A 72,089-nucleotide genomic window follows, 5' to 3' on the forward strand; every position below is an offset into this window, starting at 1 on the left:
AAGTTGCATTGTTCAGTCCACTGCTACAGCATACTAGTGCAGAGTAAAGACTTACCTTAACTATATGATAAAGGGAAATACAGATGACCATATTAATGTCCACTGACACTACAGTTGTCAAAAGTTTTCCAGATTGTCTAACATTAATTCAAGCTTAAAAAGGTCAGCTGCTTCTGCTGCAAAAACACTTTTTTGCTATGACAATGTTATGTAACTACACAACAGCGCTGCTTGAGAGTACGAAGGCGTATATGCTTGTCCGATAACCTATGATTAAAAAGTGGTACTACTGAACATCAAAACTGGGCACTATGCTAGAGCTGATATTAAGTTCTGAAACTATGAAACTTTTAGTGTGTAGAACTTCATCTGAAAATTATTGTGATTTTATTTTGTGGTATGTGTGACAGGTTACCCCTGGCATGCCACTTGGAACTGGGGTATCACTGAGCCCTCATGACCCACCTTTATACTGGACTCCCTTTATACTGTACAGCTGTGACAGGCTCTCAAGCCCGCTCCAGCACACACTGCAGTAGGGACACACCCAGCTGCAGCTTCACACACATGCTGAGATCAGCTCTGCATGGGAAGGCTCAGCTAAGGAACTGCCCAGTTACTCAAGTGCACCCCCCCTTTGAAGGGTAAACCCCAAATTATACCATCTTGCACTGCACAGGGAAATGTACAGCATAAGCTCATGAAATTCACCCCCTCCCTCAATGTGGAGGAAGATATGCAACAGCTTTCTGCCCCCAGTTAGGATTTCCAGACACTGGTTTTAGACAAAACAAAAAATAAGTTTATTAACTACAAAAGATAGATTTTAAGGGATGATAAGGGATAGCAAACAGATCAAAGCAGATTACCTAGCAAATAAACAAAACCGCAACTGAGCATAACAGGTAGGATATGAATTAGCAAATTATCACCCCATGTCATAAAACAGGCTGGAAGATTCTTAAGGTACAAACTGCCTTGGCTCTGCAGCTTGGGTTTCCCAGGTTTTCATACACAGGCTAGCAATCCCTTAGCCTGGGACTATCACTTCCCCCCTGTTCAGTCTTTATTCCTCAGGTGTTTCCAGGTGTGTTGTTGTAGGGAGAATGAGGTACCATTGTTATGTTATTTTCCCCCTTTTATAGCATCTTCCCACTTGATGGAATGCTCTTTTGCTATGACCTGGGTCAAACAGTTCCCTTTGTGCAGTGCTATCTCTGAGAGGTTTCTGTTGTACACAGTTCCTAGGGTAATTCTTGTGCTTGTGTCCATTTCCTCAATAAGCCATTAACATTGTTTGGCCTTTTTACTGTTGTACCTGAAAGGCTGCTGCTTGTGGGTGTTTTCAACCTCATAACATGTTTCAGTAACACATACATAGCCAAACTTCATAACTTCACATCCAACGATAGCACATACATTCCAATGAGATATTAATGTCTAGCAGACCAAGACTTTTAGAATGACACTGCACAAGGCATACGTTGTACAAAACACATCCTAATTACATGACAGTGGTGAATATTGGGGTGCCACAGGGTCATGGAACGTTGTGATCCAGAAACTTCCATGGAAAGCAAAAAAAGATAAAAACCATAAATCAACCCAGAGGCTCTTGCTAACGATTGCCCTGCATCTAACCTTCCCTTCCAAGCAGAGAACAAATTTAAAAAACACTTGACTTGTGCCAGTAGCCTGTATCCACCAATTAGACTTCAGATGAGGGTATGGAAGGTGATTGCTCTAGGTTTATTATTTATTTGCATTCAGAACATAAGAACATAACATAAGAATGGACATACTGGGTCAGACCAAAGGTACATCTAGCCCAATATCCTGTCTTCCAACAGTGGCCAATGCCAGGCACCCAGAGGGAATGAACAGAACGGATAATCATCAAATGATCCATCCCCTGTTGCCCATTCCCAGCTTCTGGCAAACAGAGGCTAGGGACATCATCCCTGCCCCCCTGGCTAATAGTTATAGATGGACCTATCCTCCATGAACGTATCTAGTTTTTTTTAACCCTATTACAGTAGCATGCCAAGGCCTCCAGTCAGGATTGGGACCTCATTTTGCTTGATTCTGTGTGAACATGTGGGAAGATGGTTTCCCTGCAATAATCTAATTGAGAGATAACAGTTACTAGAAGACTATCTGCTAACAGCTCTTGACGGAGGAAAAATGTCTAGCTTATATAATTAGATATACTGACAGCATTCAACTTTGTGATATGCTATGGGCTGCAATGCCTAGTATAAGCTGATTGACACCTTGCTGTTCATTTAATTTTCATCAAGCACAGACAGTTCCATTACACAGATGTCCCAGTGCTTGAGTGAGGCAAGTGTAGGGACTTCAAAGCATCTGGCTTACTATCAATCTAGAGAATGCTAGTAAGAACTGCTTCAAGGAACCAAAAGAATCTGTGGTCCTGGGATTTCGCTGTCTGGAGAGTGTCTGCCCTTCTGTGCTCAAGATGATGGGTAAAATCTCCTTGTTAATCCTTAATAGGGCCCAGCTATTAAATGGGGCACTTCAATATCTTGCCTCATATCTTTATTATTTATTTGTATTGCAATAGTCCTAGGAACCCCAGTCATGGACCAGTGCTAGGAACTTAAAGAGGGCTGTGTCTAAGGTACAATAGAGACTACCTTTCTCTCTCTGAACTGCCATGATGTCTTTGATCAGTGGGGATGCCAACCATTGAAGGAACACAGGATGGAATTCTTGGAGCTAAAGGGTAATAAGAGGTGAACATCCAGCTTTGAAATCCCCTGGATAAGCCCCAAACTGAGCTACCTTCAGAAAGCTGTGTGAGATTCTACTTTCTGGGCAAGCTCTAACCTAAAAATTAGAGCTGCAGCCTGAGCAGCAGATGTCCCGAGGACAAAGTGAGACCACCCTACTGAAGAAACAAATATTAATGGAAGGATGGCATCTAGGATCCTTTCTGATGAATTTGGTCCTTTTAATTTGTACGCATAATACATGAATACTACAGTTAAGAGATAGTAAAAATGACTATGACTGATAGACAATGAGGAGAATGAGAGCAACGAGACACAATAGTATGTCTTACTCCCAAAACTCTTGAATGTAATTTTTGGTTTATCAAAACTACAACAGTAGCCTCGAAAATGCTAGTGGCCTCTCAGTATGATGCTCTGCCTTTTTTGACCTTCTACTAGTTCCATATGGTAATTTTTTCTCTAGCTACCATCTATGTGCAATTAAAGACTTCAGGGAGGTAAAGATGCTGAGAGTTAGATATAAACAAATACTTGCAATAGCTTCCTGTTCCCCTTTGAAAAATTGTATATAATAATTAATGTCCTAAACTAATTGCCCAATATTAGATATACCTGAACTTTGACCAGGTCAATCTTAAATTTAAATCTGATTGAGAATTTAGTGGCTTGATTACAGGTATAATAACAGATTTAGAGCTCTAAGTAAAGGGAGTTAAGGGAAGTCTAAGGTGACTGAGCCTGGTAAAGAGTATAGAAGTCTGTGAGTACTTGTACGCTGCTGTGAGATACTATAAGGAAATAGATTTGATCTAGTGTGATGTTCAATTTTTACCTTCATGCTTGTTTTCTAAGCTGCTCTTCAACCCATCTCCTGACCCATATTTATACCAGACTTAAATAATTTAGTCATATAGTTTCTTTTTAAGTGGAAAATAAAATAAAAACATGTTTTATTAATCAGAATCAATATCTGTTTAACGGCTCAGTTTTGGTATGAACACAATATCTATTAAAATCCAGGAGAGTTTGCCTACATAAACTCTGAGTTGCTGTTTTGTGTTTGTATTTCATTACATGCAGTGTTGTAGTTGTGTTGGTCCCAGTATATTAGAGAGACTGGGTGGGTGAGGCAGTATCTTTTATTGGACCAACTTCTGTTGGTGAGAGAGAGACAAACTTTCAAGTTCTTCAGGTCTGGCAAATGTACTCAGTATCTCAGCTAAATACTAGGTGAAACAGATGGTTTAGCATAAATAATTAACACACATTTCAAGGGACCATTCAAAGTGAACAGGCCCCTTACCAGCCCTCCAATGATGGGGGGGAAAGAGGTGTGTGAAAGGCAGCTGGCTAGAGGAGTGGTTGTAATAAACTATAAAACCAGTGTTTCTGGTCAGTCCATGATTTTTTGTGTGTCTAGCAAAATTTTTAATTTAAGCTCCCAGTTTCATCTTTTGAATGTGTTGTGCAGGTTTCCTTTGGGAACGAGGACTGATAAGTCAGATATAGAGTGATAGCTTTGTGAAAAGTCTTCATATGTGGGTGATATGGCATTTTTGTCTTTTATCATTTTCCTGCATGAGTTCATCTGAGACCATAGTGGTTGTCTGCTTTCACCCACACAGTTGTTATTGGGGCATATAGTACACTGGATGAGATACACCACATGTTGTGATAGGGATGTGTAGGACCCATGGATTTTGAAAAGTGTATTAGTGGGGATCATTGTAGCAGTGGAACTATGTCTGCCATGACACTCTGGGTACATTTCCCAGATTTGAAGAAGAGCTCTGTGTAAGCTTGTCTTGATGTTGGTGCAATAAAGGATAATACCTCACGTACCTTGTTTTGTTTTGTTTTGTTTTGTATTCTACAGGCGAGTCTCATCTTACGCTGGGGTTGTGTTCCGCTGTCAGCGCGTAAAGCGAAAATCACATATAGTCAAAATTACATTGAGTGTAATGGCGGGCGGAATTGTCTGCACTACAGGTACAGTATTTAAATTGTTATTTTTCTCTTTTTTTTATTTTGTTTTTGCCAACCGCGCGAAGCTGAATTCGCGCATGTTAAATGCGCGTAAGATGAGACTCGCCTGTATTGTAATTGTCATACTAGAAAAATTCTTCAGAAATATTATTCTACAGCCTTATGGAACTGTGTGCACAAGCATAATATTTGGGCTAAAGAACTCGGTGGGGTGTCGTGCTAGCTACATTACACATATATAGCCTAGAGACAACAGTTAATTACATGTCTCTCATAGAAATCACCAGTCTTCTAATCTGACGTCATCATCTCTACCCTGTCCAGAGTGAATGAGAACCATCCAGAAACTAAGAGCTGTTCCTGAGAAATCTTAAAAAAGGCCACAGTAAAGTTATATCACTGCCAGAGAAACAGCAACAATTTCCAGGATGCTCAAGTCTCCAAGGCTGGGATTTATTGAGTTAGTGAATGTTATCTAGAGAGTAAGTTTAGTAAGAGAATAGTGATCATTCACACACAAACTGCTTTGTACTATGTTTAACCTTGATGAGTAATTGTTTTTTCTTGTGTGTGTGTGTGTGTGTGTGTGTGTGTGTGTGCAATAGATGATATATTCACCTTCATCCACTGCAGTCTTATTGCCAGTTTTATAAAAATCTCCAGCCTTTTTAAAATGATGATAAGCAACAGTGATGCAGGTATAAGCCAGGGACTGAGTAATGGTGAGCGGTGCCTATTCCAAACTGATAGTAATCAAATATAAATGCTTTGAGAATTTTGGACAACAAGATGAATACTCAGCACACTTTCATGTTGAAAAGAGCAAATGTGCATTGTCTGTACAAGGTGTGCATGTGTGAGAGAGAGACTCCATTGTGGGGAGGGAGGAGTAATTCTTTCTGAACAGGATATTTTAGTGTGTGCTGCATGCATATTTTGTATGTGAATTGCATATGTGAAATTTATATACTCTGTATATCATCAAAAAATAAGGTTTACTAACAGGCATACTGGTCACACAGATTTTTTTTTATAAACCTATCTGCATAGTCCCTTTTTTGGGAGGGAGAATACAAATAGACTTTGAAAGCAAAGGTGACACTGCTGTGCTAATGCTAGTAGAGGATTTAGCGCTTAAGCTGTTGACAGAATACAGAAGCAGCAAAATATCTGAAAGAGAATAACGTGCACTGGCAATGTTGATTGAGCCACGTTGCACAGGGAGAACTGGAACTTTGTTTTTCTTCTATTCAGAAATTGTAGCCCCACAAAAATAGTGCAGCCATTGCCTTTTCCCATCATTAGATCCTGCTCCTGCCCATGAGCCAGTCAGTTTACTTCCAGGGAAAAGAAGGGGCTGAATTCTGCCCTATTTGCACCTGTGTATCCCAATTGACTTCAGAAGTGTTATGTAGGTGTTAGTATGGATAATTTTAAAACTTCAGCATGTCCCTTCCTTCCCCCCACCTCCCGAAAAAATCAAACTGGAAGATTTGTTGAAACAAACCTTTTACACAAACAGTTTAATTTTCAACAAATTGATATTTTATGATTAAAAAAAGTTTTCAAACATCTCTCATTTATAATACCACTTTGTGGCAACAGTGGTCACCATTCAAAAGTCAGCATTTGCCCACTATATCTGCTTTTGTGAGCTCTTCTGAAATGATAGGTGGGCTGGCTCTAATACAACTGACTATTTTATGATTTACTCATTCCTCGTTCAGTGTTTATCCAGAAGTCATTGTTAGAAAGTGAGATCCCCAGGCTGTAGAATGTTTTGTGAAAGAACATACATACCAAGCAAATAGCCATGCCTATCTGTGAAACCGTTTTTTATCATCTTTTTTATTTGTCAGAATCCTTGTGTAAGGTGAGAGGGGCACTTTTTAAAAAAAGTGAATGTGGGCTAGAGGTTACTGCATGGAACTGAGAGTAGGCATTTCTGGGTTCTCTTCTAAGGTCTCCGTTAACTTGCTGTGTGACCTTGGGCAGTCATTAGTGTCTAAATTTTTAAGAACATTCACAACATATAGGTGCCTCTAATTTTGGGTGCCAGACTTGATACACTTGGGGCCTGATTCTTTTTTTTTGAGAGAGAGAGATGAGCCAACCCCAGTTGGCTTGAATTAAAAATGTAGGTGCTGATCACCTCTCAGAATCAGGATCTATAGGTATTGAGTGGGACAACCAAAATGGAGACATCCCAAGTTAGTGGATGCTTGCGAAAATTTGGCCTTGATCTGTTTGTGCCTCAGTTACCTCATCTGTAAAGTGACTAAAGCAATACTTTTTTTCCTCAGAGGAAAGCTGCTACACTTAATTATTATGTGTAAGTGGTTTGAGATCCTCTGCTGAAGGGTGCTATATAATGATAATGTAAAGTAGAATGTCATTAATTTACCTTGACAGATTCATTGCAAATCTCTGAATTTTGTAAAATAGTACAGAACATCACAAGTGAGTAAGGAGCAAATTGTGCTTGTACCTTTTAAGATTTCTGAGGGCTCCTGAGTAGCAAGACTGACCCAGCTGTACTGCAGAAAAGGGGTGGGCGGAGGCAGAATATTTGTGTATTTGAGGGGTAAGGGCAGGATCAGTTGGATAGGGAAAGATTGGGCAAGGATAGAGTATCTGCTGTTACACAGACTTATTGGTTCTTTCCCATTGAAACTACTTTAACTCTTGGGCTTCGATAGCCTGCATGGAGCCTCTCTTCAGTTGCTCCATAGTTTGTGGAGTGGGGGATCCCTCCACTTGTTTTGTCTGTTTCTGCCCAAGAACTGTTTTTGGTTTTTCTCCAAGAATGAATAAACCACAGTAAAACACCATGGATAATATACGCCAAATTGTTCTTTGATCATTTACTTTGATTGTTATAGTTCAATATTAATTGATACCTCAAATGTCCTAGAAAATGTTCTGCAGTATGTATTGTAAAAATAATGAAGCTTTAAGATTGCAGGTCACTATAGTTTTGCTATTAAATCTTTTCTGAGAGGTGAAAAGAGACAGCTACCAGCTGGCTGTCTCATTTATTTCTGAAAGTATTACGTTGAACATTAGTGCAGTGAGAAAGATTAGTGGGTCTGTCTGTTTGCCTATCTGTTGTTCAGCCATAGATCTTGCCCCTCTCAACTTACACAAGGATTCTGACAAGTATAAAAATGGTGTGGGGAGGGAAGACTGTTTCACAGATAGGCATGGCTATTTGCTTGCTATGTATGTCCTTATGCATACTGAGATACCCAGTGGTGTATGAATAGAGTCCCATCCGCCCCACACACCCTCTTTAGTTGGTAGACAGTGTAAAGGTAGCCAGAGTAGCTGAAGGAATGAGCCAAGACCACAATGTTTAAAAATCCAACAAATGCTAATGAAGCCAGATACCTCACACAGCAGCACTGTCTCTCCTAGAACTGGGAATGGGCGGCCCCACCCTCCAAATGAACACTCTTATACTTTCTGTTCACCCCACCTCTCTCTCAAACCCCACCCATCAGCAACAGAGCTACCGGGGGTGGGGACGTCCCTTGCACTATTATATTAACCAAGCTTTTCATGAATATGGAACAGATCTTGCCAACACTTTGGCACAGTTTTAAGCTTGTGCTTGTGAGCTGTCCTGTTGTAGTCAATGAGAATACTCATGCATAATATTAAATGTGAATAAATGTTTTGTGGGGTTAGGGTATAAGTATTTGGTGGTACAAAGATTTACAAATCCTATCTGGGAAAGCTGGTTCAATCTCTGCAGTTCTATTTGGAAGTTCTCCCTATTATAGGGAGAATAACCTGAACCAATGATCATAATGAGGCAGACACATAAGCATGTTGTTAGATTTCATAATGAAAAACATCATGGCAATACAGGAAAAAAAGTAGAATACTTTGTGTAGCTAAATTACAGTACACAGTGTTTACAGGAGCTGATTGGTATCATAGACTTGAATTAATTTGTTACCTAAGGTTCTTAGCAGAGCATACACATAATGACATTTCTAATATGGTTTGTTAAAAAAACAACAACAACAAAAGCCCAAATGTTAGTTTACTAAATTTGTTGTTGTTCAACAGTATATCATCATTAAGGTTCATAATGGGTTTCATTAACTCAATAGTTTCTCCTCTAGATTAGATTTTATTGAGTTTAGATGTCTTTCATACTAACCCTTAAAGATTTGTAAACACTGAAATCAAATTTAAGTGTCAGGCCAAAATGTGCTCAAAGTGTTACAACACTATTATTAGCTTCTTGCAAACATCTCAAATCAGATACTCAGGACAATACATTTCTCATGTTTCATTACATATAGAATAGCTGGAAAGTAGCGAAAGACCTTCTTTTCTGTCATTCTACTTTTCTCTTCCCCTAGTACATGTAACAGACCAATTTTTAATAATTAAGGTTAACCTGAGAAAAACAGAAATAAAATCATTAATTACCATATATAAAATGAGCAGGAAAATGCACTTTAAACAGGAATTATTTAATATATTTGTCACTCATCTATATGTGTGTGTGTATATAGATAGTATAGGAATTAACTACTATCAATCTATCTTAAATAATGCTTAAGTATATGTGTTTAATTAAATGAAGATGTAATTATATCTGAATAATTTAAAAACATTTATCAAAATGTTTATTTTCTGAACTGATTTTTAGGGGTTAATTCTCATTTGCACTAATTCTACCAGAGCTCTGTAAAGGAGCCTTTACATAACTGAAAATTCAGTCCTCCAACTCCATTGGCTGAGATCCTCTGCTTAGGGGGAGCACAGCACAGTCTAGAGAGGAGGACGCAAATGTGGCCCTTTGTCTTCTCTGAATCTGAGAGTTGCATGTGTGCTGGGTTGGTTACTATGTGAGGCTGCTCTAAGGGTATGTCTACAGTGCAATTAAAAACCCACAGCTGGCCCCTGCCAGCTGACTCGGGCTCAGGGTAAGGGGCTGTTTAACTGTAGTGTAGATGTTCAGGCTTGAGCTGCAGCCTGGATTCTGGGAACCTCACACTGTCCAAAATCTTGGGTTCCAGCCCAAACCCAAACATCTACACTGCAATTGAACAGTCCTTTAGCCCGAGTGCCACAAGCCTGAGTCAGCTGGCATGAGCGTAGATATACCTGATTGCAGTGTAGGTATTCCTGAAGTTACACCAGTTGCCTATTGCCCAAGAGGCTGATGTGGCAGCCTGAAATCAGTCATTATGTAGGCAAGCTCTAGCCATACTTCTTTCCTCTGGCAATATCTTCAGAGGGTGATGGTGGCATTGGAGGTGCTATGCTGGATCTGACACCAGGTAATCTCCCAACATGTGTGATCTTCCCATAGTTGGCTACAGTGGCTTTAGGGCTAGAATCTGTTAGCATAGATGACGTGAGCCTGGTGTGTGTTAAACTGTTGTGCTATAACCACAATTGAAATGCATTTGATGAAACATTAATTCAGCAAATACTGTTGTTTAAAAATACAGATTATGCTTCTCTTTGTTCAAAATGTAACATTATTGTGCTTTAATATAACTGCCATGAGCTGCAGAAAACTTTCCTAATGTATTAGTGTGGGGGAGGGGGAGGCAGAGGGGCTGGTGATCAATATGCAGTGATTAAGAGACAATGTGATCCTGGGTAGCATAAACAGGGGAATCCTAAATACGAATAGTGAGATTACTTTGCATCTGTCCTTGGCACAAGTGTGACCGCTGTTTTAGTTCCCAAAATTCAAGAAGGATGTTGATAAATTGGAGAGGGTTCAGAGAATAGCCACGAGAATAATTAAAGGATTAGAAAACATACCTTATAGATCAAAGAACTCAGTCTATTTACCTTATCAAAGAGAAGGTTAAGGGATGGCTTGATTACAGTCTATAAATTTCTACATGAGGAACAAATATTTAATAATGAGCTCTTCAGTCTAGCAGAGAAAAGTATAACACAATCCAATGGAAAGAAATTACTAATTCAGACTGAAATAAGGCATATTTTTTTGTCGGTGAGGGTAATTAACCAGCGGAACAAATTTTGCCAAGGGTTGTGGTGGATTCTCAATCAATGACAATTTTAAAATCAAAATTGGATATATTTCTAAAAGCTCTCCTCTAGGAATTATTTTGGGAAAGTTTATGTCCTGTGTTATATGCAGGAGGTGAGGCTAGGTGATCACAATGGTCCCTCCTTGCTTTGGAATCTATGAAAGAGATTTAAAATAAATATATTTGTCTGAGCAGTGGTAAGCAGTGCTGCTTCTAAATTGGAATTAATCATCATATTGGGAAAATCTAAGCCTGTGTGGTGACTATTCATCAAGGAAATAATCCTCCCCATTGAAGTCAACACTTTGAGATTGACTAATGGAGTTAGAATCAGGCCACACAAAAAAAAGAACTGTCTTGTTACTAGAGTTCAGAATATAGAGAGGATGATAAGGATTCATTATATGCTAGTGATGTTGATGATCTATGCTGAAAAAGGAATCCAGCTGTAAAATAGTAAAGGCTGCTTTGTTAAATGTTAGGAACTTTCAGATAATTGTATGCTGTAACCTCACAACTCCTCATTGACTTCAATGAGAGTTAAATGGTGAAGTTCTGTGCAAAATTTCCCATGAAAATGAATGGAGAGTTTGGAAGCCCTAGTGGATATTAGATAGCTCAGAGATGCTAACTAGAGCTTTGCACTGCTGTGGGTCATATCTTTTGCTCTTGTTAATATAATTAAAATGATAACTTGAAGGTGGTTTCCTCTTAATGAGGTAATTATTGTATCCTAGGCCTGACCTTGGAGTTTATTTCTGAACTAACAAGGAGTGAGAAGCTGAGACAAAATGTCTTTGTTGCTGGACACATCTTGAAAATTGACTAGATGAGCCAATCAGAGCAAAGAGATTACAGTAGCAAATTAGAGTATACAAATTTTGTATATTAATGAGAATGGAAATCTCTTCACTCTGGCTAATAATAGCTGTCACTCAATTAGAGGACAGGGATTCACATGCTGTGTGTTTGTTGAGAAATAACAATGCAGTGTTATCCTAATTATACCCCCACAATCAATTACAGTGCAAGGAACGGCATAAGTGATAAAGAACTGTAGAGCGTCTTTGAATTCTCATTCAACACAATATTTAGAGGAGTTCATGTTTTTTGTCAAAACATATTTTTAACAAACAAATTAGTAAACTTCCAATGAAAAACTAGAAATAAACATTTTTAAACTGAATACTTTTGGGAGGCTGGTCATTTTGAAAAAAGAAAGAAAAATCTTCTTGTGAAATTACAAAAACACATTTTAAAAAAAATGTCCTGTGGAAAAAAAAATTGGTATTTTCAACTAAGTCTAATAATATTAGAAAATTAGGGGCTAACTGATTATTGAAAATACAATAATGTGATGTGAAATCATGCATGTTGGATGGTAGAGCTCTCATGTAGTGTCAATTGCTATTGTGGTGAGGTTTCTTTTTTATAACTAAGTAAAAAAATCATGTTCTGTGAGACTGAGGGAAAATTAGAAAGGACTGTGGATAAAGTTGGCAAATCTGTGCAACAAAAAGAGAACCTTGTCTTTTCTCACTGCAATGCATGGCTTCCTTATCTGTCATTTAAATTAATGTAAAAATGATGCTTTTTTGGGAAAACCCTTTTCTGTTTACTCATGTACGAATAGAAACTATTGCTCTTCAGCAGTTGAGATAAGTATTTTTTTCTATAATAGTATTTTGCAACTTATAAAATATTATGGGAACTCATTATTGTAATGTTATGGTTAAATTTTAAAAGCTTGAAAATCAGGAAATCCAAAAGTCAATGTTCTCATAATAAACTATAATTCCTTCTAGGGATATACTATGTTAGCCCTTCTTATGGTCTCAAGTCACAGTACTCCTATTCAGGAAAGCATTTAAGCATGTGCTTGATTTTGAGGTCAATGAGCTATAAGCATGTACTTAAATAAAGAACATGAGTATGTGTTTTCCTGAACTGGGGCTTTATCAAATACCCCCCCGACCAATGTTCCTCAGGCCCCTGACTCCCTATGGCTCTGGGCAGTGCATCCTTCTCCATTATTAACATGCCCCTCAAGCCTTCCCTTCTTGGATGATGGTGTCCTCTATTTTTCCTCTTTCTAATCCCAGGAGGTTTGACTTGCACCTGAAATCAGTCTGCTTTCACAGAGTGTTAGGCTACTAGCCTAAGGGTGTCCCTTTTATACTCCCCACTATCCTCTTCCACTGCCCAATGAGAAGGTGATTTAAGAAAGAAATCCTGCATAGACCTCTGGAGGTGGGAAGAACCCCCTAGAACACAATGGAGGATAGAGCAGGTCTACTGTCCTATCTCAAAGACAATAGTATGTTGTGAGAATGGTTTCCTATTTGCTCCTTTGTATAGTCTGGCTGTGCTAGTGGTGTTCTCCTAGATCACTATGTCAGACTCCCCAACCCGAGGGACAAACTTATTTTGAAAAGTCAAGGTGATTATGAATAACCATGAATTGCTACTATGAGTGACAACAAATAATCATTGGGCCAGGGAAAAAGAGTGAGAATGACTCAAAAGCCTGATGGTTAGGGCACTCATCTAGGATGTGAGAGAACCAAGTTTATGTTTATGCAGCAATGACTATTTAATTTTCTGTTTTAAAAAAATAGAACTACTTCAACAGGAGAGACTTAGACAGTCCCATACCAGAATGTCCCAATGTCCATTGGCTAGAGCAGGGTTTCTCAAACAGGGGTCGCTGCTTGTGTAGGAAAAGCCCCTGGTGGGCCGAGCCGGTGTGTTTACCTGACCCGTCCACAGGTCTGGCCGATCGTGGCTCCCACTGGCCGCGGATAGCTGCTCTGGGCCAATGGGAGCTGCTGGAAGTGGTGCAGGCCAAGGGACGTACTGGCCACCGCTTCCAGCAGCTCCCATTGGCCCGGAGCAGCGATCCATGGCCAATGGGAGCTGCAATCGGCCAGACCTGTGGACAGGCCAGGTAAACACACCGGCCCGGCCCGCCTGGGGCTTTTGCTACACAAGCGGCGACCCCTGTTTGAGAAACCCTGGGCTAGAGCACTCTTCTGCAATGTGGGAGACCCAAGTTCAAATCTCTTCTCTACAGCAGTCAGAGGGAAGGGAGAGAACGTGTGTCTCCTGCATCTCATATGGTTGTCCTAGCCAATGGGCTAAAGGTTAGGAGCATGGAAGCTACCACTACGTCCTTTTTCTACTCTCTCCCACCCTCTAGCCCTTCATAAGTGGCTTTAATAATTACTGATGGCAGCAAAAGGAATTCAGAGACTTACCAGCCATGTGGATTTCTTTGGTTGTTTTTGTTTTTCAAGTTCTTTGCAAATGTTCCCTTTTTAAATCTGGCTTTGTTTTGTCCCTCACCCCCCCCCTTATTTGGAGACAATGCAGAAGTGGAGGTGCCACAACCCAATGGCCCCCTCTCTCGGGGGTCCCTTGGGGAGGCAGATCAGCATTGTATGTTGCTAACACTGTTGCAGGCATTGCAAGGTATTTCAGGAAGGGTTAAAGGTGTGAGTGTGGAGTGAAAGTTTCCTTTGCAGGTTGGAAGAGGCAAAAGAGGGTGGGAGAGAGAAGGGAATGGGTTAACTCGACGCTCCAGCTAGGTCCGAAAATAAGAGTCTGACTTCAGCCCAAGGCCATTGCACACAACTGACTCTCGGCTACCTGCCAAGAAAGACGGGAGCCTAGATTCCAACCCCGATCAGCCGTGAGAAAGGAAAACTAAGCTAAGTAGGACTGTAGAGGCTGAGCAAACTAGTGAGACAGTGAAGGCTAGCGAGGGGGGAAACAAAGTCTCGTGTCCCTGAAGCCAGTGTGTTTTGGGAAAGCTGAGGAAGCCGCAGAAAGATGGTTTGGACTGGGATAAAGAGCATGGGGGACAGAGGTCCCTGAACGAAATGCCCTCAAATGAACCCAGGACTTAAAAACCCTTCTGAGAGCTGAGGCAAGTCGGAGATCAACAACAGACCTTCGTCCACCCTACCCGCTCCTCTTCTTATGTTACACCCAGGCTTGGCCAGTCTTGGGTTGTGCATGTGTGACTATGAAAGTGGGTTAGTGCAGGGGCACTAATGCTTTCTTCCTTCCTTTGAGTGACGTGGGGAGCCCCTGCGCTCACCACTGTTATTTTATTAATGAAGCTTTAAAACTTAGACACTTGGTGTGCTCCTTCATCCCCTCCCCTAACGATCCTGCAGCCTCAGCCTGATCAGCTGACACCTCAGGCAGATCGGTAATAGAAATCTGTCTCAGAGATGTCAATTGTAATTACTTATGATGTTTGGAAATGTACAGCATGGATACAATCATGTCAAACCTCTCTCTCTCTCTCTCTCTGGAATATTTCATCTTTTTCTTCATCTTTTGTCTGTAGTCCTCAGCTAGGTGAAAGGTTAAAACAACAGGACTAACCAGTCCATGTACATGAGCAACATCACTGATTAGCTATAAAAGGCACATTTTGAATAAGGGTGTAACAGTACTTTCTATATATAAAGAGGAAATGAATCCCTTTATTTATCCATTAATAGACTTTGTAAGATTAATTTAGTCACCTTTTAATATTGGCTACCAGTCTCATTGTCATTCATTTATATACCATTAAACAGTGGCACAACCTCACATTGTAGGTCAAGACGAGTGATCAGATTTCCTGGCTCCTGTTGAAAAGAGTGCCACAGTAGATAAGACCATGATTTCCTGTTGCTTTCATTGGTAACTAGGGACCAGAGTAAGGTGGAGAATGGGATAGTGAAGCTTCTACTCTTCTGTTAACAATGGCAAGAGTTCACCCCCTCAGTAATACCAGGCTTGTACACGTTCAGAACTTCTACAGGATCCACAAGTGCATGGAAGGGAGAAGGAGATGCTGCTATCTTGTACCTCTCCAGTGGAAAAGAGATTTTGCTACAGTCTTCCCCCACCTCTAGTTAGAAGGCAGGTGATACAGAATGACTCTGTGAGCACTCTCTCCTCTTCTGACTTTCCATGGTAGTGCGTATAGATGGGGAGGGTATCTGAAAGTAAATGGAATCTTCCTCCACAAAAGCTGCACTAATGAATGTGTGCATGCACACACACAGTTTTGCTTGGATGGCTATTGATTTCCTTGAGGACACAGACTCCTTTCAGATACACTTATTCCCTCATCCTCTTTCTCTTTCCTTCCCGTCTCTGTCTCTCTCAAGATGATTCAATGTCAATTCACCACATGATGGCAACTGCAACTGCTAGAATTGGTTAGCTCCCCCTCCTCTTCTAATCTACAGGCAAGTCTCATCTTACGCTGTGGTTATGTTCCGCTGTCAGCGCGTAAAGCAAAAATCGCATATAGTCAAAATTACATTGAGTGCAATGGCGGGTGGAATCGCCCGCACTACAGGTACAGTATTTAAATTGTTATTTTTCTCTTTTTTTTGTTTTGTTTTTTGTTTTTGCCGACAGCGCAAAGCTGAATTCGCGCATGTTAAATGCGCTAAGATGAGACTCGCCTGTACACTGACCATTGCTGTGGGGGTAGGGGAGACAGTGCAGGTGTAGCCCCACCCTGGGCCATGATCATTCTGATCTCTTGCAGCTGTCGTCATCCTTCCTGTCATACACATTGTGATCCAAAACTGCTTATATGGCAATAACTGCTTATGTAGACTGTGTGAACTCTGTATTTGAGAGATAGTAAGAGTCTTCATATGGCATGCAAACACAAAGGGCAGAGAAGGTTAGGGTAGTCCAAGGTGGTAGAACTATAGGAATCTCTCTGAGGTGTCTGCTCCTGGAGCTGCCATAGGGGGATGGGAGTGTTCCACAGATTGCAGGGGCTTTATGCAAAAGCTAACACAGCTTAGTCCTATGTAAATTTCCCACAGGGATTGGAATGGAGTTATGATGGGGCATGCCCTCTGTGACTCCTCTCCTCTCCATGTGCAATGACCTGGAGAACCCAGCACAAGTCTGGGGAAAGAAGAAATTGGCACCATGAAGGAATCTGACTCCTTTCTGTTTGGAAAGGGGCAAAGGCACATGCAAGACAAGGCCCCTTCATACTCAGAACTTCCATTACCATCTCTGCTCTACAGGTTGAAAGTGCTGAGTTATATTCTTGATGAAGCATGAGGTAGAATAGAAAGTAGCGCCTCCCCCCCCCCCACACACCTTCCTTAGTTCTCCAGTGCTAACAGCAGCAAAAGCTTGTCTTATTTAACTAAAATGAGCAGATATAATTCAGAAGGCAGGTAAGTGGGTGGTCATGTGAGGGAAAAATAAGATATTTATATTATCACTTTTCTTTAATGCTGTCCTTTTAAAGCATATTCAGTGTCTTGTGTTCTGTAGCTCACACAGTGTTGAGGAGTAATAACAATACAAGAAGACTAATATTTTTAAATGTGGTCTCTAATTTTGGGTAACTCAATTATTGAGTATCCAAATGTAGAGACTTAAGGTCTGATTTCCAGAGGTGCTGAGAACTGCAGCTCCCAGTGAAGTCCAGAGAGCAGACTCTGATCAACATTTTCAAAAATGAGAGACAAAAGTTAGTCACCTAAATCTATATTTAGATATCCTAAAGAAGTGCACAGTCTCTGAAAATCAGGCCACTTATTTATGCCTTTAAGGATATTTAAACGTTTTGACTGAGGTTCAAAACTTCAGCCACCCATATATGAAACCAAAAACCAGGGCACGTAAATTAGAGGCCACTTTCAAAAATCTGTCTTTATCTGTCCGCAATCAGAAATAATTTACAGAGCTCACTAAATAACCAATCTTCAGAACTCCATATTTCAATATGTTTTGTGAGATTCAGTCTCCCTTTTAAAAATACAATAAACAATGTCTAGGTATGGTATGCTTCCAGTATTATACTACACTAATATACTTACTCCAAATCACACATCACTTGTAAAAGGAAAAAAAATAATCTCTGATCAAATTTTTAATACTTGGAATAATTCAACAAAATGGAACACATGTTTAGGTGTTTGTGTACAGAAAAAGTTACCTTGCCTTTATCAAGGGGTTAGCACATAAGAAATTTTCTGTGACTGAATACACGCAATAATCTTCTGATCGTATATTGCCAGCCTTTCCCCAGGAATCCTCACAACTTTTCAGAATGATGCTTCCATCCATGTTTTATCCAATATTTTATCTAATTCAGGCTAGACAGTTTTACTGGGTCATACGGCAGAGGATGGAGTGTGCTAGTTCATACAATGCATATGAACAAACAACCTCTGTTCCTCTTCTTGACAGCATCTCCAAAGCCTAGAATAAATTTCTTGGATCATTGTCCTGCTGTGTGGTGAATCATGGATCAATCACTCAGGTGGAAGTGAATGTCTCAATCTGGAGAATGCTGTGATAATCCTCTTTGTGCTTAATACCTGTGATTTTTGTGAGGAAATACCAACTTGGCTGTCACTAAAACATCCCAAACCCATGATGTTATTCCTCCTAAGCTTGACTGTTTGACTGTTTCTCATCTCAGAGTTTACCCTTGAGACTCAATATTCTTCTGACTCCAGATGTCTGAACATTTTTCTCTTCAGTAAAAATAAAGCTTTCTTATCACATTGAAGTTCAAATCTGCTGTGCAAAACTAGAGTAAATGGGGTTCACGTGGGGGGAGACTAAAGTAGGAATTGGGGAGGTAAAATTCTCCACAGAATATTTGGAGAGGGGGTTCCTGGATAGTAATGTAGCACATAGACCTGTCATGTGGCCTCATACCCTTGCAGGACTTAATAGGCAGTAGATTCTCTCAGTTCTTGGGTGTAATTCTGATGCTCCCCTGGCCTGTCCACTGCCCTGCCCTTTTGTGATCCCACAGACAGAACCTCTGTAGAGCTTGTCACTGCAGGGTCCATTACTGCCAAGTCAACTTGTGTGACCTTTGCACTTATCACTCTTCCTTTAGTGAAGCAGAAAAACACAAATCCCTTTATTTTGGCCTATGTACAATTGTAAAGGGGGCTAGATTTTTTTGCCCAGTGCAAACTTGAGCTCAGTCATGCCGCTTTATATCTTGGAAACTCAAGATTGCTTAAGAACGACAAGTATACATGGACAATCTATAGAAGAAATTATTTTTCATGTTACTAAAAAATGCCATAGATTTTATATTTAAAGCCAAATTAATGCATGTAGGTGAAGCTGATGGAAACTATGTATGCTCATCAGAAGACAGAATTTAGTCTATATAAGTGTCTTATTATTTCCCCTATTTTCCAGATGTCCAGTACTTACCAAAAATTATTTTAATGAAAGACTGGCTGTACCTCTGAAAGTTAAATTAGATAAAGTAAAATCCCTGTATTTTATATATATATATTCAGCTCCACAGAAACCATAGTAGTGTATATTCATATAGGACAAAGATCAAAATTCATCCATGAATATTTGAACTCTTTCTTCCTGTTATAAAACTGAAAACCTGCTACTAATATTCCATAGGAAAAAATAACATTGGCATAAAGCTTCTCTGTGGGATTGGTAGGATAAATGCTTTAAACTATGAGACTTGCTATTTGGCTTGAAGTAGTACAAATTATACAAATCTCTACACATTCTAGAGTTTATACAAGGATTTCTACAAACGCCTTCCAATAAAACTGATGGATTCTGTACAACTAAATGGTGTTCAGCACTTCACCTCCTTGTCTCCAACTAATTGAATAGTAAAATATGTAGAACAAGTTATTTTTGTTATGCTTTTATTAGGAATAGATAAAGTGGGTTTCTCAAAGCTCACATGGAGTTTCTAATTAAAAGAAAGCCCTGTGGTGCTAGCCTATAGTACATAAACTTTTTTGTAATCTACACATTTGAGATAAAAAATATGATGCAGAAATTTTGATAAACTTCTTATCTTAAACATGATTTTAAGTCAGTGGACCACCTTGTAGGCATCTCTTATGTTACAAACCAATAATTCAAAAAATCTTAACCCCTCCCCCCCAAAAGAAATTCCTCTGATTGTGCTTTAATTTGTGAATTTTATTAATCTGTCAAAATTAGGTCCTTATGTCCCCTTTAAGAGTGTCTTTTTAAATATATTGTAAAGATAAATTTCTTTTATAAGAAAGGCTACCACCAAAAATTAAAGGACAACAAAAAATAACATTTTAAAGTTATCCGTATGCTGATAATTTTATAGAACTGCAAAAGACAGTGAAGGAGGCTTGAAATGTTTATCCAAGGCCAATTTACCATACTTGCTTTTTGACAATGTGAAGTCAAAAGGTCAAATTTTTCTATTTTCAGATCATTGAGTAAATGAAAAGGTAAAACAATAAATAGCATCCAAGAAGAATTGTGAGGCCAGCATTAAATGCTGCACCAGCAGCTTTGAATATTTCCCTTTATCCTTGCTACACCACAGCTATGCTGTCTGGAATTTATTTTTGTATACTTTCATTGTTACAGAAACATTCCCTGATGTTGATAATTAACAGCAATCTTCAATTTTATTAATATTGTGAACCTTTCTACATAAGAACATAATGTGACAAAGCTCTGTCCTTGTCTCAGTGGGTCCCGCGCTTCCTGGCAGATTTCGCTAGTCTCAGAGGCTCACTGTGACCCTCCACGTAGCCCTTCTCTCTCTAGAGGAAAGGGTCACAGCCTACTGAGCCATTTTCATCATAAGCCAGCAAGGGTGGTGAGGAGAAGCAACTCTCCCTTGCACAGTCTCTGTTGTCTCCCAGTCTCAGTGATTAATCAGGGAGGGGAGGGGAGAGCCTGAGCCTGCCCTCTACTCCGAGCTCCAGCCCAGGGACCCTAATAGTAGCAGCTATGGTAGCTGACTTTTTGGAAATAGGATGTGTACAATTCCCTGGGCCACTTCCCCACAGCATCCCCCACTCAATATCTCCTTCATCATTACCTTAGGGCCTCCTTCATAGACTTTAAGGTCAGAAGGGACCATTATGATCTTCTAGTCTGACCTCCTTCACAATGCAGGCCACAGAATCTCACCCAACCACTCCTGTAACAAACCCCTGACCTATGTCAGAGCTATCGAAGTCCTCAACTTGTGGTTTAAAGACTTCAAGGTGCAGAGAATCCTCCAGCAAGTGACCCGTTCCCCACGCTGCAGAGGAAGGCAAAACCCCCACAGGACCTCTGCCAATCTGCCCTGGAGGAAAATTCCTTCCTGACCCCAAATATAGCGATCAGCTAAACCCTGAGCACGTGAGCAAGACTCACCAGCTAGACACTCAGGAAAGAATTCTCTGTAGTAACTCAGATCCCACCCTATCTAGTGTCCCATCACAGGCCATTGAGCATATTTACCGTTAATAGTCAAAGATCAATTAATTGCCAAAATTAGGCTATCCCATCATACCATCCCTTCCATAAACTTATCAAGCTTAGTCTTGAAGCCAGATATGTCTTTTGCCTTCACTGCTCCCCTTGGAAGGTTATTCCAGAACTTCACTCCTCTGATGGTTAGAAACCTTCGTCTAATTTCAAGTCTAAACTTCCTGATGGCAGTTTATATCCATTTGTTCTTGTGTCCACATTGGTACTGAGCTTAATTAATTCCTTTCCCTCCCTGGTATTTATCCCTCTGATATATTTGTAGAGAGCAATCATATCTCCCCTCAGCCTTCTTTTGGTTAGGCTAAACAAGCCAAACTCTTTGAGTGTCCTTTCATAAGACAGGTTTTCCATTCCTCGGATCATCCTAGTAGCCCTTCTCTATACCTGTTCCAGTTTGAATTCATCCTTCTTAAACATGGGAGACCAGAACTGCACATAATATTCCAGATGCGGTCTCACCAGTGCCTTGTATAATGGTACTAACACCTCCTTATCTCTACTGGAATACCTCGCCTACATCAGGCGAGGTATTCTGGAAATACCTCCAGAATACCTCGCCTGATGTATCCCAAGACCGCATTAGCTTTTTTCACAGCCATATCACATTGGTGGCTCATAGTCATCTTGTGATCAACCAATACTCCAAGGTCCTTCTCCTCTTCAGTTACTTCCAAGTGATGTGTCCCCAGTTTATAAAAAAAATTATTGTTATTAATCCCTAAAGGCATGACCTCGTACTTTTCACTATTAAATTTCATCCTATTACTATTACTCCAGTTTACAAGGTCAGCTAGATCTTCCAGTAGGATATCCTGGCTCCTCTCTGTATTGGCAATACCTCCCAGCTTTGTGTCATCCGCGAACTTTATTAGCACATTCCCACTTTTTGTGCCAAGGTCAGTAACAAAAAGATTAAATAAGATTGGTCCCAAAACTGAGCCCTGAGGAACTCCACTAGTAACCTCCTTCCACCCTGACAGTTCACCTTTCACAATGACCCATTGTAGTCTCCCCTTTAACCAGTTCCTTATCCACCTTTCAGTTTTCATACTGATCCCCCTCTTTTCCAATTTAGCTAATAATTCCTTCCTTGTGCCTTATATGGATTTGTACTGCTTAAGTTTCTCCAACAGCATAGCTTCCTCCTTCAGCTCCTGACACGCATGCCTAACTGACTGACTGGGAGGCTTTTAGCTAGTTTCAGCAGCCCCTAATTGGCTTCAGGTGTCCCAATCAACCTAGCATCCTCCCTGCCTTCTGGAAAGACCTTAATTGGCCCCAGGTGTCTTAATTGACCTCGAGCAGCTGCCATTTACTTATCCTGGTAAAAGGGATTTGTTTAGCCTGGGGCTAATATATCTGTCTCCCACTACTTTTCTGTAGCCATCTGGCCTTGCCCCATCACAATAACATAAGAACATAAGAATGGCCCTACTGGGTCAGAGCAAGGGTCCATCCAGCCCAGCATCCTGTCTGCTGACAGTGGCCAATGCCAGATGTCCCAGAGGGAGTGAACCTAACAGGCAATGATCAAGTAGTCTCTCTCTCCTGCCATCCATCTCCATCCTCTGACAGACAGAGGCTAGGGACCCCATTCCTTACCCACCCTGGATAATAGCCATTAATGGACTTAACCTCCATGAATTTATCCAGTTCTCTTTTAAACCCTGTTATAGTCCTAGCCTTCACAACCTCCTCAGGCAAGGAGTTCCACAGGTTGACTGTGCACCATGTGAAGAAGAACTTCCTTTTATTTGTTTTAAACCTGCTGCCAATTAATTTCATTTGGTGGCCCCTAGTTCTTATATTATGGGAACAAGTAAATAACTTTTCCTTATTCACTTTCTCCACACCACTCATGATTTTTTATATCTCTATCATATCCCCCCTCTTAGTCTCCTCTTTTCCAAGCTGAAAAGTCCTAGCCTCTTTAATCTCTCCTCATATGGGACCCCTTCCCAACCCCTACTCATTTTAGTTGCCCTTCCCTGAACCTTTTCTACTGCCAGTATATCTTTTTTTGAGATGTGGAGACCACATCTGTACGCAGTATTCAAGATGTGGGTATACCGTGGATTTATATAAGGGCAACCTGAGAGGGCCAGGCTCCCTCTGGGAGCAAACACTGCTGCTCTCTCCCAGGCCTGCCCCGGCTCCTTGGGGCAGAGTACCCTCTGTGTGCCCCCCAGCACAGGGCTCCCAGGGACCACGCAGTTCTCAGCGCTGCCCCAGGCCAGGCCCTTAGAGACCAGCTGGGCCAGCGGCGAGGGAGGGGACCACCAGCCACAGCTATCCCAGATCCCAGGGCGGGCTGACCGCTCTCCCGAGCCGGGCCTACCCTGCTCCTGCATCCTGCTTCCCCAGCCCCACACTCCAACCCTTGGTGGGGGCTGCACTGGCCACACACGGGGTTGGGCCTGAGCCCTCAAGCTGCAGGGACTGGGCTCCTGGCTGAGGCATGGGGCAGCCCTGTTCTGTGTCCAGCGGGGGGAGGAGTGTCACCAAGCTCCACGGGACGCCCCCGAGATGGGGAGACCGGAGGTGGCAGCAGCAGCGGCCCGATGGACACTATGTCCAATGCCATCTTCCCACAATTCCCACATTTATTTAAACAAACACATAAACCCTAGTACGTTGGTTGGAATAAATATATCTGATATAGAATTGATTTGCTTGTTAAAGTTGGGTAAACTTAAAATAGTTACAAAGGAACATCCCTACTCAGTATATGCAAGTGCCATAAATCAAAAAAATATATAGTGGCCAAATTCTGCCTTTCCCCATTGGCCAAAAATGTGTCTCCGTGAGTAAAGCATCTGGTAGCAATTATAAAGAAGAGATTTGTTTGTGCGTGTATGTGTATGTCTTTCAAGTGCCATTGAGGAAAATACAATTGGGCCTCTGAGTTTTAAGAATATTCTGGACACTGACAGTGGCTAAAATTTTCAGAGGTTCCTCAAAGAGTTCAACACTCAAATCCTATTGAAAGCCATTGAGGGTTGCACACCTAATTCTCTTTCCTTTGAAAATTCCAGACATTGACTTCAATGAGACACAAACACCTGCTTAAATACTTTACTGATTTGAGGCCTTAGTCACCATTCCACTAAATCCTTGATTTCCCTGATAAAATGGCTGATAAAAGTGCCAGTCATTCTCAACTGTGATAGGTCTTTGTGTTTGCATGGACAAATAATATATACATGAGTACAAGTTTTTCCAGCTCAGAATTTGTTCTTATATTAATCTACATTCATGTATACCTTCTGAACCTTTGTTAGACACAAATAAGCACTTAACCTCATTAACGAAACAAAAATAAAGCTATGGCAATGTTATCTTTTCCAGTAAGGCAGGTGACAGCAGGGGTGTGCATATATACATATGTAAAATATATTAAATTAAATGTTGACTAGAATAAACTTGTTAGTAATAAACTTGAGCTGTATTATACCAGTATATGTGTGTTTAAGGATCATACAAAGAATATTTAGTCATTCATGAAGGATTTTTAGGCATTCATGATTAAATACTTTGATACAGACATAATCAAGCTTCGGTGAGTTGCTTAAGTATTGTCTTTTTTTCCAGCATTCTCTGAAAGTTTTTTTATGTTATGATTGTGTTCTAGAATTTGACAGTAAATATTTTAGAGTTTTAAACATAATTGTGTATTCTTGAGACAGTCAAAAGTTTCAATATTCTATGACTTTTTGATTTTCATTAATATTAGAACTGTTCCAGGTGAAAGAAAGTATGACATTAAAATATTACAGAGGTAAATTTCATACTTCTCTTTTACTATTAGGGTAAATATTCCATGTGCATTGTGATTAAGAAACTCTTTTTAATTCTTGTCATATGACATTTACTAGAGTCAGACCTATTTCTGAGCTACTGAACAGAATAATTTGTGGATAATGTGATTTGGGCTGTTTGCTATTAATGCAGGTAGAAAAAGAAAACATTCTTCCTAATTATCTGAAAATTAGAAAGGCTTTTGTCACCACATACTGTAATTATACTACAGACAATGCAGATATTTATTCAAATATTCCATTTTTAATTGCATAAAACATTTAATATGATAAAACTGACCTCCCTTCAGTTAGGGAGAGGCACGTAAGGAGCTGGGAGTGAGAGGACATGCTGCTGGAGGACTGAGGAATACAAACACCATCAGGCAGAAGGTCCTGCAGTGAAGATAAAGAAGATGCTGTGGGGAGGTCATGGGGAAGTGGCCCAGGGAATTATAGTTGTCACACAGCTGTTACAGGAGATGTAGACAGCTGTGATCCACAGGGCCCTGGGCTGGAACCCAGAGTAGAGGGCAGGCCCGGGTTCTCCCCATTCCCCCAACTTCCTATCCGACACAAGAGGAGTTGACCTGGACTGTGAGTCATATCAGAGGGCAAGGTCTCTTGCCTGTCTCCAGCCCACTAGGTGGGACAACAGAGACTACAGGGATTGTTCTCCTCCCTTTCCCCCATGCTGGCCAGGGATGAGGTTAGCTGAGTGAACAGCAGGTCTGAGCCAGTGTCAAAAGTGGCCAGACTGAGGGCTCCCGTGAACCTCTGAGGTAAGCAAATCCACCTGAAAGCACAGGACCCACCAAGGCAGAGGAGGAACTTTCTCACAATACACATCTAATGAGGCGGGGAGAAAGTATTTGATTTGTTTTCTAGTTACCTTGGATGTTTGTTAAAAAAAAACCTCTTGTACCTCTATTTTTCTATCAATCTATATCAACAATGTACAAGGTGCTGTGTATATAACCAGAAGTTAGCCTGTCCACTTCACTGATCTCTAATTGACAATAACCTCCTGCTCTGTTGGGTAGACTCTAACATCTATTATGCATGTTGAAAATGTCTCCTTCTAAAACACGAATAGTATCCTTCCTTGATTCTTTCATCAGTGCACAAGGATGTGGGTCTTATGATCCTTTATCAGAACATATGAGCTGCCATATTGGATCAGACCGTGGTCCATCTTGCCCAGTTTTCTGTCTCCAAACTATACCCCAGACCAGAGCTTTGAGGGAATATACAGACCAGAGCCATTATGGAGTGATCCACCCCATCTTCCACTTGTGGCTTCTGGTAGTCAGGGGTTTAGGGGTCTCTGTGAGCATCAAAATGTGTCCCTGATCATCTTGTCCAATTGCCATTGATGGACCTATCCTACATTAATGTAGCCAGTGATTTTTTGAACCTGGCTATTCTTTTGGACATCACAACATCCCATTGCAATGAGTTCCATAAGTTATTTGTGTTGTATGGAAAAAGGATTTCCAAACAAATTTGTCCCTGAAAAGCCCACAGCAACACAGTTGACTGAAAACCTTGTTCCTGGAGTTGTATCCAGCAGCCACATCATGATTAATATCCCCTAAGAAAGATTTTATACAGCAGGCAGAAACTTTTTATTAACAAGGGCTGATTCTTAAAGCATTCTTTGTTTAAATAAGCACTACTTACTAAGACATACTTGATCCATGAAATCATAGAATCATAGAGGATTAGGGTTGGAAGAGACCTCGGGAGATCATTGAGTCCAACTCCCTGCTCAAAGTAGGACCAACCCAAACTAAATCATCCCAGCCAGGGCTTTGTCAAGTCAGGCCTTAAAAACCTGTAAGGATAGAGATTCCACCACCTCCCTAGGTAACCCATTCCAGTGCTTCACCACCCTCTTGGTGAAATAGTGTTTCCTAATATCCAACCTAGACTTCCCCCACTGCAACTTGAGACCATTGCTCCTTGTTCTGTCATCTGCCACCACTGAGAAGAGCCTAACTCCATCCTCTTTGGAACCCCCCTTGTTTCAGGTAGTTGAAGGCTGCTATCAAATCCCCGCTCACTCTCCTCTTCTGCAGACTAAATAAGCCCAGTTCCCTCAGCCTCTCCTCATAAGTCATGTGACCCAGCCCCCTGATCATTTTCGTTGCACTCTGCTGGACTATCTCAAATTTGTCCACATCCTTTCTGTAGTGTGTGTGTGTGGGGGGGGGAACTGGATGCAGTATTCCAGGTGTGGCCTCACCAGTGCTGAATAGAGGAGAATAATCACTTCCCTCAATCTGCTGGCAATGCTCCTACTAATGCAGCCCAATATGCCATTAGCCTTCTTGGTAATAAGGGCACACTGTTCCCCAGCCTGTAGCAGTGCATGGGATTCTTCCATCCTAAGGACAGGACACTGCACTTGTCCTTGTTGAACTTCATCAGCTTTCTTTTGGCCCAATCCTCCAATTTGTCTAGGTCACTCTGGACCCTATCCCTATCCTCCAGCATATCTACCTCTCCCCCCAGCTTAGTGTCATCCGCAAATTTTCTGACGGTGCAATCCATCCCATCATTCAGATCATTAATGAAGATGTTGAAGAAAACCGACCCCTGGGGCACTCCACTTGCCAACTAGACATTGAGCCGTTGATCACTACCTGTTGAGCCTGACGATCTAGTCAGCTTTCTATCCACTTTATAGTCCATTCATCCAATCCATACTTTTTTAACTTGCTGGCAAGAATACTGTGGGAGACTGTATCAGAAGCTTTGCTAAAGTCCAGATATATCATGTCCACTGCTTTCCCCATATCCACAGAGCCAGTTATCTCATAGAAGGCAATCAGGTTGGTCAGTCATGACCTACCATTGCCGAATCCAAGTTGACTGTTCCCGATCACCTTCCTCTCCTCCAAGAGCTTCAAAATGGATTGCTTGAGGACCTGCTCCATGATTTTTCCAGGGACTGAGCTGAGGCCGACCAGTCTGTAGTTCCCTGGATTTTCCTTCTTCCCTTTTATAAAGATGGACTCTATATTTGGTCCCTTTCATTCTGACATTAATTTAAACATTAACTCTTCCATTAACACAATGCCGTATCCAGCATTGCTAGAGTTTCAGTGGTGAAATTAGAGTAGGCACATAATGGCTACAAAGACATTGATATTACATTGTTTCCTGCAGGAATGTCCAGTACCAGATATATATAATTTCCCCCATTGAGTTCAATGGAAATTGCTGAATGTCCATTGCTCTTGAAAATCTGGATGCTTATAGGTGCCAAAATATTAATTTAGGAGCATAACCGTCGGCACCCATTTTGAAAATAATTTAATTTAGCTCCTTGGTGCAAAAATTGTTTGCAAACCAATCCTGATTTTCTTCTCATGTGTTCATTATTCATTCACATACATAGATTGGACAAATACTCTTCAGGCTATGTGAACTGTTCATTTCAGCTATACCCAATTTGTTATTGGTGTTACCTCAGGTTTCAAACATTAACAGTCAATTTTCTATAGGGTCACTGAATTTGGGTGGCTCCATTTTTGAGATCTCAAACTGAGATGTGGATCTGGTTCTGATAGGTTGTCGGGATCCAGAGTTCCCGTCCACTGCATTTGGAGTTGTGTGCTCAGAACCTCTCAAAGTCAGACTCTCTGGTTGGCTCTTCAAAATTAGTGACTACTTTTGCCATGGAAATCACAACACATTTTTGGCAGTAAGATTGCTTTTGTCTTTTAAAGCATCATAGTGTTGCAGATTCATTTAGACTGAGTCCCTCCAAATGACATACATGCATTTATTTTATGCTAAAAACTCATTTAGTTTCTAATTAAAAAGAAAGGGGATAAGCTACTAATCTTTGCATGAGACATGTTTTTAGCTCAACACATTGTGCTTCAGTTTTGCAGAGATCTCCATAGAATGTTATCATATTTGGTGTGCTGTTGAAATGCATTGACACAATGGGGTCAAGTAAGGACAGCATTTTAGATTTAACCGTTTGCTAGCAGATGACGAGTTAACACATCTTCAGTCCAAGACACTCTTAGTTGACAGCAGGTGCTGCATTAATTTGTTTCCCAAAGTAATTACTGAAAGCCAGATCTGGGAGGGCAGCCAGCAGTGGAAGTGGGAGGTTTAGGCACCAAAACATGCCAGAGCTTCAGAAAAGGAAGGAAACATCTGAAAGGGAAGATCTAGAAATGGAGCGTATTGGAATAAGAACACACATGGGATATTGGGAAGAAAGGGGAAATGAGTTGGGAGGGAAAATTAACGTGGAGGGAATGGGAAGAAAACATAGATGGGAGGAGCAAAGGGAGATGAGTAGAGCACTGTTATATCCTTGGGGGCAACAGTTTTAGGAAGAAATCACTGGAGACACAGAGAGCTGTAAACCTTGAAGCAGCCATTTTTTGCCACACCAGAACTAACCAATAGCCAGCCAAAACTGGCTGGGCTATCCCCTAATAATCTAACTCAGTTGCCATAACAACACAAGATTCTATTACCACAACAACCAAATACACAACAAGCACAAAGGTTACAAAGATAAAGCAATGTGGTTATTTGGTATATTGTGTCTTTAAAATTACCAAATCTAAACTCAATTTTCTTTAGTCTTATTAAATTAAGGTTGAAAATTATTTGATTTTTTTTTAAAAAGGAGGAGATTAGTGGAAGGCAGGGAGATGGAGAGGAATGGGCTAGAGAAGAGACAGGCTGAAAGGAGAATTCAAGTATGAGAACAGTGAGGTTAGGAGATGGGGTGAAGATGGGCAGATAAAGAGGGTGAGGGTCGAGAACACAGAGAGGCTGGGCACAGGGCCGGCTCCAGACCCCAGCGCGCCATTTTAATGGGAGGGCGGCAGGCGGGTCCGGTGGACCTTCCGCAGTCATGCCTGTGGGAGGTCCAACGGAGCCGCGGGACGACCGGACCTCCCACAGGCATGACTGCGGCGGGTGCGCTGGTCCCGCGGCTCGTGTGGACCTCCCGCAGGCATGCCTACGGAAGCTCCACCATAGGCGCGGGACCAGCGGCACGTCTGCGGGAGGTCCCGTGAAGGCGTGGGACCGGCGCCCGGCAGCACCCCTGGCTGGGCAGACCGGTGGGATCAAAATTCTTGGTTACTGCTAACAGGCTGGAGACCTGGGAGATCTGCTGTTGTATTGGAGTTAGTAATCAGTATGAATCAATAAAGTTAAATTTATTAACAGATGGAGTTGACACTAGGAAGAAAACAAATATTTCAAGTGCAGTCCTAACCCTGTGCTGAGGAGCAGGTTGGCAGTGACAATCTTTCTATAATTTTACATTGTTCTGCTTTATTTTGCCATAAATAACTATGCAAAAAATACCAGGGAATTTTTGTACATGTGCTACTGTTTATTAAACTAGAGAATCCCAAGTGGTCAAATAAGAATCCAAATTGGATAGACTATACACCCATCAAGATGTTCTGGCAAGCAGCCACCTGGGAGGTGTCATAGTTGCTGGAATTCCTGTATTCCTGATACTAAATTAGTGCTCTCTGGTTACATACCATCTCTGGAAGGCTGTATTCACATGAGAATGCATGTAATTTTGACACAAGTGCTTTTTGCTCTCCATGTCAATGGAAAGTATGCAGACTTCTCTCCTGCCTCCGCAAGGCAGATGAAACTATAAAGATATTTTTGTCTAGACACTGTTTCTGGAAATGTAGGGGGAAAAGAAGTCTCTTCTTTTGTTAGGAAGAATCCCTTGGAAATACTGAAGTGTATACAAAATCTTTACTTCTATATATGCAAATTACTTTTTTGACTAAATCAGGAGGACCAAATGTAAAAATACTGAAGCATTGCTCAAAAGTGCACATTCAGACAGCCTTGAATGTATATCAAGAAATCTATATACATTTATGCTAGCTAGATCAGCTATAAGTATTCATGCCTTAGTGACTGTTTCTTTTAATTTTATTTATTTTTGGCTAGAGATTTATTGAGCACAGATTATGCTTCACTTGACGCTATGCATTAAAGTGCTGACTTGGCTGTTGTAAACTGTGAAGAGATTAAGCTTACATCTTCTTAATTATTCTTCTCCGCAGTACACTGTATCACTTAATACTGGTCAATAAAATGTTTGATACAAAACTTTCCAGCCCAGTATAATTTGTATTGAAAACACATTTTGTACATTATTAATTCTATATATTATAGACCTCTATATGAGAAAAATACCTTCTGCAGTAGTGTCATTTATTGATTAAAGTAGATGAGTGAGTCACAAAGGGAAATTTACAGCTTACAAGATGTGATTCAGACTTTGACGATATTGTGCACATTTATCTGAATAACTTTTTATTAACACAGTTATAAAACAATATATGTATAAGGAACCCTCAAATCATGCTTTTCCCACTCACTTAACCTACATAAAATAAACTGTACGCCAAACCAAAGTATGTAGATGGAATCTAAGGGTATGTCTACACTACAAGATTATTTCGAATCAACTTAAGTCGAATTTGTGGAATCGATGTTATGAAGTCGAATTTGTGTATCCACACTAAATACACTAATTCGACTGTGTGAGTCCACAGTAACGGGGCCAGCGTCGACTTTGGAAGCGGTGCACTGTGGGAAGCTATTCCACAGTTCCCACACTCCCCGCTGCCCATTGGAATTCTGGGATTTCCCCCCAATGCATGCTGGGGGAAAAAATGTGTCGAGGGTGGTTTTGGGTAACTGTCATCATTGAACCGTCAATCACGCCCTCCCTCCCTCCCTGAAAGCGCCTGCGGGCAATCTGTTCGTGCACTTTTCTGCTCAGTGACAGCGCAGGCACCACAGCACTGCGAGCACGGGGCCCGCTGCAGTTATGGCTGTTGTCAACTCCTCGCACCTTATGGTCCACCTCTTCCACAGACAGCTGCTGAGAAATAGGGCTACTTTTAAATGGTGCTGCGAGCACTGGTGGACCATGGGGGACGTTTTACCAACATCAACGTCGGGTGGCCAGGCAAAGTTCATGACGTGCGTGTTTTCAGGAACTCTGCTCTGTTTAGACGCCTGCAGGAAGGTAGTTTCTTCCCGGACCACAAAATAACTCTTGGGGATGTGCAGATGCCTATAGTGATCCTCGGGGACCCAGCCTACCCGCTAATGCCCTGGCTCGTGAAGTCCTATGCAGGCGCCTTGCACAGCAACAAGGAACTCTTCAAGTACCAGCGAGCAGCAAGCAGCGTGACCTGTGACTGTTCAGTTTCTTTACAGAGAAGCTGAACCTGCCCCTGTTTCTTTACCAAGTTACTGTTGACTAGCATCTGCAGTTACATACCCCGTCCACCCCGCTTCCCCCACTTCCAACACACGTTTAAAAATAAAATACATGTTCCACTGTAACTTTACAAAGGTTTCTTTATTGATGACTTTGCGTTAAAGGGTTGAAACTGGGACACGGACTGTGCTGCGTAGGGTGTGCGGTGATGTAAAGACCGCCTCTAAACTCGAAGAATGACAGGCTCCTGCTCCCAGAGCGGTCTGCAGTGCCGGACTGGTTGTTTCAACGTAGGGTGACCAGACAGCAAGTATGAAAAATCGGGACGGGGTGGGGGGGTAATAGGAGCCCATATGAAAAAAAACCCCAAATATTGGGACTGTCCCTATAAAATCGGGACATCTGGTCACCCTATTTCAACGGAGCCTGCCATCCCTCCTTTTTGGGACTCTGTGTGCGGGGGCTATGTGGCCTTGTGGCGGGGGAGGATGGATACAGATTCCTCTGCTGCGTGGCTCTGTGGTCCAGGACAGTGACCGTTGCATGAGATCTGTAACCCCCCTCCCCCGCTACAAAGTCACGTACCCCCCCACCCACACAGAAACTGCAAACCACCTCCCGTACTGACCAGGGTGCCTACTGACTGCACTGTGTGTGTGACCTGCTGCTGATCCTGCCCCCGTGTCTGTACCCTGGTAAAGGTGATTGTGCTGTCCAATTACCAACCCCCTTCCCCCCCTTCAAACACAGTCTCCTCTAAAAGAACATGACGGAAACAGTAATTAACAGAAAAGTATTTTTTTTTATCAACTAGACAGTTAGGGGATGAAACTGGGACGGGGGCTTGGGTGAGGCGGGAAGGAAAGGACTTCTCAAAATTTAGGGTATTAGAGCTTTTGGGTACTTGAGCACTCTGCTGGGGTGCAGTGACAGTTTTCACGGCCCCTGGCGCCCCTCCTTCTGGTTATTTTGGGTGAGGGGGGTATGGGACTTTGTGGCGGGGGAGGGCGGTTGCAGATACACTGCAGGGGGGCTCTGTCCTCCTGCCTGCGGTCCTGCAGAACATCCACAAGGCGCCGGAGCGTGTCCGTTTGCTCCCTCATTAGTCCAAGCAGCGTTTGAGTCGCCTGCTTGTCTTCCTCACGCCACCTCTCCTCCCATTCGCTGTGTGAGCGCTGATACAGAGAGAGGGTCTCCCTCCACTGGCTCTGCTGGTCTGCCTCGTCTCGGGAGCAGCCCATAAATTCAGCGAACATCTCGTCCCGTGTCTTTTTCTTTCGCCGCCTAATCTTTGCCAGCCTCTGTGAAGGGGATGCTGTGGCAGATCTGGAGACAGTCGAAGCTGTGTGATGGGGAAAAGGGAGTGAATTCCTTGCAAAGATACATTTTTGCGAACAATGAACACAGTCTAGTCTGTGTCTGTGAACAAGAGCATGCACAGCACCTATCTCGTGCGCACTCCCGCTGCAGGCAATCCGGAAAGCATAAACTCTGCCCCTGTTCCACCCCATCGCAGTGTCCCCCGACCCTTGGAATTATGGGTTGAGATCCCAGTGCCTGATGGTGCAAATTTCATTGTCGCGGGTGGTTCTGGGTAGATGTAGTCACTCATTCCTTCCTCCGGGAAAGCAACGGCAGACAATCATTTCGAGCCCGTTTTCCCTGGATTACCCTGGCAGACGCCATAGCGTGGCAACCATGGAGCCTGTTTTGCCTTTTGTCACTGTCACCGTATGTTTACTAGATGCCACGGACAGAGGCGATTCTGCAACGCTACACAGCAGCATTCATTTGCTTTTGCATGACAGCAGAGATGGTTATCAGCCATATTGTACCATCTACCATGCCATTGTAAATTGGCATGATGATGGTTACCAGCTGTATTGCATTATACCTTCTGCTGCTGTCATAGGTGCCCCTGGCCGAGATCAGCCGGGGGCACAAAAGACAAAACTGGAAATGACTCCCCGAGTCAATCCCTCCTTTATGGTATCTAAAAATAGAATAATTCCTGCATAGAAGATGGGGCTAGTGTAGTAGAGATCCAGTGTTTCAGAGAACCAGAGAGCACAGCCGCTCTGTGTCAGATTATGCAGGGATGATGAGCTGCTTGGCATTCACAGGGGGTGCTCCTGCAACAACCCCACCTGTTGCTTCCCTCCTCCCCCAGCCTTCCCGGGCTATCGTTGCAGTGTCCCCTGATTTGTGTGCTGAAGTAATGAAGAATGCAGGAATAAGAAACAGTGACTTGTTACTGAAATGAAATGAGGGGAAGGCAGCCTCCAGCTGCTATGATTGTCTAGACAGGACATTAAGCAGTGTGGTGGGAGAGGAAAACAGCATCCTGCTGCTATGACAATCCAGGCAGTACAGAATCTTTTCTTTACACATGAAGGGCGGGGGCTGATGGAGCTCAGCCCCCTGTTGCTATGATGAAGACGGTTAGCAGGCCATCTACTTATGGGCTGATGATGAGGACGGGTACCAGTCGTATTGCACTACACCATCTACAGCAAGGCTGATGATGATGACGACGGATATCAGTCATATTGCACCGTCAGCCACCCAAGGGGGCGGGGGGGAAGGATGCTACAGTACAGTGACGCAGCATCGCGTCTACCAGCAGCATTCAGTACACATAGGGTGACATTTAAAAGAGTCAAGAGACGATTTCTTTTCCTTTTCCTTCTGGGGGTGGGGGAGGGGGGTACATTGATGAACTATGCCCTGAACCGCCGCGGACAATGTGTTTGACCATACAGGTATTGGGAGATCAGCCAAGAATGCAAATGCTTTTCGGAGACTGCAGGAACTGTGGGATACCTTGCGTCCTCAGTCCCCCCTTCCTCCATAAGCGTCCATTTGATTCTTTGGCTTTCCGTTATGCTTGTCACGCAGCAGCGTGCTGACTCTCTGCTACGCCGTCTGTCCAAAGATTTTTTAAAAATACTTTGGACCAGGCGTAACATTATGGTAATTTTCCTAATTAGATGCAGGAGTCACCGAGCGAGATCGCCCTGAGGAGGGTCACTGAAGGAGATAGAGAGTGCATGCTGCGTGAAAGCCAGCACAAAGCAGGGGCCTATGCTGCCAGTATTATGGAGGCAATGCTCCCAGAAAACCTCAATAAAGCCTGGCGCGGAAAATTGTGCTACCACGGAGCACCCAGTAAGGCAGCTCTCCCCAGGAACCTCCTGCGGAGGCTTTTCGATTTCCTCCTGGAGAGCTTCGTGGAGATCTCCCTGGATGATTTCTATTCTATCCCCATAGATATAGAGACCTCCTTTACACATACTTCAGATTCCTGTTATATTAAGAATAAAAGTTTACATGTTTAAAGCACTTACCGACTGCTCCTTCCCCTGATTCAGGGTCCGGGTTCACAGCCGGGGAGGGTTGGTAGGGGATCTCCGTGAGGGTGATGAAGAGATCCTGGCTGTCGGGGAAACCAGCGTTGTAAGCGCTGTCGCCTGCCTCATCCTCCACAAACCCTTCCTCATCTTCCCCGTCCGCGAACATCGCCGAGGAACTGGCCGTTGACACTGTCCCATCGTCAGAGTCCATGGTCACTGGTGGGGCACTGGTGGCAGGCTCTGTAGCGTCCGTTTGCCGCTTTGATTTTTTGGTAGCCTTGTCTGGGGTCCTTGATTTTCACGCGGCGCTGCATTGCATCCCGCCTGTATACTCTGTCTCTCATGGCTTTGGAGACCTTCCCGTAGGTCTCTGCATTCCGTTTTTTGGAGCGCAGCTCTGAAAGCACAGACTCATCGCCCCACACACCGATCAGATCCAAGACTTCCCGGTCACTCTATGCTGGGTCCCTCTTTCTATTCAGAGATTACATGAACTCCTCTGCTGGAGAGCTCTGCATTGCTGCCGGTGCTGCTGAGCTAGCCCCAATGTCCAACCACGAAATGAGATTCTAACTGTCCAGACAGGAAAAGGAATTCAAATTTTCCCGGGACTTTTCCTGTGTGGCTGGTCAGAGCATCCAAGCTCAGACTGCTGTCCAGAGCGTCAACAGAGTGGTGCACTGTGGGATAGCTCCCGGAGCTACTAAGTTTGATTTGCATCCACACCTAGTCTAATTCGACATAGCCATGTCGAATTTAGCGCTACTCCCCTCGTCGGGGAGGAGTACAGAATTCGAACTAAAGAGCCCTCTATGTCGAATTAAATGGCTTCCTGGTGTGGACGGGTGCACGGTTAATTCGAATTAACGCTGCTAAATTCGAATTAAAGTCCTAGTGTATACCAGGCCTTAGGGTCTGTATTCCAACAGCTATAAAAGCCAGACCAAACAAAACTTTTTTGTTTTTTAGTACATGAAATAACTAAGCAAATAAATCAGGCTAAGATAGACACTAAAATTAGCTACAGGCTAACAGCATGCCCATTTCCCAAGGTACCATATATCTGATGGATGATTTAAACATGACAGGTAAATTCTGATCCTCATTACCATTATAAATCGTCTGCTAAATAAATTAGCAGTGTCATCAATAACATCACTATATTTTCCTTCAACAGCACCTGCAGAACAACTTACTGATTTTTTTTTGCTCATTCACTTTGTGGCAGTGATGCTGTTCAGGACAAGGACTGATTTAAAAGATGTAAGACATGATTTTCCTATGATTTTGCTTCCTAAAGAGCTTTTTGGGTGAATGTATTGATGTTTAGATTGTACCGCTGCCGTTGTTTCTATATTTGCTCTTCCCTTCTGCTGCTGCTATTGTTGCACCTCATTCTTGCTCCTTTTTTTCACACAGGCTATGTGGTGATTTTTGTAGGTGGAATAGCAGTTTATGGTTCAGTCTTCCTTTGCTCTACATTTGCCTTATTCCAATTTTGAGATTGTTGGGTTTTGTTTTGTTACTTCTGTTGCTTCTCTCACTTCCCCCACCCGCATTGTTCAAATTTCCTTTTCATTTTTCCTATGCAAAGTTCTATTTGATATTCCTTATGCAAGCAAAATTTCTATTGAAATCGGTTATTCAGTTTGAGTACCTTCACAGTTTTAAATAAAATAAACTTTTAAAACTAATTCTGCCTATTTCTGACAATGTTTTATATAAGTTGTTACTTCTGACATCTGCATGACCTCCCTTGTTTTCCAGACTATGAACTTGCACATAATATTGCCATCAACTGTACATAGTGGAGCAAACAATTTACCCTTTAATTTAACCCCTTCCATATGACCACAGAATTTCTGGCACCATTTCCTGCAACAACACAGGCCTAATCTTGCACAAGTGCAGAGTGCACATAAAATGCTACCAAATTAGAACTGGAGTAGATGATTACATAAGTGCATTGCAGTGGAAAATCACGTCCATTGAGTTCTTTGGTGGTTTCCCATTCAAATATTAGATACTTTTTTCATCATGCAAAAAAGTCTTTTCTCCTCAAATTACTTGTTCCAGAAATCAAGTGTCCAAGTTCACTTGCTCTGTTGGCTGGGAGTACAACTGATCACTTCCTGCATGCAGCTACCTGCACATAGCACCATTAACAATTTTAGACCCATATCATATACAAGTTGTCCCAACTACTCCTAATTCTCCCACAAATATATTCTTTTTTCAATGGACTATATCAGGAAATTGGAAGTTAAAATCTGCTAGATACTGGGTAAAATTTTCAAACGCACCTACATGAGTTAGGAGCCTAAATTCCATTTTCTAAAGTGACTTGGGCGTAGATCAGTGGCGGGCAACCTGTGCTCGTCGGGGTAGTCTGATTGCAGGCTGTGAGACATTTTGCTGACGTTAACTGTCTGGAGCGATGGCTGCCCGCAGCTCACAGTGACTGGGAACAGTGAACTGCGGCCACTGGGAGTTGCAGGGGATTGTGTCTGTGGACAGTCAACTTCAGCAAAATGTCTCATGTCCAACAGTCAGATTACCCTGATGGGATGCAGATTGCCCACCACTGGCCTAGACCTTCAAGTATTTAGGCACCAAACTTTCATTGAAATCAATGGGAATTAATACTTTTGAGCCTACGTTTCATTGAAAGTCAGTGGGTGCTCTTGAAAATTTTACCCATTATTTGTAAAAGCATTTAAAGAGCTTGTCTCCACAGAGATACTCAGGAAAATTAATCCAAATTAACTAAATGTGTGAATTCAAAGTGGATTAGTTAAACTTCATTAAACCCTTGTGTGGACACTCATTCAGAATTAAAGTGGCCTTAATAAAGTTTAGTTTAATTCACTTCCAAAGCTAAATTTAATTAAGCTAAACTGATTTAAGACTACTTTTAATTCTGAATGAATATCCACACAAGGGTTTAATGCTATTTAACTAATACATTTTGAATTCACACATTTAGCTAATTTGGATTAATTTTCCTGAATGTTTCTGTGTAGACAAGCCCTAAGTAACAGTTATTAAATCGCTGATAGAATCCTATCAAAGACAAGACAACATGAAATGAATAGAAGCTGTAAACTACCCTGGGATGCAGTTTGCAGAATAATATCTCACATAATAGGGTCGGCTTCAAAGACAAGCATTCAAGCCTATTGATATTTATGAGAAACTTGTTTACAATTGATGGAACTTTTTGTACATTACCCAAGATTTACCAGCTAGTTTCTTGTTTTGGGCTTAATTTTCCAGAAGTCAGCAAAATTTGAGACACATCTGCACCTTGGTGGAATCATCATCAACAAGACTATTCATTTTCATCATATCTTTCTGGTATATCTCTGTACCTGGCACTGAAGTTACAACATTTCATATATCCCCTCAGTTAACCAGTCTTAGCATAAGTGAAAACCATTCCAGGAAGAGTTTACCGCAAATACAATTAACAGTTCTATAAAAACATACTTGATATTATATATAATATTGATATTGGCTAACACCATATTAGCACACTTTACATATTTCTGTTATCTAGCAGGATATATGTTTTGCCAGACACAGAAACATCTTGTTAGGCTTCAGCACAGATAACATTGTACCTGGTGCATATTTCACAAGCCTCTACAAAGACCCTGAACATACAGAGAATAGAGGTAAAACAGGACAGAGATTGCAACCATTTAGCTATCTGTATAAAGAATTCTGAGAGTACAATTCATGGATACAAAGCATTTTAAAAATATGATATATCCTATTTACTTCTAGCTACCTGCTGTAATTGTACAACACAGATTGTTCAATCACATGTGTAGTTTAGTTACTACATCTGTTTGGAGACCTGATTTCACATTCTACTCTCTACATTGGAAACTGCTCCTGTAGCATCAGAACAGTGATCCACCCCCACCCCCACATCAGCTTTATTCTAATCATATAGTGCTATAGCATATGTGGTTAACATCACTCTCTAAAAGCAGAAAAGACAAGGGCTGAGAAGGCATAAAACTAATATACCCTCCCAAAGAAATGATCTGTCCAAGTCAAAGTTGAGAACTCTACCCATAGATAAGTAGAGGTAAACAGAGGACCTAGTGCCATTGAGCCTCTTTTATTAACATTAGCTACATTTAAAGGAACAACGATGAGGGGAAAGCCCATGGGTAGACAAGATTATTATATTGCAAAAAAGTATTTTTTCCTTTAAATTATTGTAACAAATGCAAAATCCTATTATGTGTGTTTTCCGTAAAAAAAATGTAGCTTTTTTAATGGTCCAATAGTCACATAAAATATGGTTTTAATTTGAAATGAAATAAACTGTGCTTGGCATGGAACAGATCCATGGTATTTTTCATGATGTGAATGAAAAATCTAGAAAAATATTTAAAAATCCTAGAAAATTTTAAAGCAGGAGGGGAAGGCCCTAGTTAACTTATTATAGGAGTTAGTGGTAGAAGGGATGTAATATCTTAAACTTAAGGAATGTCTCCACAAGTAACTTATGGTAACTCATTATAATGTCACAACAGCCAGCATTAAAGATTATAATTCACTGTATTACAAAAGAAGACTTTTATTTGTCAGGGTAAAAGTTAGTCAATAATAATAATTATTAATAAACAACTTAAAGGAATGTCATGGTTGGAATTACCATTTTGAGAAACTCTGTAGTATAACAGCATCTGATTCAGGAATGGTTTATTACCTGCGCTAAAAAAGCAACTAGCAAGGACAGATGAACAGGTTTGGATAAAAGAGCAATGAACCTGAACTTTCACCCAAAATGCAAACCAACCCCAAAATATCTTAATTTTTCAACCCCCAAAAGGGGTTGGTTTGCATTTTGGGTGAAAGTTCAGGTTCATTGCTCTTATATATATATATATATATATACTTTTACTGTTTTCATCATGAGTCTGGTCAGAACTGTGAGAGAAGTTGTAAAATATCTTGAATTTTTTTTATCTTTCTACCATGAACATATGTAGGAAGTGCCAGTAATCTTGCATGATAATAGTTCTCAAATGAAATGTAGCATAAAAAATACATAAAAATATAACTCCAGGCTATAGCTTAACACAAATATTTCTAATGTTTTGGTGTAGTAATGATTGAGTTTTACTAAGAAACATTTCACATTTCAAGGTTTTGTATGTTTCACTGATATGAAATGTCAGATATGGGGGGTGGGGTTGGAAATCCTCAAGCCCATTTTGAGTTTAAATCGCCTCTGAAATTTCTCAGGGTTTTATTATTTTCTGTAAAATTGGTCCAATATTGCAACATTGAAACAAAATACGAAGGCCTCAGACATCAAGAATTTTTAATTTCATTGTACATTCACAACTTTAAAGGGGCTCTCTTCTTATGATCTTTCTGTCCTGTTTTGCTACATCAACTGCTTCAGATATTATGGATAAGTGCCTGAACTTTGGGTACCTGTAAACCAAACTTCACAACCGCATTTCTTCAATTTTGCATATTAGTGATAACCAGCAGGTGACTTTTCTGCAGAAGGAATGGCACTGGAATGTGAAACCTATTGGTTAAAATCAATGGAAGTATCTCTACAATATCAGATTAATTCTTTTGCTGGGCACTGTACCTCGTTCTTGAAGGGATATAGTTAAACTGTGTTCTAATAGGCTTCTTTCATATCTGTAATCCTACACAGAGTTTTGAAAATTGAGTTGACATATTATTGCAGGCATGGGGCCTGATCATGTGTGAAGAGATGCCACTGCCAAAGCTCTCAATGACTTCAGTGGGAACAGGATCAGAACCATGATTAAATACCCAAATTTTAAAGGGTTCACCTACTGAATGAGTACAACTTTTAAAGGGTTATAAAAAGGAGAGAGAGAGAGAGAGACTGGGAGAGAGAGGGAGATAACTGGTCCATATCCACAGGAACTAATATTATTTATTCTCCTTGCCAGGCTCAGAGGCAGTTCTGACTTCTCCCTTCCCCTCAGAATCTGAGCCACTACTGATCTTTCTCTACTGGGGAAGCTTGGCTGCTTTGGCTGGAAATTAACAGGCACAGATGGACTCACCAGCTGCACGTTGTTGGCTTGATAGTAGCTCATGATCTTTAGCAGTGGAAGAAGAGAAAGGGATAGTGAATGTTCGGTGCTGGCATTCAGCATGAGTACCAGAGCTTTTTTTTTTAGTGTTAGATGTTAATTCCCTAGTAATGCTACTTAGAGCAGTTATTCAAGCAACAACAAAGCAGGTAATTTCAGTTGATGGAATAGTGTGATGCAATGGCTCTGAACAACATTCTTTGTTATGGTGTCTCCTTGTGTGTGCATATGTGTGTGTGACTCTCTCTCAGAACTTCAGTTTTAATGTTGGAATTTTCTTTCTTTTCTGTTTCTGATGGTTTAAGCAAACAAGTCCTGGGGACAAAAATCACCAGACAGAGAATTACTTCAGTGTCTTGCGCTACATCAAACTTAAACCCTTAATCTCATCTGGGCAGTGTTCCACACTGGACAGAGCCCTGACCTGGGACTCAGGAAACTTGGGTTCTATTTCTGACTCTACCACTGACCTGTGACCTTGCGTGTGTCAATTCTTCTTTTTGTGCTTCAATTTCCCCACTTGCAAAAATGAGAATAATGATCTTGACTTCCTTTGTAAAACTCTTTGAGATCTATTGATGGAAAGAACTATATAAAAGTTAAGTGTTATATGATTAAAGCATGATAGTTGGGGTCCTTTTGTTATCTCTGCATTTGAATCTTGGAGGTACTTTTTAGAAATACTTCAGGATTGGTTTGGTTTTTGTTTAATGAGAGGTTTTCCTTTCTTCTTTTTTCTTATTAATTTATTTTGAACTGAGATATTGTAAATGAAGAGGTCTCTGCTCTGTTCTTGGTCTTCCAAACGCATATTTGGACTTCTCAGTATGTCTAGTATTCTTATATACACAAATATTCTGGAAAGGGCTAATGGTTTTTTTTTTCCCATTTGGGGCAATTCCCACCAAACTCCATGGGAATCTTGCCATTGACCTCTGGTTTGTTCAGAGCAAAAAGAAAAAGTCATTTATTGTAATAAACAATGCTGTGTGAGCCTCCTCAGAGGCTTTCTTACTTTCTAATACTGATCATATTAATGAAGACAGTTACCCAATTACAATTCAGTCCAAGGAAGTAATGTAAGTTAAAAATGCTTTTAGCTTTACTTAGGGTTGCATTGTAATTTTACAGTCTGCTCTGTGTAAGGGGCCATCTCAGCCACATGGGCCAGTATTTTTGGGTTAGGGGCAGAGTCAAGGATCCACCCATTTCCTGTGCCTGCTCACCCATTTTCCACCCAACTGCATGGGTATGGGAATGACTTTCCCATGAAGGCTGCCCTCCCATCCTGTGCTGTGATCCATGAGGTGGGTAGTTTATGCAAATGAGTAAAATGTGTCTCACCTCCTCAATACCCTGGCAGTGTCATAAAACAGGACCCAATCCTCTCAATTATTTTGTTATGTATAGGAGAACACACTGAATGTAAGATGATTATGAAAATATGGGGACTATCACATTTTGTGCCATGTGCCATGTGTCTTAGCAAAGGTATGCCATACTCTGGTTTGTTCACTGAGAAATTCCACAACCTAGATGTTAAGTCTCAGCTGAAAAAGTTTGTCACAGTATCGTGTTATTTTCATTGATAGGCATAGCATGAAATACCGATAAGCATGCATGCTACCTGCAAGGTTACTGTACTGATAAGTACTACAATTTGTCATTTTCAGAACAGGATATGGGGAATAGTGGCATGCATGTGTGTGTGTATATACACTTACACAGTAAATTATACTTTCTGTTCATATTTCTTGGTTAAACTCTGGCTTGCAATTTTAACCAACAATTTTGCATCTCTCACCTATGAATCTCAGTAATTATGATGGCATATGTTGTGTCTAAAAAAGAAAAGGACATGAGACCATAGTGATATGGACAAGCAAGGTGGAAGCAGGTGGTAGATAAAAAAGCGCATAATTAGAGACCCATGTAGGGCCATGGGTTAGACACTGATTATATCTGGCAGATATGAGACCCTAACTGTGTTTGGCAAACAGAAAAAAACCCATATGTGAATGTGAAATATGAAAATGTAACACAGAAACAGAACTTCTGAAGACCTCTACTCCCAATTGCATGTAGAGATGCACATTTTTTAGCTATTCCTTTTTGTAGAAGAAAGTTCATAATTTTGTCTGTTTCTGGATTCAGTAAGAAAAAAAGAAAAATACCTTGTTTTCCCATGAAATTGGATGAACAATTATATATTACTGCAGGAAGGGAATTGTTTTTCATAAATAGTTATCTTAGTTGTGATATTCTTCACCATTTTACTCAAATCTGGTAGCTGCTGTTACTTTTTATCAAGCACCAAAGAATTGCGTGTTAGTAGTAGTAACTACATATTTGAATCAGCATATGAGAGCATTAGCTTATAATATCACATCACATTTCTGTGATTAAGAAGCTTTATATCAAGGCTTTTCACTGACTATTACAAAATCTGTGGCTTGCTCTAAGTTATTAGATATTGAAGTAGTTCATATTTTTATGCATTATAGGAAGCATGAAAAGTATTAGCTACAGAAGGCTTACTTTAAATTTATTTTAGCATTTTGAAAATGGCTTTCACTTCTTCATCAATGTACTTGTCAAGGGATCCCATTACATTAAGTCTGATAAATAAACAAGATAGCATATTGCACTGGCTATGTAACAGGCCTGTTTGACAGTGAAACATTTTGAAATGCATACTTGACAAAAATGAAAAAAAAAATGAAAAATGACTACAAGCCCATATTATGTGCCAAATGACCAACTGTAATGATTGATAGACCTATTTAAATGAATAATTGTGCTTTGTACTGAACAAGTATACTTTATACAATAGCTATGTATAGCGCAGCTGGGAAACCTTATTTGGAGATGTAAAAGACAACTGAAAAAAAAAAAAGAAGAATGGATAACCCAGGCCACACTACAAGATAAAGCATGCACTCTACCTGGAATTTCTGGTGAAGTTATAAATTATCACAAAACTCAAATGTTTTATGGGGTCAGGAGAAACTGCTGGATTTTCTTCTTGCTTCAATATTCTTTCATTTAAAAATATAATTATATTATATGGTTCAGAGGGAATAAATAACTAGGCTGCACTGACATTTATGAAGTCACTTTTTTTTCCTTTTATACAAGCTTAAGTTTTGTTTTAAATATTATTTGTTCTGCAGGCCCTTTTTAGATTCTCAAATTAGATTAGAGAGTGCATGAAGTTTCCAAGAACAGTTTACCTTATTGAATTCTTCCCAATATGACAATTGGCAAAGGAGTCTGGAAGCATCAGCTCCATACTAGACCTGGGCAACAATCTCTTAGGCATTTTTTTTTCACTGAAAAAATGCAGACGTGGGTCAACTGAAACGTTTCACAAATTTGTGTCAAATTCACCAAATTATTTCAGCTAGAAACCAAAAATCAGAAGAAGTTTAAATGTCTATTTTGACAGTTGGAAATGAAACATTTAAGCTTTTGAATCAAAACACATTCTCACTGATTTTTTTAAAATATTAATATTTTTAAAAGGTTAAAAAGCTCAAACAAAATTAAACATTTAGTTTTTGATCAGATAAAACACTTCATTCAGTATAAAGGGATTAATTTTTTTTTTACTCTTGCTGAATTTAAAAAAAAACTGTTTGGGGTGAAACTATTTAAAAAAAAAATAAAAATTGACCACTGTATCTAAAAATGGTTACTATAGTTCTACTCCATGGTCCTTACCCAGACCCTCACTTTGCTTGCTAGCCTTCTATTTTATTCTATTTCTCCCATTATTCCTCTCCCCCACTTGCACACCCATTTCTCCTGAGCTCCCCTCACAACTGTCTATTCATTCTGGTTCTCTGTCCCCTTCCATAAGATTTGCCTACTGGGTTCAGCAGAAAACCCGAGGAAAAAATGATATTAAATATGCATATGAATTACATACATTCCACCCATCAGTCTTCTTCTCATCCTAAACTTCTAGCCCTGAGTCCTGTTATTCATACACTTCTGTTCTCTCTTTTATTATATTCATGCTGCCATCTTCTCCACACAAATACTAACACATACACTCCCAGCCTAAGTTCCCTCTAAGCTGCGTGGCCGCCCAGCAGACTGTCAAGGGCCCGTGCCTCCAGTGCTGCACTGCTCCTGCCCTCTGCCTTGGAGCCCCTAGCCAGCTGCTAGCCTCCTGCTTGCTGTGCAGGATGCGGGGAGGGAGTGGGTCACTCATGTCAGGGTACCCCATCTCCACAGGGGGCGGGGATGAGTACGACAAGGCTCAGGAGTGGGACAGAGGGAGCCTACTGGAGGCTGCTGCTGTGTCTGAACAACCAAGTTTCAGACTGGTGAGTGCAGATTTACTTGAAAGGGAAGCATACTTAAAGGGGCAATGAGTCTCTCTCTCTCTCTCTCTCTCACCATACACACACACACACACACACACTGTCTGTCTCTCTCTGTCTGTCTCTCTCTTTCATACTCACCTCCCAACACATACTTGTATTATTCTTTCAAAGTGTGTTTATTTTAGTTTTTTGACTGGTCTATGAATTTCATAATTTTTATTTCTCTCTTACGCTTAGATCTTTGAATAATGAGTTCTAAAATGCCTAACTTGTCTTGGATGGAGTAATGATGGTATTATTTTTATATAATTATGGTAACTTTTAGAAAAATATATATTATATCTAGGTTTTTTGTTTCCACTGGTAGTGCACATCTGCACATTCCCTCGATATGGTGCACATAACACAATTCATTCTGTACATGGATGGAAAACATTACAGGGAACACTGCTTCCAGCTGCACCTTTCTCTCAATCATACACACAGCTACCATTGCCCAATTATCCCACAGAAGAGCATGTAAATTACTGAGAATGCTCAGTGACTGGCTGACAGGTTAGTATGGGGAGCTGCTATTAAGACCAAGGCAATATTATTTATCTGACATATTGTCAGCTCAAAGAGCCTAGGAAACATATTCCCATGCTTAGTGATCCATAAATGGAAGCAGACTTTATCCTTGTGATGGGGCAGCTGCCCCTCACTGGCAAAAAAGGGGTTAAAAGCAGCCCTAGGGAGGCTACCCCAGAGGCAGCCAATCAGGGCCAAGTAGGCCCATATAAAAAGGGAGCTGCAAGGTGAAGGAAGGCAGTTTTCTGCTGGGAGTCCAGGGAGCAAGGACTGTGTCCCTGAAAAGCCAAGAGAACTGTCAGCACCCCTAGACAGAGCAGTGCTGCAAGCAGGGGCTGAGAAAGCCAGACACACCTCCAGGCTGGCTGCGGGAGGGTTGCAGACTGATACCCTGATAAAAGGGTAAAGAGGGTGCTGGAGCCATGCAGGAAGTGGCTAGACCATGGACTGCGGTTTGTCACTGGCAGGAAGTGGCTGAAAAGTGGACTGCAAGTCCCCCGGAAGTGGGGAGCACAGTGTGTGGCATGGCTGGAGGGCTGTGTTGCTGAAGAGGACGCTGCGTTCCTTGGAGAGATGTGGGTCCAAGCGTGAGAGTCACAGCAGCAATACGCCATCCAAAGGGGGTGCTCTCAACCACAGAGCTAATTCTCAAGACAGGCTGAGGAAGCGCCAGAGTGGTAAGTGAACCCTGTTACAATAGCATGCTAGTTGCCTCATTATTCTGGTTAGATTGTTGCCAGCAGATTATCATACCTGGTGTGAGGGGGGGAAAATGTACACTAATGAAGGACACAATCCAATGAGGTGCTGAATTTCTGTTACTAGGTCCTGAGAGGTCTCAGCTCCCAGTGCCTTGAGGGCACTAATCTCCATGTAAAACCTAGTCTGTAAATGCAGTCACCTTAAAGATTCTCAAAAAAACTCCTAGAAGGCTGGGTACTCTGGTAATAGCAGTGCAAAATTCTCAGCAGGGGCCAAGGGTGGCTCTAAGACTGTTTTTGTATGCCTTCAATCCCAGGGCCATTCCCAAGCTGCTTTATGTTCAGTTGACTCAGTGCACTAGGAGTATTCTGGCCAGTGTGAGGCTTGGTAAAACACAGAAACTGTAGAGAGAGGTTGGAAGGGAAACAGCTCCTACTACATAAGAAGTCCTCAAGCAGCCAGTTAAGTGTGCTTTCAGGATTCTTTGCCTCAAGTTAGTCACACCACAGCTTGCTCACCTTTAAGGAAATAAGACTTAAGCTCACAGAAAGGTTTCAAATTTGGAAGTTCTTGGAAAAAGAAAACCTAAAACTTCTTTGAGTTTGATTTGTTTTGAGGCTTTATTTCCAAGTTTCCTTGATGGATTTATTTTCTTGTACAGAGATGTAATCATCTTGACAACATATCAGATCTCAAAATGTCTAATATCTTAGTGTAACAAATATAGACATAAAACTTGTTTTACTCAACTTATTTTAGTCTGGGGGACCTGATTCTCCTCTCTCTTAAACTACTTGAAATGGGGAAACAATGGGGTAACATTGGTGTGAGAGGAGATTCTGACCTTGATTCATAAAAGCTTTTAGTTCTGTCTTTATTTTCCATAACTGGAATGGGGATTACTAGTCTAGTGAACAGAGAGCCCAGCAGAGGGCAAGTAGACCAGTATTAGAGCCAAATGAGTCCTTTTCTGGGAACTCTCAAATAAAGATACATGTGAACTTGCAAAGTTATTGTTTAAGTGCCATTGAAAAGCCAGAAGTGGAGCAGAAGACGAGCAAGATTTTACCTTTGGAAAAAAAAAGAATCCATGTTTATTATTAAAGCAAACATAATTATTTCACAAAAAACTGCTAATTGCTAATTTGACATCAAAGCAAAACTTGGCGGAGACTCCCCTCTCCCAACAGGCAACTTCTCTGAAGTAAATAGACAATTATGTTGTCAATTAGCAATGGCATGGCAGATAGATCTGTTTTTCAAATCCTCATATACATCATGGGTTAAAAAATCTTACTCAAAAAGAAGAAAAGAGAAGGCACAGAGAGAAATAATCCAGTGGAGAAAATAGGACAAAGAGAAAAAATAGACAGGAGTTGGGGAAAGAATTTCATTCTAATGAAAACACTAATACAGAGAATTGGATTCTGATATCTTTACTGATGTTGACTAGTATCTTACTCAGTTGACTTTAATTCATGTACTTTGTTAAGCCCTTACTAAATTGTGTCCATCTAGAACACCACAGACCTTTGCACTGGCATGATTTTCTATCCGTGGTAGTTAAGCACGCCACCCTTTAGTTAGAGGGCTCTCTTTAAAAACAGGTGTAAATCTGAGACAGAAGTTGATAAACACTAACTATTTATGGAGCTCTCAAAACTAACTAAAGAGGGTCTCAAAGAAATGGTACGTCATAGATTTCCCTAGTCATACTTCTGTCTGCTTTAGGCTATTGGACAAGTCAAAGATTGGCAGTATCCTAATACATTATTAAATACTTAATTATGACTGAAAAAACAAGAACACTTTTTTGGTGACTTTCCCAATTCACTGGTAAAATTTTATGGAGTAACTATGAACAAAATCCTATAGGAATCCTATACATAGAACACTTTCATTTTTATTATTTTTAAACGTATTTATGCATGTAAACTTCCCCAGTGCCAAGCAATTTTCTTTTTGTACAGCATTTTAAGATATTAAATTCAACACCAGATAAATACAGTTCAAATATTTTGAAAATAATAACAAAAACACAAGGAAAAAAGTTTAGATTTGAAAACCTGCAAGTCTGCACAGGTCAAATTCTGCCCTGTGGTACACAGATGTTAAGTTGGCAGAAGAACACTTTTTTCCTTTGAGCTGGCTGTTCCAAGTGATTAATTTTAAGGGAACAATCTAGACTGGTTCTCTCCCTCTTGTTGGAAAAAAAATTCAAAACAGTCCAGCATCTATGAAACACCAGAGTATAAACTGTTGAGAATAACTCCATGAATTTCACTTAATTTTTTTATTAGGTGCTGTATATTCTCAGTTCAGTCAGTGGGGCGTTAGCCATACAACTGCATTAATACTTATGAAAGCTGGATTTTAAAGTCAAGCGAATTGAATCAAATTCTGTGCTGACTATGTATTATATAAACAAATATGATTTATAGATGGGGGGAGGGCTGTGCTTATTTAGTCATCAGTGTTAATGTCAAAATGTGTTAAATTATCACAATGTGGCCTCTAAAATGCCACAACATTGGCCTAGTCTTGCCTCTGCTGAGGAAAATTTAAATTTTAGAACTGAATTCAAAAGGAATAAGGTGGAGCCCTATTTTCATGAACTTACAGTAAGAAAAATTATAGAATCTCAATACTGGCGCGATAACTGTTGGTAAATGTTGACTTTTAAATATCACTGTGTGCTTTGAATGGATCCCTAAAGGAATTTCCATAAGTCTATTTTGCTTGTATAAAACTTCCTTTAGTTTAGGTTCATGACTTCTGCTTAATATGTATAAGGGTTGGTCAACACTAAAAAGTAATGTACGTTGGAAAACATAATCCCAGCTGTACATACAAAATGTCTGGGTTGTAAATAAGCTGTTACCACTCAAGAAAGAGATTGTGGAGTCATCATGGATAGTTCTCTGGAAACTGGGCTAGAAGACCTCTCAAGGTCCCTTCTAATCCTATGAGTCTATGATCTGCTCGATGTACAGCAGCAGTCAAAAGAGCTAACAAGGTTAGGAACCATCAGGAAAGGGACAGATAAGACAGGAAAAAAATATCATAATGCCACTATATAAATCCATGGTATGCCCACACTTTGAATACTGTGTAAAATTCTGTTCACCCCATCTCAAAATAGATTAGAATTGGAAAAAATACAGAGAAGGGCAACAAAAATTATTAGGGGTAGGAAACAGCCTCCATATGAGGAGAGATTAAAAACATTGGGACTGTTCAATTTAAAAAAGATGACAAATAGGTAATGTGGAAGGAGGTGGGAATAGGATAGAGGTCTATAATCATGAATAGTGTGAAGAAGTGAAAAAGGAAGTAATTACCCCTTCATGTAATACAAGAACCAGGTGTCACCCAATGAAATTAACATAAGAAAATACTTCACATAATGCACCGTCAACCTGCAGAACTTGTTGCCAAGGGATCAGGGGCAGCTCTAGGAATTGCGCCGCCCCAAGCAGGGTGGCACGCCGCGGGGGGCACTATGGCGGTCGCCAGTCCCGCGGCTCCGGTGGACCTCTGGCAGGCATGTCTGCGGGAGGTCCACCGAAGCCGCGGGACCAGCAGACCCTCCGCAGGCATGTCTGCGGGAGGTCCACCGGAGCCGCCTGCCGCCCTCCCGCGGCACGCCGCCCCAAGCGCACGCTTGGTGCGCTGGGGTCTGGAGCCGGCCCTGATTCAGAAAAGAATCAAATAACACTGTTTAAGTCTAGGCCATGTCTACACTACAGAGCTGAATCAGTATAACTGTCACTTAGGAGTGTGAAAAATCCACACTCTGAGCGATGTAGTTATATCAACCTAACACCCTGTAGAGGCAGCATTGTCGATGGGAGGTGGATTAACTATGCTGAGGGGAGAAGCTCTTCCATCTGCATAAGAGCTTCTTCACTTAAGTGCTACAGCTGTGCTGATGCAGCATTTTAAGTGTAGACCTGCCCAGAGTCCATTGTTTCCCTTTTCTTTCCTTCCTCTTTCCTTCCTACTGTTTGTTTTTATGAGTGGGTAAAATCTTGTTATAGGCTGCATTAGAACCCTCTGCTGAGGTTGATAGGTCTGAATTTACCCTTTAATATAACTGTAAACATAAGCCACACCCAAACCGAAAGGTCTATGCGAACCTGCCCAAGAGCTTTTTGGGCTGAGTATTGTTTTGTGTAGGTGTGTGTGGGCTCAAAAACACTGATACTGAGGTCACAAAAAGATCAAAGAGAGGCAAAGAAAAGGAAGCAAGAAAGCTAAGCAGGAGCCTGTGAGCACAGTGTGACTGGAAAAAGCTGGAGATAGCTGCTGGATCTGGTGTTGGCTACAAGGACTTGGGGAAACTGCTCCACTTTTTGATTGGTTCCTTGTGCATTCAGAGATTCAGGACTTTGTATGCTCCTTGTCAATAAACAGAATTGTATCAAAGAAATACACCAATTTCTACTCCCAGCTGGTTCACCTATGGAGTCCTAAACTTTGACTAGCTGTTTGGGTCCAAAAAAGGGGGCAACAGTTTGTTGTATTCAATTTGTCTTGTCTTTCATTAGACTGTAAGCACTTCAGGGAGGTACTGTGTCTCGCTCTGTGTTTGTACAGTGCCCTTGGTCACCATTGTAGCACAACTAATTATTATGATCAGAGCAGTTTAAAATATTGATGTAAAGTTTTGAAAATTAAACATCCTAAAAGGAGCAGATCAAATTTTATGTGATGATAGAGAATCTGTGCTAGTAGTATATTGTGTGTACAGAGACTAAATTAGTACTGTCGATGCTTTGCAAATGTAGTATGGTAACACAGCAGACTAAGAGCTTGATCCTGAGAATGTTTACTACTGAGAATGTGGCTTGCTATTGTCACTAAACCCATTCAAATCTGTGTATCGGACCTCAGATGGCTAGATGACTAGTGTCACCTCAGCTAGCAGGTTTACCTTAGGCTGCATTAGGATTTATTTTTACCCATCTCTCCCCTATCCCATATAAGGGAAGGGGTGAAGCTCTGTGGGTCCCTAGGAGCAGCCCATAGAAGAAATTGTGACTAAGGAGGCCACAGTTTCTTCCCTGGCCCTCTTTGGTTCTGAGGGAAAGTAAGTTGCTGCAGCTCTTTGTAGGATGCAGTTTACTTTTTTTTTATGCCAGAGTATCTCTCCTTCCCAACATGTTAAAGGGTATGAGGCACAATTTCAGCTGTTCCCAACTTTGTTACTTTCCCCCAGCTCCAGCCCACTTGATCATAGCATCCCCCTGGCAATTTCTAGGCTCTGTCACCTTGTACATCTAAATCCTTAGTTACAAGAGTGCGACTTACATGATAAATTTGACAGTATTAGCATGAAGCTTCTAAAGGATCCTTCATCATTACTACTGGATGTTTCATTGTTTATATTTCTGAAGGACAGATAATCTGGCATTTGTCAAAAGGAGACAAAATCCCCGGCCATTGCTAATTTACTCATTTGGCAATAACAACAGCATTTTAATTTATAATTAATATTTGTGGGTAATAGATCCAGTAATGTATTAACTACAGAGATAAAAGGCATAATGTTAACAAATAATTTGAGAGCAGAGTAAATTTCATTGATTTTATTTTTTATAGAACCATGCATAAATTACTGGAATAGGAATGCAAAGTTAGAGAGCTCAAACAATCAATATATTTATTCATTGGGCCAACTTCTTCAAGTGGGCCACAGAGGGAGAACAAGCAAGCTTCCATTACACGACCACTGTGCTAGCCTTTGTATAAACAGAAGGATTAAATCTCTCCTTTTCCACATACATTCATCATGGTCTGTAATTGCTTAGAATAGAGAGAATCAAGCTGAAAAGGAAACTGTTGAGCTGGCCTTTTCGCTTCCAGTTTAAACTTGCATCAGATCTCAGAATTTTTACCATTTAAAACATGTTAACGTCGTACAAAACAGAATTTGCTCTGATAAGGCTTTTGATTCTTTTTCTGAAATAAGTGCAGTGATTGAACAAATGTAAACGTGAAAAGGCCCTTTCTACTCAGATGCCCATCCAGCATGCAGTTAAAATACTGTTCATAGGCAGTAAACTGATTGCTTCTTTGCTGTACTTGGTCTGTGATGATCTAGAAAAATTGTTATTCTGCTTAACCCTTTATGTGCTTCTAAGATGTGCATATCTTCAGTGAACAAGCACTCCTCTGGCCCCTTGCTGCTCTAGAAACTGTAATGTGTTTTCTTATGGAAGGTAAGGGGCCAAGGCATGCCAAAGGAAGAGCATGCAAGGAATTAATCTGTGAAAATAGATGGTTGAGTGACTATTCTTCGTCGCTCTGTCTTTCTGATACTGAAGTGTTTTCCTTGTAAATATAGGGATGCTAAAGTGTATAACAGAATGAATATTCTCTCTCTCTCGGAAGGTTATTGTATGTTTAATTTATTTATACAGAGAGGCTTTTTTAAAATTCACTCAGTCTTGACTAAGATTTGTTTTTTCAATTAGCTGTCATAGCCGCTGCAGAAAATACACCTGATGCATACTCTTCATATTTCAGAGTCCTACTACGGTGAGTATGTCTGATGCCCAAGAAGAACTAAATATTTTGATGATTATTAAGGATGTCAAGCAATTTAAAAGATATATATTCTTGATTAATTGCACTATTAAACAATAATAGAAAACTATATGAATATTTTTGGATGTTTTCTACATTTTCAAATATATTGATTTAAATTACAACACAGCATGCAAAGTGTACAGTGCTCACTTTATATTTTTATTATAAATATTTGTACTGTAAAAACGATAAACAAAATAAATAGTATTTTTCAATTCAACTCATACAAATATCACAGTGCAATCTCTTTATTGTGAAAGTGCAACTTAGGCCACGCCTACACTACCCGCTGGATCGGTGGGTAGTAATCGATCTATCGGGGATTGATTTATGGCGTCTCGTCTAGATGCCATAAATTGATCCCCAAATCAACGCCTGTAGTCAACCTCGGCAGGAGGAGTAAGCGGAGTTGATGGGGGAGCCGCGGCGGTCGACTTGCCGCTGTGAGGGCGTCCAAGTAAGTTGAACTAAGATGCTTTGACTTCAGCTACGCGAATAGACCAGTGTAGACCAGCCTTTACAAATGTAGATTTAATGTAATGCTCCACATCCTGTCCCTCTCAGATTTTGGAAGGCATTTCAGATTCTTAACTTTACCCACGATTTATCTTTCGAAATCTCCCATTGGTACCTTTTCATTTTGTCAAATCTGCAGTGAAAGTTTAGCATATCTGTCCACTCAGTCCTACTTCTTGTTTAGCCAACCGCGAAGAAAAACCATAATGCTGCCCGCTTCTTATTTACAATGTCCCCTGAAAATGAGAACAGACATTTGCATGTCACTTTTGTAGCCGGCATTGCAAGGTATTTACATGCCAGATTTACTCTAAACATTTGTATGCCCCTTCACGCTTTGGCCACCATTCCAGAAGACATGCTTCCATGCTGAAGATACTAATTAAAAAAAAAGTGTTAATTACATTTGTGACTGAACTCCTTGGGGGAGAATTGTATGCCTCCTGCTCTGTTCTACCCACATTCTGCCATATAGTTCATGTTCTAGCAGTCTCGGATGATGACCCAGCACGTTCTTAATTTTAAGAACATTTTCACTGCAGAATTGACAAAATACAAAAAAGGTATCAATGTGAGATTTCTAAGGATAGCTACATCACTCGACACAAAGTTTAAGAATCTGAAGTGCCTTCCAAAATCAAAAAGGAACGATGTGTAGAGCATACTTTCAGAAGTCTTAAAAGAGCAACACTTCAAACTGCAGAACCTGAACCACCAAAAGAGAAAGTCAGTCTTCTGCTGGTGGCATCTGACTCAGATGATGAAAATGAACATGCGTTGGTCTGCACTATTTTGAATCATTATTGAGCAGAACCCATCATCAACATTGACATGTTCTCCGGTGGTTGAAGCATGAAGGGACATATGAATCTTTAGCACATCTGGCATATACATATCTTGTAACACCGGCTACAACAGTGCCATGTGAATGCCTGTTCTCACTTTCGGGTGACATTGTAACCAAGAAGCAGGCAGCATTATCTCCTGCAAATGTAAACAAACTTGTTTGTCTGAGCGTTTGGCTGAACAAGAAGTAGGACTGAGTGGACTTGTAGACTCTAAAGCTTTACAGTGTTTTATTTTTGAATGCAGGTTTTTTTGCACATAATTCTACATTTGTAAGTAACTTTCATAATAAAGTGATTGCACTGCAGTACTTGTAATGGGGGAATTGAAAAATACAATTTCTTTTGTTTTTTTTTACAGTGCAGATATTTGTAATAAAAATAAAGATAAAGTGAGCACTGTACATTTTGTATTCTGCATTGTAATTAAAATCAATATATTTGAAAATGTAGAAAACATCCAAAATATTTAAATATTTGTTATTCTATTATTGTTTAACTGTGCAATTAATCACAATTATTTTTTTTAATCATTTGAAAGCCATAGCTGCTATTGTATTATAGCAAAGGAGGTTTAGGTTGGATATTAGGAAAAACTTCCTAACTGTCAGAGTAGTTAAGCACTGGAACAAATTGCCTAGGGAGGTTGTGGAATCTCAGTCATTGGAAGTTTTTAAGAATTGTTTAGATAAACACTTGTCAGGAATGGTCTAGTTATTATGTAGTCCTGCCTTGTCTTGACTTGTATTGCGGTCCCTTCCAGTCCTACACTTCTATGATTCTATGTAGTGTGAATCCCTATATTCCTTGGAGACAGAGGTTTAAAATGCAGCAAGGTAAGCAGTGCCCATTGTCTTTCAAAGGGTGTCTTGAGGGTGGGAGGAAAATCAGGCCCTATAAATGTGAGCTCAGGCTCTTTAAATGTGTTGTTACAATTCTGTGATTCTGAATTGTATTTGGCATAGTGAATGGAAAAATTCAGCTCTCTCAGCTTTATCCTATCTACAGTACATCAAACCCCCACTATACGTATGGCCTGCCCTGAAGAAATATGATTACAAGCATATACACTCTGTCAGGATTATTTTGATTGTTTTATAGGAGCATTTGCTTGTGCTACTGACTAATCTGGAGATGGCACATCCATTTCATAAAGTCTGATTTTTCAGGGGACTACAGCTATTTGAAACCAGGCACATAAGATGTTAATCTAGGGGCCAATTTTATTTCATTCTGTTTCAACAAATTTGGTTCGGCTGTTTTTCAATGAGAGAACTTTTTTTTCCCCACCAAGAATTCTGTGTACTCAACTTTACTTTAGAACCATGTTTTTGGCAAGTAACTCGTAGATAGAACTAATTTTCCCATCTAATTATTATTTTGAGTGCCAGGATAAGAGATCTTTCTGTGATAATTTACAAGCCTAGTATTAGAATTACAAATCTGCATTGCAAACTTGGCACCATACCTGCTCATTGTTTTTGTTTTATCAGCTCTATAGATTTAGAATTATTTGGCCCAAAACTGAATTACTCTCTTTAAATGTGAATACAACCAAATGACCAGTGAGGTTCTGTATTGAAAGCATAGTTAGTTATTTAGTTAGTATCCATTACGTTCAGGCATTTAGGGCAGGACGAAGCTCCTCCACTTCTGTCTGTTTCTGGAAGCATAGTAGCACATAATAAAAATTTAGAATCTTATCTGACAAATAATTTGGATAGTATTGACTAAAGTGAATTGTGGGATTGCACATAACTTGGATTGGATGTGTAATGAAAATGGTGCTTAATTCCATTTTTTTCAACTATGCCAAGAGAAACATCGAAAGTATTTCTAAACAATTTGATTCCACTACTCTTCTGTCTGAATTGGGTCCTGATAGTAAGTGATACAGCTTTCAAATAAAAGCAGAGGAAATGGAGGCTTGGCCTTAATCAATATTTTTTTTCCTATGTGGTAGTCTAATTACAATTTTGCATTCCTGGGTTTCAAAATAGAAATGTCATTAGCACAATGAATATTTATCAGATACAGTGACTGGATGTAGGAAGCACTGGAAATCTCCTATGAGCTTTTTTTTCATGAAATTTTCACCCCAGTTTTTCAAGATAAGAAGGTTCTGAGAGTTCATATAAGGACTTATACCCTGCAAAAGTTGCACAAGTGTTTAACTTTGTACACTGTGATTAGTCTCAAATAGACTCCATTGGGACTTCACACTGTGTAAAGTTAAACACCTAGATAAGTCTTTTCAGGATTGAGGCTAAGGCTTGCATAAGCATCCTTTCTATAGTTTTTAAAGCCAAAAGAGGTCATTGGATAATCTGATCTGACCTCTTCTAGAGCACAGGACACAGGATTTCATCACAACGAAAGCATCCAATCTTAGTATGAAGACTGAGACATCTAAATTGAGCTTCTAAGTATTATGAGACGCACCTATCAATAATTAGTATTATCCAGATCAGAGAACAGATGTGCCATTAACTCTGAGGGCCTGATTGAAAGCCCATTGAAGTCAATGGAAAGACTCCTTTTAATTTCAATGAGTTTTGGAATAGGTTTATGATCACTAGTGCAGTTGTGAGATTTGGGCCATTGTGATTAGGAACCATAGAAACAAAACTTCCTTTTCTTTCTCCACTCTTACTAAATAGTCATATGCTTAGTATATTTAATAAGTCTAAAAACATTTTAAAATGCTACTTCCTTAGAAGGACTGGAGAACCTAATACAAAGAAAATAAGAGTAAAAGGTAAGGATTAGCAAATCTTTAAGGATGCTGCAAAATGTGTCTCCTATCATTCTAAAGCATGTTTTCTTCCTTTTGATGCTGTTTGGCAGAAACAACAAACAATACTAGAAAATTATATTCAGATAACATATGTCCCTGAGGGAAATAAGGATCAGTCTGCAGAATATAACAAAATTAAATAATTTAAAAAGAGTTTGTATCATACTTTACATACAACATGCATTACAATTACATGTGATATTAACCCATATGGCAAACTTCAAACAACCCATAGAATTTCAGTTCTGCATGCAATCTGGTCATATTAGCTTTCCAAGGAATGCTTAGAATGTATTATGACATGCGTATGTCCCAGCTTCTTCTGCAACACTTGTAAGTAGTGACATATAGCAAAGTGCATACTTAGACAGTGTTCAGTTTCTCTTTTCCATATTGAACCAATGTACCCAGATGCTCCCTTATTTCTTCTCTGCTCTTGGCCTCTAAGATTTCTCTTTCAGCTCCTTTTATTTTCTTCCCTGGCATTTGCTTTATTTCAGTTTCGCAATCTTCCGTAAAAATGAAGTATCGCTTCTTGCACACACAAAAAAGACCCTAATAGGTTCATGCTGTTTTTCTGTCCCCACTGGAGAACACTGTCAATCCAGGATTTTACATTGCCAATTGCAATGAATATCAAGTTATGCTGAAATATGAATTGTGTATATCAGTACCACTGCAACATAAGGGATTGCTAATAAATATTTACATGAAACTCTATTCTGTGTGAGGGCCTTTCTCAATATTTGTTATCTACACTGACTTTGATCTCAGTGGGGGGAAAAATAGATACTCTTGTCTTATGTTAAATTGTGTTTTGCATTTAGCTGGAATACCTTTTATTTATTTAACTGACTATTTTCATAGGAGATGAGCACAGTTGGTTACAGCTAGGAATAGTGATGGCAAGGGCATTGCAAGCTTCTTCATGTAATGCTACCAATGCATTTTAAAGTTGTACTCTGGCAACTGACTCAAAAAATGGCAACATGAGATTGTTTGTTGTCCTCTGAGTGATTCCCAGGTCAAATATGTTCAGTTTTATAAATAAAATGTGTTTTTCTAACTGCCAGCCTGGGCTCTGAGAAAGAGCTCAAGTTCTCTCCATCTTGTATATCACCACCAGAAATAAAAGTTCTGTAGGCCGAATTAGTCCCTTGGCTAAATCTATGTGATCCTGTTGTCTACCCTCAGGGACTTGTGCAGCCCTGGTGCTTTCAGTTTGCTTGTACCTGTGAAACTGATTGTGACTTATTAACAATTTTGTTGATAGTGAGCTAGATTCTATTCCATTTCTTGACTCGTAGCTCTGTTGGTTCTGCAGAATGGTTTAACAGAATTAAAAACAAACAAACAATGCCCGTCCCTCCCCCTCCCCCAAAAAGCTGACTTCTTTGTATCTCAGAAGAAAGCAGATGTACACAAAAAGAACAACTCTGTGCATAAGAATGTGCCAGGTTTACTTAGTTGTTTACCGAGTTTAATTGCACTTTGATATTGATGCACAACACCTCTACTGTTTTATTCCTAGACTTTTATGAGCCAGGAAATCCAGTTGCTCCATTGTAGATGTTGGTTTGGTTTTGTGGACAAATATCAACTGAAATAATGTCAAGAGAAGAAAAAGAGGCTACTTGGCTTACCTGCTTGCCAACTTGTGAAGAAACTACAGTGGGAGGCAGCTGAAAAGAGGGAAGGAAGAATCAGTGAAGGCAATGTGGCTCTTATTGAGTAAGGTACTACTCTGCAGTGTCTAATATACATTGATATAACAAAATAAATAGTTAAAGATTTATCATGGTGTCCTTATGGATATGTGTAGATCACAGCATGCTAACTGTGGAATGAACACTGAATTTTTTAATGTCAATTTGTAGTTATTGTGGGCGGTGGAATTGTAGGGAACAGTTATTAGTGAAGTCTATAAATTGGAACTTTCAAGGTTATGACTGTGTATTGAAATATTAATGTGCACAATAGATATAGCAGTCAGCCTAGTAGAGATCAATAATAATAATAGAATGCCTTATTCAAAGTTATGTGAGTGCCAATTAATTTAAGCAAATAAATGGAGAGAGTGAGATATTGTAAATGACAGATCTTGGAAGGAAAGAAGAATGACCAAAGTAGGGAATGTGAGTAAGAGGGAAATAGGTAAGCATTCAAGCAGTTAGAAGGACAATGACAAACTGGTTATTAATGCATGCATGGGGAGAGTCGGCTAGAGAGTGTATAACAGAGACATGCATTTGCAGCCAAATCCTGAGCTTTTGTAAAAGGTGGCTCACAAAGGCAGATGTGTGCAATCAATGTATACATGAGTGGAAGTCTGAGGAAAGGCACTGAGGCATCCTATACTAAAGTTGCACAGGAATGAGAGTCGTAAGCAAGGATGGAAAGTGTCCCTCTGGCAAAAATACACTTGTACTGATGCTATCATATTTATAAGTATGAGGTAATACACAGAAACCAGAGATGTACATTAGCACACACTCCTTTCTTCCTGCCTTAAGATATGCTTGCAGTGCAACAATGATAAGTGCCATAAGGCAAACACTACTAGCTGAATACACCCTGACCCCCTCGCCCAGAGGAAGGACTGGGGTTTGGTGTTGAGCTTATACTGCACTCTATTTATTTATTTTATTTATTTATTTATTTATTAATATCTGGCATTAAATGTTGTGTGTTTTCATTAATGTTGCTCATGCTCCAAATATTTTGGGATTAAGCACAGTTTGTAAACTAAAAAAATATAGCAAGTGGGGGTACTGGCTACATAATTTGTCACAAACTTTTGTGTGCAACTGTAGCCACTGAGCATAGCCAGTGGTCCATGAATGTCCAATGCTCATGGAAGTTCCACTAAGATGTTTCCTCTCCAGTGGCTTGGTGCCACAAATATAGCAGTAGGCCAGGGTGATGCCCAAATACATAGACACACGTCTACTTTGGCAGAAATGCAGCAAGGGCCAAGGAGAAACAAGGAAAAGGTTAGGCTGGGAAAGGAAAAGCACTGCCCATTCCTGTGTGTGCATACTGCAGATGGCATCTGCAACATGGCAAGGAACAAGTTGGCAAGAAAAGCACAAGTGTCACTAGGAAGCATGGAAACAAATGACTGAAGCAAAAAAAAACACGGTGGCAGCATTGCACAACCACACACACCATCATCAACACTAAGCTCAGTCCTATGGCATAAGCAGGGACTGATTTGGTAGGATCCAGCAAGTTCACTAGTCCCAGAGAGCTTCAAGAAACTAGGAAATTCAGTGTGGGTAAGAAGTACCCACAGCCTCTTCCTAAGCCTGCAGCATACAAATAAACTTATCTAAGTGTGAGAGATGTTGAGAAGCAGCTATGCAATAGCATGCATTGCATGCATGTGGTACTGTGTCCAAAATGGGACTTAACATTGAAGCCCCAGATAAAGGAATAGAATGATAACGGAATACAGGCTACTGTACGGGGAAGAGTCAATGAGACCATACATCACTTTTCTGCAAATAGGAGAGGCATAGAAAGTGGTAGTTAGCAAAATGTGTATCTGTGACATTGTGATAGTACTGGAGAACTTTCCTAACAGGATGTCCTAGAGAACACCTCAACATAGTTCAAAATGTGTCCATCCAACTCAGAGGACCCATGTGACTATGTCAAATATCCAACTCCTCTGGCTGTGGAAAGTCCATTAATTTAGAGAAGGAAATTTGACAAACTACACCTCTACCTCAATATAACGCTGTCCTCGGGAACCAAAAAATCTTACCGCGTTATATCGAACTTGCTTTGTTCCACCAGAGTGCACAGCCCCGCCCCCCCAGAGCACTGCTTTACCGCGTTATATCCGAATTAGTGTTATATCGGGTCGTGTTTATATTGGGGTAGAGGTGTATAAACTGAGCCTGGAAACTCTGGCATACAAGTAGGTGGAGTATGTGTACCCCCCAATGCAATATCCAGAGATTGTTCCTTAGTTACACTTGATTCTTTATTAATACTTTTCCTATGGTCTCTGCCCAATTGTTATAAACAGTTTTTCTTTCCTCACTAGCCCCAGTCACGGCTCTTATGTTCTTATGTTGAAGGAGAAATATACACTGATGTCACCAAAGGATCCCAGTTTTTGTTTTCACCTGCTTCACACACCGCACCATAAATCACAAGTTTTACTCACTTTTCAGATTTTGTGCTTTTTTATAAACTTTCAAAAGGCTCCTCTACCCATGATGTATGAAAAAATTACTTGACTTGAAGACCAGATATACAGTCAGGATCACTGCCTTAAAATAGACTAACATTGGTAGAGTAAACCTTATCTTCCTTAACCGTGGTTGCAAGACTAAAAGAATATCTAGAAGAATTTTACTCCAAAGGGTACAACTCAACTAAAAAAGAAGTGTGTCATATTCTTTGCACAGGAAAACTGCCTTATAACAGTGGCTGGAAACTTGGAAAGAAACATCAGAACTATCCAAAACTAGCTTTGAAATGCTGTTTTAACTCTTCAGGAAGATGAAAGAGCATTATACTTCCTTGCTGCTTTTATAACTTCAGAGTGGCAAGTGATAAAAGTGGCATTGGTCTCAATGCCTCCCACAATTTTCAGCAGCATTTTTGAACCACATGCAATGCTTTCTTTATGAAAAGAAATAGCAGAAAGTTGTATACAGTGTATAAAATGGAACTTACACGGTTATGGTTGTGTCTCCAAATTAATGGGCACAAAGGGTCCAGAAATTAGCTGAAGAGAGATCAATAGTATAAATAGATCACTTTATTCAGTTATTTGAATGCAAGTTAGCTTGAGCAGATAAAAAGAAATAAGAAACTGTCAATGAAAGCTTTTGGAAGGAAAGAAGAGTGACAGGGATGACAAAAATGAAAAGAGTCAGCTAGAAAGAGAAGTCCATATCTCTAAGTGCACTGATACCAACTGACTTTGAAGTACATAGAGAAGAAAAGAACAGAACAGTGCATAAATGTCAGTCAGGGAAGTGAAGAGGTGTGATCCCTGGCTGACATAATTGTGCAAGCAGAATAGATGCAGCTCTATTGGCAAAGTTGCTCTTGTACCTGTATAATTGGTTTTGCTCATGGGGGGTGGTTTTATTTTACTGGTACAAAGGGCAGCGTTGCCAGTATAGCTCCATCCACACTAGAAGAGGTTTGCTGGTATAGAATACTGGTATTCCTATACCATTAACATTCTCCTAGTGTAGTTGCGACCTTACTTACAGGAGCAACCAGGCTTTTCAGTGCTTTAAAGCCCACTGACATTGATAGGAGTCTTTCTATTGATCTATAGACTATGGATTTGCCCATAGTGCATGTTTGTGTGCTGAGGTTGTTTTTTCTAATGTGGCCTTGAAAGGATGAGCCATCTCCACTGTTCTTAGCTTCCATACATTATTGTGTGGGCAAAATATTTTAAATTATTAAAATAACATATTAAGAACATAAGCATGGCTATCCTATCTCACTAATACTCCATCTACCTCAGTATCCTATCGCTGATAGTCATCAGTGCCAGATTCTTCAGATGCTATGAACAGAACAGGAGAATTTTAAGTGGTCCTCTCTGAGCTTCTGGCAGTTGGCGGTGTAGAGGCACCCAGACCATGGGGTTGTGTCACTGACCATCTTGGCTAATAGCCATTGATGGACCTATCCTCCATTAACTTATCTAACTTTTTTGAACCCGGTTATACTTTTGGTCTTCACAGCATTCTCTAGCAATGTGTTCCACAGGCTGACTGTGCCTGTATGAAGAAGTACTTCTCATATTTGTTTTAAACTTGTTGCCTATTGATTTCATTGCAGACCCTTAATTCCACTGTTATGTGAAGGGATAAATAACACTTCCTTATTCATTTTTTTGCACCATTCATGATTTTATAGACTTCTATCATATGCCCCCTTAGTTATCCCTTGTCTAAACTGAGCACACCCAGTCATTTTACTCTCTCCTCATATGGAAGCAGTTTCCTACTCCTAATAATTTTTGTTGCCTTTCTCTGCACCTTTTACAATTCTAATACATTTTTTCAACATGGGGTGACCAGAACTGCTCACAATATTCAAAGTGTGGGCATTCCTTGGATTTACACAGTGGCATAATGATATTGTCTGTGTTATCTATCCCTTTCCCAATGGTTCCTAACATTCTGTTACCTTTTTTGACTGCTGCTGCACATTGAATAGATGTTTTCAAAGACTATCCATGATGACTCCAAGCTAATTTAGACCCCATCATTTAATAGGAAGAGTTAACATTGGAAAAATAATGTCCATTACTTTCACTTATTGAATTTAATCTGCCAGTTTGTCCCTCAGTCACCCAGTTTTGTGGGATCTCTTTGCTGTCAGCTTTGGACTTAACTGTCTTGAGTAATTTTGTATCCTCTGCAAATTTTGCCACCTCTTTGTTCGCTCCTTTTTTGAGATTACTGATAAATGTGTTGAGTAGATATCTTTGGGGGCCATCTCTGTTTACCAGTTATTGATCCTTGAGAGGTCCTTCCCTCTTATCCCATGACTGCTTACTTGGCTTAAGAGCATTTGGTGAGAGACCTTGTCAAAGGCTTTCTGAAAGTCTAAGTACACTATGTGCATTGGATCACCCTTGTCCCCATGCTTGCTGACACCCTCAGAGAATTCTAACAGATTGGTGAGGCATGATTTCCCTTTACAAAAGCGACAAAGAGTCCTATGGCACCTTATAGACTAACAGACGTATTGGAGCATGAGCTTTCATGGGTGAATACCCACTTCATCAGACGTATTCAACCCATGCGTCTGATGAAGTGGGTATTCACTCATGAAAGCTCATGCTCCAATATGTCTGTTAGTCTATAAGGTGCCACAGGACTCTTTGTCGCTTTTTACAGATCCAGACTAACACAGCTACCCCTCTGATCCTTTACAAAAGCAGTGCTGACTTTCCCAATATAACATGTTCATCTATGTGTCAGATAATTCTTTTCTTTACTATAGATTTAACCCATTTTCCTAGTACTGAAGTTAACCTTATTGGCCTGTAATTGCCAGGATCACCTCTTTTTTAAAAAAAAACAACAACTCTTAGCTGTCTTCCAGTCATCTGGTACAGAGGCTGATTTAAGTGATAGGTTGCATACCACAGTTAGTAATGTTGCAATTTAATGACCGAGTTCCTTCAGAACTCTTGCGTGAATACGGTCTGGTCCTGGTGACTTATTAGTGTTCCAAAACCACCTCTACTAACAATTTCTCAGATTTATCACCTAAAAATAATTGCTCATGTGTGGAGATCTCCCCCATATTCTCTGCAGTGAAGACTGGTGCAAAGAGTTCATTTAACTTTTCCACAATGGCGGTGTCATTCGTGAGCGTTCCTTTAGTACCTTGATCGTCCAGTGCCCGACTGACTGGCAGGCTTCCTGCTTCTGATATACATGCACATTTTTGACTGTTAGTTACTCTTAAAATTCTTTCTTGGCCTGCCTTATTACATTGACTTGCCAGGGTTTATGCTTCTTTCTTTTTTTTTTTTTTCTCTCGCTAGGATTTGATTTCCAATTTTTAAAGGGTTGTTTTTAGTCTCTAATTGCCTCTGTTACTCTGCTATTTAGCCAAGGTGGCAGTTTTTTGGTCTTCTTACTGTTTGTTTTTATCTGGAGTATACATCTAGTTTGAATCTCTATTATAGAGTTTTTAAATAGTCTCCATGCAGTTTGCAGGCATTTCACTCTTGTGACTGTTTCTTTTCATTTTTGTTTAACTAGCATCCTCATTTTTGTGTAGTTCCCCTTTCTGAATTAAATTCTACTGTGGGGGGTTTCTTTGGTATCTCCCCCCCCCATAAGGATATTAAATGTAATTGAATTATGGTCACTATTTCTGAGTAGTTCAGCTGTATTCACCTCTTGGATCAGATCCCATGTGCCACTTAGGACTAAATCACGAATTCCTTTTCACCTTATGGGTTCCAGGACAAACTTCTCCAAGAAGCAGTCATTTAATGTATATAGAAACTTTATCTCTACATCCCTTCCTGAGGTAACATATATCCAATCAACATGAAGATAGTTCATATCCCTGATTATTATTGCATTTTCTGCCTTTGCAGCCTTTCCAATCTGCCTGAGCATTTCACATTCACCAAAACCATCCTGGTCAGGTGGTCGTTAGTATATTCCTACTGCTACACTCTTATTATTTAAGCGTGGCATTTCTATCCATAGAGATACTATGGTACAGTTTGATTCCTTTGAGATTTTTACTTTGACTCAGTACACTCCCTTACATGTAGTTCCACTTTCCCACCAGTGTGACCTACTCTGTCATTTCTATATATTTTGTACCTTGGTATTAATCATGTTCCATTGATTGTCCTCATTCCACCGATTATCTGTGATGCCTATAATATCAATACAGGTCTTTAGGGGTTTGGAGAGGTTCCCATACGAGGAAAGATTAAAGAGGCTAGGACTCTTCAGCTTGGAAAAGAGGAGACTAAGGGGGGATATGATAGAGGTATATAAAATCATGAGTGATGTTGAGAAAGTGGATAAGGAAAAGTTATTTACTTATTCCCATAATACAAGAACTAGGGGTCACCAAATGAAATTAATAGGCAGCAGGTTTAAAACAAATAAAAGGAAGTTCTTCTTCACGCAGCGCACAGTCAACTTGTGGAACTCCTTACCTGAGGAGGTTGTGAAGGCTAGGACTATAACAATGTTTAAAAGGGGACTGGATAAATTCATGGTGGCTAAGTCCATAAATGGCTATTAGCCAGGATGGGTAAGAATGGTGTCCCTAGCCTCTGTTCGTCAGAGGATGGAGATGGATGGCAGGAGAGAGATCACTTGATCATTGTCTGTTAGTTCACTCCCTCTGGGGCACCTGGCATTGGCCACCATCGGTAGACAGATACTGGGCTAGATGGACCTTTGGTCTGACCCGGTACGGCCGTTCTTATGTTCTTATGTTGCATCTTACATGCATTTAACATGAGCGATTTCAGCTTTGCGCTGTCAGGAGAAAGGGAAAAAAACGGGCAATTCCACCAGCGTGAGACACGAATCTGCTGTTCCCACTAAAATATTTTTGTGGGGGGACTTCACAGCAACAGCACGTCTTTAGCCCTGTGATAAGGTTCTCCCCTATAATGACCCTGGAGGGTTGGCGGCAAAAAAACAAAAACAGTTTTAATAGTGTGTCTGCCCCGGAGTGAGTGTGAGATGGGAGAAGCGAATCTGCTGTTCCCACTACAGTACTCAGTCCCCCTGTGCCTCTCATACTGTGTGCATCTCGCCATGCTGAGTGAGATTCTGTGCCTGTACTGTTTAAAGAGACATTACATATTTTTCGTATTATATAACATGGCTCCTAAACGCAAGGCACATACTTCATCTGGTGCTCGACCGAAGAAACAGCAATGTGTTCCAACGCTGGAGGAAAAACTGGCTGTGTTGGACTTATTGAGAGACGGTATGTCCATCGCCAACATGGCACGTAAATACTGCCGCAACGAATCTAGCATCCGTGCCATCAAGATTTGAGAGACACAAATTCGTCAAGCTGTAGCATCAAGTGCTCCAGTAACTGCTAAGGTGATGAGCCAAGTGCATGATAAGACTTTAATGAAGACTGAAAAGGCATTAAACTTATGGCTGGAAGACATGAACCGTAAACATGTGCCTATCAATGACAACATGTTGCGAGAAAAGGCTCTTAGCATCTACGTGCTGTTCAAACGTCCTGCTGAAGAGGGACAGCCTTCTGATAAAAAGGAATTCAAAGCCAGCCAAGGTTGGCTTAACAGTTTTAGGAACCGCTTCAATCTCAAAAACGTGCAGACTACTGGTGAAGCTGCATCTGCCAATGAGGATGCAGCAAAAGCCTACCCAGAACAATTAAAGAAAATCATAGAGGAAAGGGTCTGTCTTCCAGAACAAGTTTTTAATGCTGATGAGACTGGGCTATTCTGGAAAAAAATGCCCACCCGCACTTACATTTCGAAATCAGAAAGACAAGCCCCTGGCTTCAAAGCAGCTAAAGACCATGTGACTGTGTTGTTCTGTGGCAATGCGGCTGGGCATTTAATAAAGCTGGGCTTGCTCTACAGGGCTGCAAATCCCCGTGCCCTAAAAGGCAATAACAAAAATCCCCTGCCTGTGTTTTGGCAATCAAATAAAAAGGCTTGGGTGACGGCAGCATTATTTCTGGATTGGTTCCACAAGTGTTTCATTCTGGAAGTCAAGCAGTACCTTGAAGAAAAAGGACTTGACTTTAAAGTGTTGCTGATCGTAGACAATGCTCCTAGCCACCCTGCAGCACTCTGGTTTGTGCATAACGACTTTGAAGTCGTCTTTCTCCCCCCCCAATACCACCTCCATCCTCCAACCTCTCGACCAAAGCGTCATTAGCTGTTTCAAGGCCACGTACACAAGGCTTACATTCTCACGGATCCTTACCTCTATGGATGCTGATCCCAATGTTAACATGATGGAGTGTTGGAAGTTCTTCAACATTGCTGATTGCATCACTTATATTAAACAGGCAATGGATGCAATCAAGTCTGAAACAGTCAATGCATGTTGGCGAAACCTATGGAAAGAATGTGTGAATCATTTTTAAGGGTTTCCCAACCATTGACAAAGAAGTGCAGCTCATTGTTCAGGTGGGTGGTGATGGCTTCATTGACTTCCTCGAGGAAGAAATTGAGGAACTAATTGAGTGCCATAGAGAAACATTGACTAACGAAGAGTTAGACGAACTGATAGAATCGTCTACAGAAGACGAAGATGATGACGAACAGGAAGAGCCAGCAACTTGGAATCTTCATACATTTTCTGAAGTGTTCCAGGCAGTGAAACACTTGAATGATTTAATTTCTGAATATGATCCCTCTATGGAACGAAGCCTCAAAATCACACGTATTATTACGGATGATTTGAGACTATACCAAGAAATGTTTGAGGAGCTCAAGAGACGACAGCGATAGTTGCCAATCACCATGTTTTTAAAGGAAAAAACACCAGCATCAGCAGAGCCTACACAATCAACTTCTCGAGCTGAACCAGAGCCAACCACTTCATCTACGACTCGCTCTCCGTCACCCAAGCCGGGCCCATCATCTCCTGGATCAACATCAAGCCCTGACGACTCAGAAATAGTGTTGTCAGGGGAAGAGGAAGACTAATCATTGGAGTGTGTACAGTACAAGACTAGCAAGAATATCCAGGATGACTGGTGACTGTTCAGGTTTACAGTACTGTACTGTACTATTTTCATTTTTTATTCTTTCATTCTTCTGTCTCTGTTATGTTATTAAAATACTGTAAAATTATATTTTGCATATGTAGTCTTTATTATATACTGTACATTGCTGTATACAATACATAGTACTGTACAGGGTTCTATACACAAAATTGTACTTTATGGGTGATTTAAGGGATTTTCAAGGGTCATTTTGACTATATGCAGTTTTCGCTTTACGCGCTGACTGCGGAACATAACCCCAGCATAAGATGCGACAGACCTGTAATCTCATTTAATGCTGGGAACTCTAGTTCACAAATCTTAGAATTTAGACTTATAGCATTTGTATATAACACTTGTATGTTTTGTCAGTATTCAGTTGTTTGCCTTTATGTGTTTGTATTTAAATGGGTCTCTTCTATGTTTGACTTTCTTTACTACTTGGAAAATGTTTCACTTTAAATGTTTAGAAGAAAAAATATTTTAACACAGTGTGTGACTTACTACCATATTTTGATTCACAAAAAAACTTCTGGGAGAATATGAAGTTAAACTGAATTAGAGGAAACTAAGTTTACAAACCAGTTTTAATGTATATTTTGGGGGGAATTTATTTCCTTTTATTAGCTATTTTTATTTTGATTAGTAATGACCTATTTTATTAAAACAATAGAGTATATGAGACTTGATAAATGGATTAAAAAGTTAATCCAAAAATCAGTAATGAAAAAATATATCCAGTTTTCTGTGTACATACATCACATCTTAGTGTAGGAATAGCAAAACTGTTGTTGATGCAGAATGTCAGCACTTTGCCGTGTTGACAGCCTCCATGGAAAATTCTAATACTGGGCTCTGACTCAGCAAGGCAGTTAAGAACATGACTAAATTTAAGCCATAGAAATCAATGTGTTTAGTCATGTGCTTAAAGTTAGATATATATTTAAGTACCTTCCTGAATCATTTAGAGTCTTTACTTTAGGATTTGGCATCAGCATGGAAGAATTTAATTTGTAAAACACACTCTACACATCATACACAAAAAAGTTGTTAAAAGAACATTACATTTTGAGCTGGAGTTTACAACCTTAATAGACAATACCAGTAATAAGGTTGTATGTGCATCCTTGTCTCAGTCTCTTTCCCAGCCAATCCCAGTTTTTCCCCCATGCTCTGACTCCTCATCTGATCTTCTTCTCTTCCTCCACCTCCATCTCTCCACCCCACTTGCTCCTAGTCTCCTTGCCCATCCAGTCCCAATCTTCCTCGGGCTCCCAGTATTAGTCTACTTTCCAAGTCAGTCCCCATCTTCCCCCACACACACACTCCCCACCATCCAAATTTTCCTCTCCTCACCCCACACCAGCCTCAATCCCAAGCTTTATGACAGTACAATTGTCCGAATCTTCTGTACCCACACCCCAGGTCTGGTTGGTGTTGGAGCAGTGTTCAAATCATGCAACTTCCTCCTCATTTCTGCCTGAGTGTCAATTGCAGTAGGAGATAGGAGGGGCGCATTGCAAATACTGGAGAAACAGTCACCCTACTTTAAGTTCTGATGCCAGCTCAGCCCTGAGTTGTATTTCCAAGGAACACACATTCTTGACACAAATGCCACACCTTACCAAATTTCAAGTCCTTGTTCCAAAGTATAAGTATGCTAGAGCTTCTCAAAGAAAAGTTTGCTGGATTTTTTTTAAATGGACAAAACAAGGGTCTTTTTTCTAAGTTCATTCTTGGAAACATCTTTGGCTGAAATTTTACAGAAAAATTCAACCTGAGGCAAACACCAGGCCAGGACAATTTCAGCCCAAATGATTAAAATTTAGCAGCCATAAACAATAGATAACAGGGTCTTCTAGTGGAAAGTGTTGGGCAACCTTAATAATAGGCAGTGCTACCAGCTGCCCTTCCCCTACAATAACACGTGTGTGTGCTCAAAATTCGGAAGTGACGTGTAAGGTGGTACAAATTACACCTTCATATTCAGATTCGTTTAGGCCAGTTTACACCAGCTCTCCCGATGCGTTAAGAAATGAAAGACTAATCTGGTATAAAATACTCATTGAAGAGGAAAAGGAAGGTGCAAGTTGAAATAGGGTGAGAGTTACTTTACTGTTTCTTTGGCTCCTTTGTGTGTAACTTACATCAATGCAAGACTACTTTATGCCTCAGGAGAAGTCATGAAAAGACTTTGACTTCAATGGGCTTTGGATCAGGTCTCAGGAATTTGGGTGTTTGGATTTTTTTCTTAGTGTGACTTCAAAAGTAACACAGAAATCTTTAAGTAGTTAAAAAGACACTTTATCCATATATTTTCAGGGTCAATTGTTTTTACTATTTCTTCTGTCTTGTACTATATCCTGAAAAATCAAACAATTACCTTAACTTTGGCTATAACAGAAGTGTGCGTCTTTGAGATCTGTATTTGTGAACTGAGTGCTGGTAGCAGAAACCCACATCTCTTACGTGTAACCTATTCCCATAATTACTTTTATCAAAATTCAGATCATCCATGTGCTGTCTGTAGTAATTAAGAGAGTACAGTATGGGAAAACAAGTACACATTTTTCAAAAGTCTCAGGAATGTAACTAAGGATAAGTCTTGCTCACTGACAAAGTTGTACTTCTGCATTGACTGAAGTAAAGGTCCAGAAGAAAAAACACATTCAGTATCATATATATGAAAATGAGATTAAAATCTTGAGTACAGTACATAAGAATGACCACATTGGATCAGACCAAAGGTCCATGTAGCCCAGCATCCTGTCGTCCAACAGTGGCCAATGCCAAGTGCCCCAGAGGGAATAAACAGAACAGGTAACCATCAAATGATCCATGCTTTGTTGCCCATTCTGCTCTTCTTCCATCTTCTTTC

General features: G+C 40.5%; 1 long non-coding RNA gene across 2 annotated transcripts; it reads left to right on the forward strand.

The window, feature by feature from the left end:
* Positions 1 to 4,683: 4,683 nt before the first annotated feature.
* On the forward strand, positions 4,684 to 59,672 carry LOC120370942. Of its 2 annotated transcripts, none has more exons than XR_005584071.1 (4): positions 4,684 to 4,745; positions 5,020 to 5,224; positions 53,689 to 53,752; positions 59,493 to 59,672. It is a non-coding gene; the product is annotated as an uncharacterized LOC120370942 (long non-coding RNA). The 2 variants fall into 2 exon arrangements; XR_005584070.1 differs by lacking the exons at positions 4,684 to 4,745; positions 5,020 to 5,224 and adding exons at positions 41,675 to 41,752; positions 46,975 to 47,184.
* Positions 59,673 to 72,089: the final 12,417 nt, after the last annotated feature.

The sequence above is a fragment of the Mauremys reevesii genome, linkage group 8, assembly GCF_016161935.1.
Source record: "Mauremys reevesii isolate NIE-2019 linkage group 8, ASM1616193v1, whole genome shotgun sequence".
NCBI lineage: Eukaryota > Metazoa > Chordata > Testudines > Geoemydidae > Mauremys > Mauremys reevesii.